Source organism: Rosa rugosa, chromosome 6 (genome assembly GCF_958449725.1).
Source record: "Rosa rugosa chromosome 6, drRosRugo1.1, whole genome shotgun sequence".
In the NCBI taxonomy this organism is placed as follows: domain Eukaryota; kingdom Viridiplantae; phylum Streptophyta; class Magnoliopsida; order Rosales; family Rosaceae; genus Rosa; species Rosa rugosa.
In genome coordinates, this window is record NC_084825.1 from 2,470,918 (window position 1) to 2,543,006 (window position 72,089).

Genomic DNA, 72,089 nt, shown 5'->3' on the forward strand with positions numbered 1-72,089 from the left:
GCACAACGACTTTAAGTATTCACCCGGATTTTAACAGGTGGCGTCGTTAATGGCTTATAATGACAGTGAAATAAAAAATCGTCCTTGTTTCTTCCAGCCAGGTGTCTTTAAACCCTGATTCTGTAGTAGTGTCTTTCTCTGTTTTCTTGTTCATTTCACAAACCCTAGCTCATCTCGGATGCCATGGCTATCATGGTATCAGAGCTCTCATAGATCCAGGACCTGTGATTCATGCTTCCGCATCCATTATCTTGGCGTGAGTACTTACTCTATGTGATTTCAGATCTTGCTTCGTTATTGCTGCGATCTGAAGCTTTGTTCATCTCCGAAGCTCAAATCAAGTGGTGCGTTCCTTCTTTGCTTGATCCAAAGCTTCTCTAGTGTTTGCTGATCTTCTAAGGTGAATTGCACTTGTCTATGTTCCTCTATACTGTGATCTATGTATCTTGAGCTGCATCTTTGAATAAATGAGCAAAACCTGAGCACTTTGTAAAACTTGAGCACTGTGTTTCGTTGAGCAAGAAACTTGTGTTAATTAGCATGAAAATTGGAGAATTAGGGCAAAATTCGAACAAATTGAGTTCTTGATAGCAAAATTGGAGCAAATTGATTTGGTAATAAGGAAATTGAGTGCTAGATCTGAGCAAAGAGAGTGTAAATTTGTGTTCACACTACAGTAGATTGAAGAAGATACTTGTATCAAGTTGTTGATTTCTAGAACTTGTTGAACAAATTATCATATTTGGTGCTCCCTGTAGAAGTGTATTGTTGAAATTTGCAGAAAAGATATTAATGGCTCCTCGTGTTGTTGCTACTCCTGCTCTTACTCATTCTGATGTGCACTTTGAGTGTGATCACTATTCATCTTGGAGAAAGAAACTTCATCAAATGGAGTTTTCAGTTTGAGTCCACTCTTGCTGGCAATGGTCTCTTTGGTTATTATGATGGTACTGAGGTGGCACCACCCCGTTATGCACTTACAACTGAAGGCGAGGTTACTAGTGAAGAAACTGCAGCATATAAGGCTTGGAAGTAAACTGATATGGCCTTGTTGAGTCTGCTCATGGCTACACTGAATGAAGATATTGTGGATGTGATTGTTGGCTGCAAAACCTCTAGACAAGCATGGCTTGCCCTTCAAGAACGGTTTTCTGCTGTATCTAGAGTGAGCATCATGCAACTCAAAACTGAGTTACAAACCCTTCGAAAAGGTGGTGAATCTATTGAGAAGTACTTATAGCGAGTGAAGAGTGCTCGTGATCAACTTTTATCTGCAGGAGTTACTATCGCTGATGAGGATGTGATCATTGTTATCTTGAATGGACTACCTGAAGAATATTCCACAGTTAGGACTGTGATTGAAGGAAGAGAGACACCTATTACTCTTCGAGACTTGAGATCTCAATTACTCTCTGCAGAAAGGCGTATTGAAGGAAGCTTTTCTCTTCACTCAAGCATGAGTGCTATGGTTGCCAGAGGAGATGGTACAACGAATGGAGAGAGAAATGGTGAAAATAGAGGATGGAGTCTCAAAGATGACAGTAAAGCTAAGGATGGCAAACAAAGTGGTGGGAGTGTTAAATGTCCAGTGTGTGGGAAGAGAGGCCATACTGTAGACACATGCTTTCGTGTTCACAAGTGCCAGATTTGTGGCAAACATGGACATCTCACAAGTACTTGTTATCAAAATCCTGACTATAAGGGCCAGCAAGTTCCCCAAAATAGGCCATCTAGCAATGGACTAACACCTGAATGTCAAATCTGCTCCAAGAAAGGTCATACTGCTGCCAACTGTTTCTACAGAACAGATGTACCTGCTGGTCATCCGTCCTTGTCCATTCCCACTTGTCAAATCTGTGGATTAAAGGGACATGTTGCTTTAAACTGTACTCATAGAGCTAATTTTGCCTATCAAGGGTCTGAGCCACCTGCATCTCTTACTGCTTTAACTGCTCAGTCTTCTGGAGGCTACAATTGTGGTTTTCCACAACCTCAGGGTGGCTATCAGGGTGAATACCTTGTACCTAATGGAGCATCCAACTCAAGTTTCCCTGGTGGCTTTCATCCAAGCAGTGGTGCATCAACATCTTCTTCTGGACACTCCATGAATCAGTCTGGTGCATCTGCTTCATCTCCTGCTCATGTCAACAATGATGTGTGGATAGGAGACTCTGGTGCTACACATCACATGACTTCTGATCTTCGAAATCTCACAATTGCTCAGCCATATACATCTAACAACAAAATCACCATTGGTAATGGTACAGGTTTGAATATAGCACATACTGGTTCCAGCTATATTAAACCTGATGATCATATCTTGAAACTTAATCAAGTGTTACATGTTCCTAATCTAGCCATGAATCTGCTGTCCTTTACAAAACTTTGTCGAGATAACAGTTGCTTTATCACACTTGATGAAACTGATATTGCTGTGCAGGACAAGGCATCCAAAACTGTTCTCTACCAAGGAAAGAGCAGTGAGGAAGGTCTTTTTCTCTTCAAGACACCATCTGTTGCTTCAAGACATGAGTTGTCTCATACTGCCTTTGTTAGCTCCTCCATACCGTATCCAGTTTGGCATCAACGGTTAGGTCACCCTACTCAACCTGTAATGTCCAAAATGTTAGTTAAGTTGCCTAGTTCAACTTCTAGTCATGTCTGTACCTCCTGCTTAGAAGGCAAGATGCATAGATTACCTTTTCCTGCCTCAGTTTCCAAGAGTCTTCTTCCTTTTCACAAGATACATTCTGATGTGTGGGGACCTGCTCCTTGCCTCTCCATAGAGGGCTATAGATACTATGTCACTTTCATTGATGATTGTACCAAATTTGTGTGGATTTTTCCACTTATCAATAAATCTGATGTTCTTGCCCAATTTGTGAAATTCTGTGCTTTTGTGCATACACAGTTTGAAGCCACAATTAAAGTCTTTCAAACTGATGGGGGTGGTGAGTTTAATAGCAAAGCTTTTCAAAATTTCCTAGCTTCAAATGGAATTTTACACCACATCACTTGTCCCTACACCCCTCAGCAAAATGGGGTTGCTGCATGAGAGGAAGAATAGACACATTGTAGAAACAGCCATTTCCTTGATGTCTAGTGCATGCCTGCCAAAACATTTTTGGTTTCATAGTGTGGCTCATTCCAGTTATCTTATCAATCGAATGCCTTGCAAGTCTCTCAACATGACTTCTCCCTATGAGCTCTTGTTTCATAAGATCCCAGATATTTCTCAGCTCAAGGTGTTTGGCTCCTCTTGTTTTCCATATCTCAGACCCTATACTCATGACAAGTTGGATCCCCGAACTACCACATGTGTCTTCTTAGGCTATGCCTTAGGCTACAAGGGTGTTTTCTGTTATAGTCTTCTGCACAATAAACTGTGGCTGTCTCGACATGTTGTCCATGATGAGTCTTGCTTTCCATTCCAGTCTTCTTCTCAGTTTGTGCCATCCCCTATTGATCCTGTCACCTTCTTTCCCTCATCTACACCTCGTCCTACTCTTTCTCAGAGCATGCCTGTTCTTGGTTCTACTGTTCCACTCAGTGAGGCCCCCCCTGAGTTGGAGGGGGGCAATGTTGGTAGTAGTAATGCACATAGTGGTGAGGTGAACAACATAGAAGTAGCAGGTAGTGGTGGTGCTGTCAACAGTGGTGATATGAACAACATAGAAGTAGAGGCTAGTGATGATCAAAATGGTGGTGCTAATGAAGTAGGCACTGATGAACAGAATGAGGCTGGTAATGTTGTTAATGCTGTCACTGAAATGGGAAGTGGTACTGAAAGTGTGGGAATAGGTACTGAAAGTGTTGACCAACATGCTAATGAAGACCCTGCAATTGTTCCAGTTGTTCCAGTTGATGGTTTGAATACAAATGAGGCTAATGCTTTACAATTTGGTGGAAATATTAATGGTGAGAATCTTCCTCAAGAATTAGAGTTCATTGTGAATCAGAATTATAATGATCATTCTATGATGACTAGAGCCAAAAATGGGATTGTTAAGCAGAAAACTTTTGAAGATTTTTACTGTTTCTCTGCCATTGCACAACAAAAATTGTATGATGAGTATCCCTTTTTTAGTGGTTTTACTGCTATATCAGATATTACTGATATTGTTAAACCAAAGTCATTCAGGGCAGCTACTGGTAGATCTGAATGGGATCAGGCAATGATGGAAGAGATTGATGCTCTCAAGAAGCAAGGCACTTGGTCTCTTGTTCCATGTCCCAAGGACAGAAATATTGTGGGAAGCAAATGGATATACAAGATCAAGAAAAACCCTGATGGTTCTATTTCAAGACACAAAGCCAGGTTAGTAGCTCAAGGTTTCAGTCAAGCTAAAGGTCTTGATTATGATGAGACTTTTAGTCCTGTTGTAAGACAGCACAGTGAGAGTCGTTTTAGCTCTTGCTGCCATGAACAACTGGGAGTTAAGACAATTAGATGTTAAAAATGCCTTTCTGCATGGAGACTTGAAGGAAGAAGTCTATATGGCTCAACCACAAGGCTTCATTGATCATGAGAATCCTGATTATGTGCGCTTACTAAGAAAATCTCTCTATGGCCTAAAGCAAGCTCCAAGAGCATGGAATGAGAAGTTTACTAGTTTCCTGCCAAGCCTAGGATTTACTTTCTCTCATTCTGATCCAAGCCTCTTTATTAGGCATACTGCAGGAGGAATGATTGCCTTGCTATTGTATGTTGATGATATAGTAATTACAGGTTCAGATTCAAAAGGCATTCATGAGGTTATCTCTGAGCTCAGTATGGTGTTTGACATGAAGGATCTAGGTACTTTAACATACTTTCTTGGATTAGAAGTAGCCAAAGTTCAATGTGGTATATTTCTGAGTCAGGCTAAGTATGCCAAGGACCTCCTTGCCAAGACAGGAATGGATACTATTAAATCCTGCAGCTCCCCATGCCTTCCTCACTATCAAATGACAAAGGATCAAGGTACTCCTCTCAAGGATCCCACTATGTACAGAAGTATTGTAGGTGCTTTACAGTATCTAACATTTACACGACCTGATATTGCATATGCTGTCAATACTGTTTGTCAATTTATGACAAATCCTACAGATGTTCATTATGCTGCAGTCAAAAGAATCTTACGGTACTTACAAGGAACATTACATAAAGGACTGTTCTATAGTTCTAATGGTGCCTTGAACGATACTGTGAATGTTAAGGCCTTCTGTGATGCTGATTGGGCTGGAGAAGTTATACAGAAGCGTTCTACCACTGGATTTGTTGTGTATATTGGATTGTGTCCTGTATCATGGCAGTCCAAGAAGCAAGGTTCTGTATCACGAAGCTCAACAGAATCTGAATACAGGAGTCTTGCCAACACTGCTGCTGAGATCAGCTGGATCAGACACTTGCTATGTGACTTGAAGATCAAGATTCCTCATGCTCCTTTGCTCAAATGTGACAACCTGTCAGCTTTGGCCTTGGCATCTAATCCAGTCTTTCATTCCAAAATTAAACATTTGGATAATGACTTCCATTTTGTTCGAGAACGTGTGCAACACAATGATCTGTGCCTGGAATATGTTCCCACTACAGAGCAGACTGCTGATATTTTGACAAAAGGGTTGCCTTCTCCTATCTTTCGAACACATTGTGTCAACCTCAGGCTAGTAACCCTAGCTGAGCTTGAGGAGGGGTGTTAGCTGATTAAGAAACTCTGGAAGTTTCGAGAGGCTGTTGAACACGCGTCAACAACTAAGTAGTTAATTAGTTGCTAATTAATTGATTAGGGCTAATTAGTTTTGTTACAAGTAGAGTGCTTTAAGCTTCTTATATAAATAGATGTATTCTCTCTCTTATTCTGTTACGAAAGCTTTGAGAAATAGAAAGAGTAGTGTGAGTTCTTCTCTCTCAAAATATCTCTTTCTCTGTTTTCTTGTTCATTTCACAAACCCTAGCTCATCTCGGATGCCATGGCTATCAAAGTAATGGTAAGTTTAAGCTAAAATCCTGTCAAGAGTGGAACCCATTGAGGCATGCAAGAGCAAATTTTGAACAACGAAAAAACTGGGGGCTCAAAGAAACCCAGAAGAACTTTTTCAAAGAAAACAGAAACCCAGAAGAAGAAAAAGTGGCGTTCACAAAAAAAAAAAACAATCAAAAAATTGTGAGCTGCAACCTGCCATTCTTACTTAAAAGACCTAAAATTCAATGAGGTAGCATGTCTATCAAAGATTTCCATTTTAGTTATGGCATGAGAACCGCAAAGATAGAAGATTTTATTTTTCATTGCAAACTGGAAAACAATGGAAGTTCAAATTTGCAGCTTATAGCCTTCACATTTCGCGAGAATCATGAATATTTGGGCCATAACCCCAAGGAATTGGATAGTTGGAAGCCGACTGTGAGTTATGAGAAAGTCCATCGGTGTTTTGGCTTGTGGGAAGAAAGATCGAGGAAAAGAGCGAAAAGCTTTTTTCATCCCTGATTTTTAGGTCACATGAATGGCACATGCTTGCATTTAACATAGATTGGATGACAAAATTACAAAAGTATCTAATTGATCTTGTTTTTAGAGCTCAGGTACCTAATTGATCACTTTTAAAGTTCAAGTACCATTTAATCCAGTTCAAGAAAGTACAGACCCTACTCCTGATAAAAAGTTAAAAACCTTAAACTTAAAAGTTGAACTCAGAATCTATAGGAAAAATGACTCGTACAGTACCTGACTTTTTCGCCATTCTAAATTTTCGTACCTCAAGTTTCAAAACTATCAGAAAGGTACCTGAGGTTCTGACGCCGACCGAATAATCGTACCTGGAGACTGCCAGCTGGCATATTTTGAAGTGTATTTTCATCTCTAAAATATGAAATATCTTTTTCTATTTTTTTTTTTCTTCTTTTTCCCTACTATTCTTCGTCTACTCTCTCTCAGTTCTTTTTGCGCTTTGGGTTGATTTTCAGGGTGCAAAACACTCCTTGCAAAATCATACGGGTGAATCAATTAATACTGAAGTCTTCCCAATTTGATATTAGAAGACCCACGAGACAAGAGCTTGATATATATTATTAGATCCTAGCTCAATCCAGATAGGCAAAAGAAAAAAATATGGACAATGATAAAATCCAAGGATGGGAAAGACGGAACATTCTTGCCCCAAATCATACAACAATTATGGAAAATTCAATTGCTACAAAGATTTGAAGGAAACAAGAATCTGGACTTGACTTTCTCCACAAACTCACTGTTCTTAAACCCACCCAGATATTCAAGCTTCTCAAACTCTTTCAATCTCGTCTTCAACACCCGAATTGGCTCCCAATCTCCTCATCTTCACCATCTCTTTTCCACTCGCACCTTCTTGCTGAAATCTGACGACGAGTAGGCCCTCCGACCACCAGATTCGGTTGTAGCATCTTCACGAAGTCAATCTCTGTCGGCGGCGACGAGGACGACCGGATTGAACAAGGAGGTGATGGTTCGGGGTCTCGGTCATCGGCGTCGAGCGCGGGGTGGTGACTTCGGTCTCGGAGTCTGGGCAGAGCATAGCCTGAAGAAGAAGCCAGTGGTCTGGGATGTCGAAGGGCGCTGGCCAGAGGGGCGGTGGAGAAGGCAGCCAATGAGGGGCGCCGCTGGTCTGGAATGTACCCTCTCTCTCCTTCGAATTGGATGGAATCAATTTGGGCTTCATATAAGTGGTGGCGTTTTGGAATCAATCCTGGCTCTCTACACGGTGGGGTTTTCTGGGTTTGCATGAAGATGGAAAATAATAAAAATTGAAATTTTTATGGGGTTTTGCATTAAAAAATTTCTGGTTTGAGTGAAGATAGTGATGAACAAAGGGGAATTTCTCAATGTTAATGAGCTGAACAAAGATTTTGAACCAAGCATCTCTTTCCTCCCTCTTAATTTTGTGAAGAAAGGGGAGATGGGTGCCCAGATCCAAACGCTAGACCCATAGAGTGAGGGGGGGAATAGAGACTTAAATCACCTATATACCCTTCAATATATATCAGTTGGTTGACGCTGTTAACGGAGCTAACGGCTTCAGCTACTAAAATTCGGTCAGGGTCAAAACTTGAAGTACTTTTCTGATAATTTTGAAACTCAAGGTACCAAAATTTAGAATGACGAAAAGATGGAATACTGTACAAGTCATTTTCTCGATGATGGTGTGTCAACCACACTAGGTAGGTCCAATAAAGAGGAATAATTTTTTTTTTATTTGCAGCATAATGCGAAATTTCCATGTCTGACGTAGCAGCAAGGGGTAAATTAGATGTCCATTTTTTATAACTACTAGACAGAAACACTTGAATATTATTTTATCCTCCAACCAACCGATTGTTACATATTAAAAGACGAAGCCAATGATTATACGAAAATGACGAAAAGGCCACGTCTTTTCCGTTGATCTGAATGAAAAGGCCACGTCAATGATTATACATTAAACAAAAAGGAATGTGTTATATAGCCACGTATATGTAATCTGTCTTCCCCGTCTTTCAGAAGAAGAGAATATCTGTCCGTCTACATAATGTCATTCCCTGGCTCGACGTTCCACCCAGGTACGAGGTACCCTTCATTTTCCTTCTTCTTTCTTTTTCTTTTTTTTTTTCTTTTTGTTTAAATACAGCTTCATAGAGATAACGTTTTACTTATATTTAACGGGTTTATCAAGTTTTTTTTTTTTTTTATGCTTCTTTTAAAACGAAAGGAGTAATTTACGTGAATTGCTTAGTTTTATTAGAACGAAATTGTTCACCTATATACCCTTCGATCAATATATATCAGTTGGTTGACGCTGTAATGGAGCTAACGGCTTCAGCTACTAAAATTCGGTCAGGGTCAAAACTTGAAGTACTTTTCTGATAATTTTGAAACTCAAGGTACGAAAATTTAGAATGACGAAAAGATGGAATACTGTACAAGTCATTTTCTCGATGATGGTGTGTCAACCACACTAGGTGGGCCCAATAGAGAGGAATAATTTTTTTTATATTTGCAGCATAATGCATAATTTTTTATATTTTTTTATATTTCCATGTCTGACCTAGCAGCAAGGGGTAAATTAGATGTCCATTTTTTATAACTACTAGACAGAAACACTTGAATATTATTTTATCCTCCAACCAACCGATTGTTACATATTAAACGACGAAGCCAATGATTATACGAAAATGACGAAAAGGCCACGTCTTTTCCGTTGATCTGAATGAAAAGGCCACGTCAACGATTATACATTAAACAAAAAGGAATGTGTTATATAGCCACGTATATGTAATCTGTCTTCCCCGTCTTTCAGAAGAAGAGAATATCTGTCCATCTGCATAATGTCATTCCCTGGCTCGACGTTCCACCCAGGTACGAGGTACCCTTCATTTTCCTTCTTCTTTCTTTTTCTTTTTTTTCTTTTTGTTTAAATACAGCTTCATAGAGATAACGTTTTACTTATATTTAACGGGTTTTCAAGTTTTTTTTTTTTATGCTTCTTTTAAAACGAAAGGAGTAATTTACGTGAATTGCTCAGTTTTATTAGAACGAAATTGTTCACTAATTGAACATTTAAAACGGACGCAACCAACGTAATTAAGTACGTATTTTTAGTTACTTTAGGACAAAAAGGTGTAGCTTGAATATAAATACATGAATGTGTATGTATCGGGAGGGAGGAGCAGTTTAAACACGCTTATAAATATACGTACATATACTACATTGGTATTTACCATTGCGTGAAAGGTTGTGTTCCATATGTATCAATAATATGGATATGACTTAACGATACGATTAACAACCATTTATATGTGGTACTGTGGTTATATATATGTGTGTGTGTGTATAGGATCAACGCCTGGAACACAAGAAATCAATACGGCTGACACTCCATCTGCAGAACATCGGAGAAGTGCCGACTTTAACCCTGACGACCATATTATCCCATGGGTTGGTTTGCCTTCCTTTGACCGCGAACCCCGTAAGTATAATTTTATTATCAAAAATAGCTCATCTTTTTAATTTGCACGCTTTTCTGAGCCGACGAGCGCCAGTGCTGCTGTGAATTGTGATTATCTGATTCTCAAACTCTTTTTAGTTCTTGAATCAGTTGGAAAACACAGATCTTATGGTGGAGGAAATAAGAAGTGATCGGCTTCATTTAATTTTAATATAAATCTTACATTCTGTTCTTATAATTATTTCATGTATACAGACTCAGATGAAATGAAACAATCATGCAATCGTCTGTATAAAGCTGCGGTAAAAGGTAACTGGATAATGGCAAAACAAATCATAGACGAAGATGAGACCAACAGCATATTAGGTCTGAATATTACATATGGAAAGTACACCACACTTCATGTTGCAGCCGGAGCGCCACATGTTCACTTTGTGAATCAATTGCTGGAAATGATGGCCACGCGGCCGGAATACCGAAAATATCTCTTGCGACTAAAAGATGGAAGAGGTAATACTGCCTTCTGTTTAGCTGCGGCTGCTGGATCTATAGAAATTATTAAAACTATGATGGCACATGATCCAAGCCTGCAAGGAAGATTGGGTGGGGAAGGAAAGACGCCACTCTACATGGCTACTTTGTTTGGACATGAGCAAATGGCCTCGTACCTGTATGGGCTGTATGTTGAACCGTTACCTCGAGGCGAAGATCTGCTTGGAGTATTTTTCAGTTGCATAAATACTGGTCTCTATGGTAAGTTTAACCTCTCTCTCTCTCTCTCTCTCTCTCTCTCTCTCTCTCTCTCTCTCTCTCTCTCTCTCTCTCTCTCTCTCTCTCTCTCTCTCTCTCTCTCTCTCTCTCTCTCTCTCTCTCTCTCTCTCTCTCTCTCTCTCTCTCCCTCTCTCATTTACCATATATTACAAATGACACTCACGAGAATTTTGAACTCAACGTTCGTATTTATATACGAGTTCTAACTGTTAAGGGTATTAATCATATCAAGTCAACATCTTCTAAACCAAGGCAATTGTTTAGTGGGTGCACTAGGTCACACTACCGGAACGATCAAGATGTGAAACCCTCATATCTCGCTTTCAAACACTATGTTAATTATTTGGTGTTATTTACTGAATTATAAACATGGTCAGGAGAGGGGCTGTAATGCCATGTTGGTTGTCCAGACCCCAGTGGATTACAAATTTACAATCTAAAAGGAGGGTGTCAAAAAAAAAAATACTTATATTAATAGGAAAGGTAAGAAGAGTATTTTTCTTTTAAAGAAAAGATTATTTTACCATTGATATTTTTCTCACATGAGTATCACATAGGCGCGTAGTAGTAATTATTAACAGAATAATTGATGAAAGTACTAATTAAATAGGCTAACAAATGGATATTAAATGTACCACTAGACTCTCTAAAAATTTGTAAAGATCAGAAAGTGCATTTCGTGATAGTTTGAGCCATATGATAATTGATATTGTTCTCTAATACCCAACTAGGGTTTTTTTTTTTTTTTTAGACTCCCCCTGTGTCACATAGAGAGGGAGAAGTCATCAGAGACTTCGCCGGAAACCTCGCCGGAGGTCCCTAAAGAAGTCGTCGGAGACCCCCAATAAGTTTCACTATGAAAAATATAAATTTTATTTTTACTGCCTCCAATAAATTTTTATTTTCCCCTAATAAAAGTTTTATTAAAGGTCAATAATCACCAACTTGTGTTTTCCTCTTCATTAAAAAGATTCTTTGTTTTATTGAGGGTCAATAAAACAAAGTTTAGTTGTAGACACTCACTATTGAGTAAAGGGTTTTATGAGGTCAACTAAAAAACAACACTGCTATAATTCACTTATGAAGTTCTAATCTTATAGTGTCACCACAATAACACTATGTTGTGAAAAATTACTACCTCCGTCATTTGGCTACACCGTACTGCAGCATTCTTGCATAGTAGAATCATGAAGATGCAGGATCATGGCCACTGCTTTCTCAGGTGCAAATGCACTACTTCCATCAATCCGACTCTAAATAGGGAAAAATGCACAGACAGTGTCTGGACACTCCGAGGACTGTCAAAATGATACCTGAACTTTCAAATGTATCAAAGTGATACCTGGACTTCTAATTTGTTGTCAACGTAGTACCTACGGGGACTTTCCGTCACGGGTCCGTCAGTTCGAGTCACGTGCGACGCTCGTGACCCCCAAAAAGAGGGCTAAATGACTTATGTGCCCTCCAATTGCTTTATAAGACCAGACCAACATGTTTTTCCCGCGAAAACACTTTGTTGACCATTTTTCCCTTGATTTATTCCCTCTAGTTCTGACTAATCTATATTGCTTCCCTCCAAAATAGGCTGACCTAGTTGACCATCACATGTTTCACATATGCTCAACCAACCAAAATAGTACCATATGAATTCTCAAAAAAAATAGTACCATATGAAGTCCTGCAAATCTGGGTTTATAACTCCATCCAATTAAAAAAGAAAATTAAAACAAGAAGGGCCAATAACCATAATAGACATTGCTCCATAAACCAACATACTTTGTTAAACAAACAATCCAAAATTTCCAGAAAAGAGAGCAATTTAACAACCCTTTCTCATAAGGCCTACAATCATTCCAAAACAATGCCAATGTTCAATACATCATAGGCCTACAAACATGTAACAAAAACTTGGGGGCATCTTCACAACTTGCCTCAAAGTGCTGCATATTCCGATTCAGGTTGGCTTTTCTGCTGCGCCTTTCTTGCTGCAGGGTTTTGGCTGGTTTGAGTTGGAGGTTCATGGATGGTTTGTGAACTAGAAGCCCTTGTATTGGCAGCTTGGTTTCCCTCCATGGTCTTCATCTTCTTCCAAGCCTTCCTAGACTTGATGATTTGTTCCTTCAAGGTGCCATTGCCATTTGAACCTTGAACTTTTGGTGCCTACATATCCAACAATACATAACCATAACCATAACCAATTAAGACACTTATGCAACCATAAACAACATAACCAGAACAAGCCACGGAACAAACCAACTCATACATATCACAAACTCAAAGCATTAACCATCCCTTAACTTTTACCAAAAACCAAAAATGCACAGATCAAATCAAATCAAAAACAAATATCATGTAACAAACATAGGCTTGCATATTACAATGGAAAAATCAACCAACCTGCTGCCTTTGTCTCTTTTTAGTTTGCTGGGGTGCAATAGAACTCCCTTCCCCCTGAAATGAAAAAAAATAAGTTAATGTTAACTTTCTGACACTCTTTGCACACTTAAGACCAAAAACAAACCAAGTAATGTAGTGACTTACTCCTTGTTGTGCAGCTGCTGCTTTTTTGGCCTTTGTGATTGGGCAACCCAACCTGTTATGGCCTTGTTTGAAGCAGACTTGGCATGTCATCTTTGTGTAGGTTCTTGGCATCTTTGATTTATCAATTGGGGCTGGTGGAGGCTGCTTCTTCTCATCGGGCTCCTTGGTTCTCTTCATTTTTGGTCTGCCGGCTTGCTTCTTATATGGGGGAGGTGCTATAGGGCAGTCCACTTGGTCCCAATCATCCTCACCAGCAATAGGATGAATAATGGGATTATAGGATTCCATATAAGTACTTGGCATCAAGTAATCATCACAAAAAAGAGCTGGGTCTGCCTTTTTGCTTCTAATGGCACAAATGGCATGGACACAAGGTATTCCACTTATCTGCCACCTCCTACATGTGCAAATGTGAAGCCTTAGGTCCACTGCATGCTTGCTGCCCTTTTCTCCCCCTCCAGTTATTTGGAACTCAAATTCACCAGAGTGATAAGCTCTATAACAGCTGCTCCTTTCTGCCACCTTCTCTAATATCTTCCTAATCCTTGGACCAACCATATCAGTCCATCTTTGAGCTGCCACTCTTCTGTTTGCCATCCTTACCATCATATCCATCCTTATCTTCTCCAACATTGTTATAATAGGCTTGTCCCTAGCTGGCAGGATTGCTGCATTGAATGACTCACAAAGATTGTTCAACAAAAGGTCACACCTTGAATCATCCCTAAAATAAGCCCTACTCCATTGTTCTGGAGACTTGTCCTGAAACCAAGTCCATGCCACATCATCCAATCCCTTCATCTCATCCATGTGTTTATTGAACCAAACCCTGGTGCTTGATCTAGCTGCATCCCACACTAGTTGCTTCAGCCCTTCACCCGGATGCTTGGCCTTAAAGTTGTTGTATAGGTGCCGGACACAGTGTCTATGTTCTGCCCCAGGAAATAATTCAGCTATGGCCATCCCCAAACCTTTTTGCTTGTCTGTGATAAATGTGTAAGATGAAGGCCTTTCCATCTTCAGATCCCAAGCCAAGTACTCCAAAAACCATCTCCAAGTGTCTCTGTTTTCAACTTCAGTAATTGCCCAAGCAATGGGGAACATACCATTGTTCCCATCAACACCAACAGCACTAAGTAGTTGACCAGGGTGCTGACCTTTAATATGGCAGCCATCTAATCCAATCAAAGGTCTACAACCCTCAATCCACCCTTTCTTGCAAGCTGCCAGGCAGATATAAAGCCTATGAAACCTCCTCACCTCACCTACCATCTCTGTCTTGATCTGAACTGTAGACCCTGGGTTGCTCCTCAACAACTCCTTCTTGTAACTTGCCAACATATTGTACTGCTGTATGTAATGCCCATCATTCATCCTTTTGGCCTTTGCTCTCCCTCTTGCAATTTTTTGCATGCTTACATCAACATTGAATTTCTTTTGGATATGGTTCTGCATCCCCTTCCTGGACCACTCCTCATCCACCAACAAGTCTTCTTGTACTTCCTTCGCTATTCTATGGTATGTTAGATGATGACTCTCTGTAAGACTTGCACACTTATGCTCAAGTTTCAATGTCTTGATGACAAGAGTGCTTGGACCAAGTTCTGCAATATTGCTAGCATACAACCAAAATGGGCAGCCCAACTGACATTTAACCTCAATCTTGTTTCTGCTATTCTTTTGAAACCACAATCCTCTTCTGGTCACCAACCCACACTCTCTAACTGCTTCCTTAAGTACCTCAGAGTTTGCAAAAACATGGCCAACCACAAACTTTGGGTTCTTCAAATCTACCCTTCTATTCCAAGACTTCAACTTAATTCCTCTCCAAGTGGGGAAGGGAAGTGGATTACCTTCTTCATCTTCTTCACTTCCAGAACCATTCAAACTCTCAAGCTCATCTGTCCCTCCACCATCATCACTGCATTCCCCTCCGAAGCCCATTTCTTCAAACTCTTCCACAACTCTCGGATTGGACACATTTTCTTCAAACTGGACATCATCTTCAGAATCAACAGGATCGTAGTCTGAGTCAATGTAAAAATCAGAACCTCCTGAACTTGAGTCACTGTCCTCTTCAAACTCATAGACCTTCTCCCCTTTGCTTCTGGTCTTATACCTTGCCTCCTTTGTTTGTCCCCCCTTCTTTTTGGATGCAGCTCCTCCAGCAACCTTCTTGCCTTTCTTTTCGGATGCAACTGGTTCAGCAACCTTCTTGCCCTTCTTTTTGGATGCAGCTGGTTCAGCAACCTTCTTGGCCTTCTCAACCTCACTAAACCTCCTATTCTTGCTCCCCTGTTTGCCACATACTTCTCTTCTTGGTTCAGGTGCTTGTTGAACTAGTTCAGGCCTTGGTTCAGCTACTTCTTGAACTGGTTCAGCCCTTACTTCAGCTGGTTCTTCAACTGGTTCAGGCCTTGCTTCAACTGGTTCTTCAACTGCAGGCCTTGCTTCAGCTGCTTGTTCAGTTGGGTGAGCTTCAACTTCAATTGGCCTTTGCTCTGCCTGATCTTGGACCACTTCTGTAGCTTCAACCTCAGTTGGTTCAAATTGAGATGCTTGAGCAGCTTCCACACTTGGCTCCTTTGCTAGATCTGTTTCTTCAGCTGGCCCTTCAGAAAACTTCAGTTTCTTACCATCCCACGGCCTCTTCACTACATGTTTCTCCCTAGGGCTCCTAATAAATGTGTTGTAAAATCCACTAAATACCCCGAATACCCCTTCAGACCCTCCTCCTTGCCTATTGTTACAATTCTGCCCTTGCCCCATGTGACCTCCATCTCCTTGACTAGCAAACAAATCGGGCACCAAGTCACTAAGACCATTAAAGGTACTTTGACTTGCCTGCTGCTCCTTCACCCTGCCATCCACATCACTATCTGAGTCTAAATTGATGACACCATCTACCCCTTCCATCGGCCTGCTTCCTTCACCAACCACATTAACTCTACTAGAACCACAACCCCCCACACTTGGCCTATTTAGCTTACTTCCAAAAATGTTGGCATCTTGTTCTGCCTTTGCTTTCTCTACTGCTGTCATCCTATTAAGAGGATTCTCCCAATCTGGATCAACAGGTCTCAAATCATCCTCTTCAGCCTCCTTTTTTCTCCTCCTACCACCACCAGTTATGAAGACATTAATCTGCCTTGTCTTCAGCGGAATAAGCTTCACCATTTCAAGTGCATCAGCATCATTCCTAATCGGCACCCAACCCTCATCGCAAAGTGTCCTAGGCAGCTTGAAGTAGTATGATATAGGCTTCTCCCTGTATCCTAGATCCCATGCTATGTTCCCAAACTCTGTCCATGCAATCTTATCTGGGTCTAGACCATCTAGCCAAATTCTCCCACCATCCTTGTTGAACCTAGCTACTTTGTACTTCTTCCTACCATCAGGCATCTTGTCAAAATAACCACCATGGTGTATTTCCATGGTGTATAAATCCTCTGGAACTGAAAACCAAATAAAAAAGCAGAAAGCTTAAAATCCACTTCTAATCGAATCGAAAATGCATACTTAAAGCCAAACCCTTGCATATTGGCAGAAAACCCAGAAAACCCAGAAGTAGCTCATCTATAAATGCCTATAATTTCGCAGTTCATGTAATTAGAAGATTAAAAAACTGTTCTGGAAATTCAAACTTCAAGATTCCAATGCAAAACGACAAATAGAGGGAATAGAATACATGGACCACTCCCAATTTGAAGTTTAAAAATTCACCCCCAAATCCCGAAACCCTAAAAAACCATTTCATCTTAATCAAAAGCTAATCAAAACCCTAATCTTTGTTTACCCTAATCTGGACTCAGATTCTCTGTAAAACACGTTTTTTACCAGGTCCGACACTGTTCTCACAAGGAAGGAGATGAAAGTGAGACTTACCATCTTTGCTTCTCGGTCCAGATTCTCTGAAAAACCTCCACATCTTCGCCATCGATCACTTTTTGTCGGGAATCCAATGGAATCGACTCCTTTCCAGCCTGGTTGATTCACTTTTGTCGACTTTTGGGTTTGGGAGGAGTGGGAGTTCGGGTATGATTTAGGTCGACTTCTGTGTGTAAGTGTACTTGGTTTGGAGGGAATCGAAGTTTTCATCGAGTTTTAGGACTGATGTGAGTAAAAAGTCCATTTAGCCCTCTTTTTGGGGGTCACGAGCGTCACACGTGACTCGAACTGACGGACCCGTGACGGAAAGTCCCCGTAGGTACTACGTTGACAACAAATTAGAAGTCCAGGTATCACTTTGATACATTTGAAAGTTCAGGTATCATTTTGACAGTCCTCGGAGTGTCCAGACACTGTCTGTGCATTTTTCCCCTCTAAATATCCAAATATACTATCATTCAAAAATTTGAAAATCATCGTGTCAGTTAACATCCAAAATTTTAGGATTTGGTTTAAATCAAAACGTTTCTACAATTACTTAACATGTGAATTGGGATTGCGACAAAGGTTGCAATCCTTTTCTTCTAACGTGAATTAAATCCAAAGCGGCTTAAATTAGAAAAGCCACTAAAAACCAATTTGGTGCCCAACAACACCGTCAGATGAACAAACAGTAATTCATTGTAATCCAAAACCCCCAATTCCAATCCCACACGTTCGTCATGCGCGTCAGTGGCCAATTGTTGGGTTTCCAGCCCATGAGTCTTTCCTAAGATAATTGTCTTAGAGTATGAGAATTGTTTACCTAGTAGGTTTTTCCTACTGATAAATGGAGTTCCAATAAGGAAGGAAGATCCTTATTGATGTAGGATTACCTATAATTCTTGTTGATTACAGAGAATGAGAAGGCATATTGCCTACCACCAATAGGAATAGGTTTCCTAATTGCACTACCAGAAAAATGGTCTTTTACGGCCCACATTGAGCGCCGTAAATGACAAATTACGGCACACAAAAACGCGCCGTAAATGGACATGCCGTAAAAGACAAACCTCTTTTACGGCGTGTTTCCAGAACGCCGTAAAAGACCTCACGAGCGCGCCGTGAAAGATATAAAAGAGCGCTGTAAAAGGGTTTGAGAAATTCTTAATTTCGATTTTGAAACATTAAAGCGCGCCGTAAATGACCAATAAGTGCGCCGTAATTGATCCCATAAGCACGCTGTAAAAGACAAAAATGAGCGCCGTAAAAAGTTTTAAAGATTTTTTATTTCGATTTTCAAATTGGAAAGCACGCCGTAATTGATATCTAAAGCACGCCGTAAGTGATATCTGAATCACGCCGTAATTAATTAACAAGCTTGTCGTGATTGATTAACAAGCACGCCGTAAATGTGGTCGTAAGGATATATTTAAGACACGTAACATTTGCACTGATTTTTTTTCCCTGTAAATGTTGTGATACCATTTCAAAATTGAAATAAATCTATACAATTTATTGAGATAAAAAGAGAGATAACAAACTGCAAATTAGAAAATGTAAATTATATGCCAACAACAATTGAGTATTGTACAAAAACAACTTAACTAAACCAACATATCATCACCATGCTAAAATCTAAAACATTCTAGATTAACAGAGAGCATCTTAGATTTCCATTGTCTCTGTTAATTGCACGAGATAAATATATAGTGAACCATCCTGTGGCCTTTTAAACATCTTCGTATTATGCTTGATGTAATACCCGGTTGTTTTCTTTAATCAAACTAAAAACATAATTATGGCATTGCTTTACTTTACATGATGGCAGCGCTTTACCTTTCATGATTTCAATGCTTTAACTTTCATGATTAAGCATAATTGATACGGCTTTTTGACCACGTTCTTAGCTAGAATGAAGCTCCGGCATAAGCACTTCATTTTCTCTCCAAAAAAAAAGAAAAACATATCTTTTCTCTCTCTCTCCCTTCCAAAGCCACCGAAACAGAGCAAGTTTCTCCAGCCTTGTTCTCCCTTCATCGACCATCTCTAGACGTCGGACCACTCCCCTTGGCTTCGCCTTGGGTCGCTTTACCTGCTGGACGTCGTCATCCCCTCCGGCACAGCCTCAAAGTCCGGCAAACCAGCTCGATCCGGTTGCACCCGAAAACGAAACAACTCATCCTCCTCGTGTTTCCGGCCACCAATTCCCCCCAAACTTCATCCTCGAGCTCGCCTCAACGTCCTGAAGCTCCCAGAAGTAACCTTGCGCGGCGGCACGGCCGGCAGCGACGGCGGCGACCCCGAGTCCGGTTTAGCTCGTTTTCGTTCCAAACTCGATATCTCGAGCTACAGAGCACCATTTCACTTGATTCTTGGCTCATTGAGCTCGCCTCATCTTCCTATACAAGCACCAAGAAGGATCGGAACTGGATCGAACGTTTTCACGTTCGTCGGAGCTCGACCCGTGCGGATCGAACAACCAACCTTCGGATCAAGATATCTCGAGCTATACACGATCGTTTCTTGTGATTTTTGGCTTGTTGAGTTCATAAGGAAGTTCTGAACAATTATCCAGAAGGGATCGAGGCGTGAGGTTGTAGTTTTCACGTCGATTTTGGAGCTCGCCGGTTTCTGGAAAAATTCCGGCCACCGACTGATTTTTGGTACATTTCGATCCCTTCCTGTCATTTTTTGGTCTTGTGCTAGTTATGAAAAGTGTCCAGAATGAGAAAACGAAGGGGACAAGCACAGCCCCGATACCAATTGTGGTGGTCGGCGGTGGCTCTGTCCCTAACTCCGGCGGCCCTTTCCGGCCACCTCCGGAGGTCAAAAATTTAGTTTTTGTCCATTTTATGATTCTATGTTTCGATACGATCATTTCGGCGTATTATACGCATTTTTCGGTTATCGTATGAATTAGTTATGAATTTTGAGATTTCGATCGATTTCGATCGTTAGATTTATGATCTGTGGAATTAGGACCGTCAGATGAACCTATAATTTTGATATGATGATCGTATGACTGCCCCAGAGGCTTTGTGTGGTCATGGGCGAAGATCCGACCGTTGGATCTTCGTATAATTGCTAAACAGTGATTAGGGAGGCGATTCGTGAGAATCCGTCCGTTGGATTTTCGTATAAATTAGCGGAGATGTTAGTAAGGACGATTCAGGAAGATCCGACCGTTGGATCTTCGTAATGATTTTTGGAGGATGATCCTAAAGGCGATCTGTGAGGATCCGACCGTTGGATCATCATTTGATTTCGATCCGACCGTTGGATCATCATTTAATTTCGATCCGACCGTTGGATTGTCGTTTGATTTTGTCTTTGAGTTATTGGCTAAGTTAAGGTCATGTTTGATTAGGTGATCGACGGTTGGATTTGGCGGACGATTCGTGAAATTGTATTTTGAGCTGTTAAGAAGACGCAGCGGGAATTTAGAGGTGAGTAAACCTCACGTGGTTCATATTACGAACCGAATAAATTTAATTACCTTATTTTGTCGTAATTGCGTGAAAATATTTATGAAATAAATATTTGTTTTAAAATCATATGGACTTGATCAACTACGGTCCATGGGTAAGTAAAATGATTTTTACTATACAAATGAATTTCTCGGTTTTATTGCATGTGAACTATAGTTGGTATTAGTGATTATCCCTGAGCGGATAATTACGTATATATATATTTACGTGATTATATGTGAATGGTGTGACATTGAAGAGTGTGGAATTGGGATGATTAAATTATTATGAATTGACATGTGACTTACCATATTTATATGTGATGAACATGATTGATGAGTTCTTGTTAATATTCATGATTTACATTGGAGGATGTATAGAGTTAGAGAATGTAGGGTTCTGAGGATGAGGTGTCCGAAGTTCGACGGTTAAGGATAACCGGAGTGTTTGTGTGCTGAGGACGGGGATGTCCAAGGTGCGACGGTTTATTATTAACCGAAGTTGTGTGCTGAGGACGGGGATGTCCAAAGCGCGACGGTTTATTATTAACCGAAGTATGTCGCATTACTTGCACCTAGGCCAAGGTGACTGGTAGCGATGTGGTTAGAGCTCTAACGTGCTGTTGGGATGGACCAAAGTGGTGTTATGTGGGTTGGGTTTTTGCAGGACCAGTGTGGTGTATTGTGATTTGGGGATTGTGAAAATGTATTCCTTGTGGTTTTACATGAGTGGTTTGATGTCTCTTTGCAGACGTAATACTGTTGAATTTTACTTGAACTGAAATTTAATAAATCAACAGTTCTTTCTTTTTACTCATACGGGCTGTCAAAAGCTTACCGGGTTTTGTGTTGTTGCAATCCCGGTACACTATTCAAACGGTGTAGCGGATAACCCTGCAGGTCAGGAGAACCAGGACGGTGATCGGGCAGCTTAGAGTAGTGTTATGTGAATTACAACATTATATTGTGAGTTTTGTTATGCTCATTTAGAGCTTTACAATTTTACTTTGTAAGAGTGAATTGTAATAATTAACTCGAGGTTCTCGAGTTTTTGTGTTGAGTGGCGAGTGGTGTGTTTGTTTCTGAGAAAAAAATTCAGAACGTTATTTGTATTAATTGTTTATTCATGTTTCGGATTTGAATTGGTTATTCAAAATTCGGGGCGTGACAGTTTGGTATCAGAGCGTAAGGTGCATATTTGGTGATGTGTCAATACTTTCCGAGTGATGGCCCGTCTGCAGCGGATCCCCATCGTGTGCTCTTCGGTATTGGCTAAGTCATTGGGTATGTGTGAGTGTTAGGAGTCGTTTAGGCCGCTAAGTAGTCTTAGGAACGTGAATACTTTTCTTGTAGTATCGACTTGGTTAATATGGACTAGTATTGACTTATACTATGTTGAGTGTTATACATGTATTAACCAAACATACTATGCTTCCTAGGTAATGGAAATTCCGAGGGGTGGGCCTAGACGTCGTGGTGGGGGTGTAAGAGAAGGTAGAACTGGTGATAGAGACAGGTTCCGTCCCATAGAGGAGCTTTATGATGATGATGTAGAGTCTTCTATCGGTGTACAACCTACTCCGCCCATGGGTGAAATGGCTGACCCTGGTCGTCTGTTGAGATTGGCTAGAGACATTAATCATCTGGGAGCAGCCAAGTTTCATGGAAGCATGGATTACATGGTGGCTGATCAATGGGTCGAGGATATGGAGAATTATTTTGAGATGATGGACTGTAATGAGATCGAAAAGAGGAAGTTAGCCACTTTCATGCTAAAGGGTGAGGCTAGGGTGTGGTGGAATTGTATGCAAAAGACCATTGATGTGACCACCCTGACTTGGGATGGTTTTGTGAGACTATTCCGAGAGAAGTACTTTCCAGCTTCAGTGAGAGAAAAATTGGAACGGGAGTTCCTCTCACTAACACAAGGGAAGATGACGGTGACAGAGTATGAGGCAGAGTTCTCTAGGCTATATAGGTTTGTGAAATCAATGGATGCTGAGGATTTGGCCAAGAAGTTTCAGCGGGGGTTGAATGCTTCCATTGAGCGTGATGTGGCCATTTTGGAACTGAAGGTCATGAAGGAAATTCTAGCAAAGGCTCTGATCATTGAGCAGCAGAACTTGATTCATAAGGAGAAGGAAACAGCTGAGAGGGATTTTCAGGGAAAGGGAAAGGCAGTGGCAGGTAACAGTGGATCCAGAGACTTTAGGGGTGGATCCTGGAAGAGACAAAAGACTCAGTTCCACCATCAGGCCCCAGCTAGAGTAGCAGCAGCTCCTCTTCCTCCTATTCGGGCCGTACCTGTCAGACAAGTTGCAGCTGCAGCGCCTGTGAGATGTTATAACTGCGATGAGTTGGGTCATCTCTCTAGGGCTTGCACTAAACCCAGGGCTAAGGGATGCTTTCGTTGCGGACAGACTGGACACTTTGCCAAGGACTGTACTCGACCCCATGTTGGAGGACGGGGTAATCAGCAAAGGCTCTTACCTCCAGTACCAGCTAGAGTCTTTGCAATCGGTCAGAGAGGCACTGGGGTGGAAGGTACCTTATCTGTTTATAACTATCTTGCTAGAGTATTGTTTGATACGGGAGCCTCCCACTCTTTCATATCTAGTTCAGTAGTGGATGTGTTGGGATTGATTGTCATGCCTCTTACTAGATCATTATGTGTTACATCACCTCTGGGTGTGTCTCTTGAGCTGGATATGTTTTGTGATGATTGCCCTATTGGGATAGGTGGTAGAGAGTTCTCTGCATCATTGATTGTGATTCCGGATCACACATATGATGTGATTTTGGGTATGGATTGGTTGAGCCCGAACCATGCATTGATTGATTGCTTTAGGATGATTGTGTCCTTCCGTATTCCTGGACAACCGGTGTTTCATTACCGTTGTCTGAGGTCCGACGTTGCCATGAGGGCAGGGATTTTGGCTCATATTGAGTCAGGGAGTAGTATTTCTGAGATTACAGGGATTCCTGTAGTTTCAGAATATGCTGATGTGTTTAAGGAGATACCAGGGTTGCCTCCAAAAAGGGTAATGGACTTCTCCATTGATGTGATACCAGGTACTGCTCCTGTATCGAAAGCACCCTATCGGATGGCTCCAGCTGAACTTCAGGAGTTGAAAGTTCAGATTGATGGATTACTGGCTCAGGGGTTCATACAGGCTAGTGTATCTCCTTGGGGTGCACCAGTGCTGTTTGTGAAGAAGAAGGATAATTCACTTCGATTATGTGTGGATTATCGACAGCTGAACAAGGTGACCATCAAGAACAGGTACCCTTTACCTAGGATTGATGACTTGTTCGATCAGCTTAGAGAGGCTACTGTGTTCTCAAAGATTGATTTGAGATCTGGATATCACCAGTTAAGGGTGAAGGATGAGGATATTCCGAAAACGGCGTTCAGGACCAGGTATGGACATTTTGAGTTCCTTGTCATGCCTTTTGGCCTAACTAATGCACCAGCAGCATTCATGGACTTAATGAACCGTACGTTCAGTCCTTATTTGGATCAATTTGTTGTAGTGTTCGTGGACGACATCTTGATTTATTCAAGGTCGTCTAATGAGCATGAGGAGCATTTGCGGATTGTACTACAGACGCTGAGAGAGAAGAAATTGTTTGCCAAGTTTGAGAAGTGCGACTTTTGGCAAAAGGAAGTCAAGTTCCTTGGTCATGTAGTTTCGAAGGATGGAGTTTCGGTAGATCCTTCGAAGGTGGAAGCGGTGATGAGTTGGAGTCGCCCTACCACCGTTACGGAAATCCGTAGCTTCCTTGGATTGGCAGGGTATTACAGGCGATTCATTGAGGGGTTTTCTGGTATTGCTTCAGCTTTGACCAAATTGACAAGGAAGGACGCTCAGTTCTTATGGACGGATGAATGTGAGAAGGCTTTCAACGAGCTGAAGACCAGGTTGACTACAGCACCAGTGTTGACTATTCCTACTAGCGGTGGTGGTTTAGTTATTTACAGTGATGCATCTCATCAGGGTTTGGGGTGTGTGTTGATGCAGAATGGTGGTGTTGTTGCTTATGGCTCTAGACAACTGAAGGTTCATGAGCGGAATTACCCCACTCATGATCTAGAGCTAGCTGCAGTGGTGTTTGCCTTGAAGATTTGGAGACACTATTTGTATGGTGAGAAGTTCGAACTCTTTTCTGATCATAAGAGTCTGAAATATCTATTCTCCCAAAAGGAGTTGAACATGAGGCAGAGGAGATGGATGGAGCTCATCAAAGACTATGATTTCACTTTGGAGTATCATCCTGGAAAGGCCAACGTAGTGGCAGATGCTTTGAGTAGGAAGCCCCGAGTAATCATGGCATCGCTTATGGTACAGGAGTGGCTCATGTTGGAAGCTGCATCCGAATTTGATCTTATGCCCACAAGAGGTGGACATGAAATCTTTCTCGGTAGTATGACCTTACAGTCTACCTTGATTTCCAGGATCATTCAGGGTCAGGCACTTGATGAATTTGCCCAGGCGAGGATTGCGGAGATGACTGCTAATCCTAATGTGGAGGGCCCTTCTGAGTGGGCTACTAGAGCAGATGGGGGGTTGAGATTTCGAGGAAGATTGTATGTTCCAAGTGTTGATAACCTCAAGGAGGAGGTCATGCGGGAAGCTCATAGATCTCGATACACGATACATCCAGGTGGTACTAAAATGTATATGGACCTACGAAGACAATTTTGGTGGTATGGAATGAAGAGGGATGTGGCGGAACATGTGTCGAAGTGTCTTACATGTCAGCGAGTGAAGGCAGAACATCAGAGGCCTGCAGGGATGCTACAACCATTACCGATTCCTGTGTGGAAATGGGAAGATATCTCCATGGACTTTGTGACTGGATTGCCTAGGTCCAGGCAAGGTTATGACTCAATTTGGGTGATTGTGGACCGATTGACGAAGTCTGCACATTTCCTTCCTGTGGCAAAAACTTACTCAGGGGATGCGTTGTGTAAGTTGTATGTGAATGAAATAGTAAGGCTGCATGGTGTGCCTGTTACAATTGTTTCTGATCGGGATGCTCGTTTCACTTCAGACTTTTGGCGTAGATTCCATAAGGCATTGGGCACAGCTTTAGCTATGAGCACCGCATTTCATCCACAGACAGATGGGCAAACTGAGAGAGTGAATCAGGTGATGGAGGATATGCTTAGAGCTTGTGTGATGGACTTTAAGGGAAGTTGGGCGGATCACCTACCATTGATAGAGTTTGCCTACAACAACAGTTATCACGCCAGCATCGGCATGGCCCCGTATGAGGCTCTTTATGGTAGGCCATGTAGAACTCCTATCTGTTGGACAGAAGTAGGGGAGAAGGGACTCTTTGGTCCTGCACTTGTGCTGGAGACTACAGAGAAGATCACTACTATTCGGGATAGGATCCAAATAGCACAAAGTAGACAGAAGAGTTATGCAGACTTGAAGAGGAGACCAGTTGAATTCGAGACGGGTGATTACGTATTCTTGAAGGTCTCACCTATGAAAGGCGTAGTGAGATTTGGCAAGAAGGGAAAACTCGCACCAAGGTATGTTGGACCCTTTGAGATTCTAGAAAGGGTTGGGAAAGTGGCATATCGTCTTGCCTTACCTGTTAGCATGTCTGGTGTACACAATGTCTTTCATGTGTCTATGCTCAGGAAGTACGTCCGAGATGAGTCCCATGTAATTGATCATGGTACGATTGAGGTAAACACGGATGTAACCTTTGTGGTTGAACCTGTTCGTATCTTAGATAGGTCTACGAAGAAGCTTCGTAGGAAGGAGGTTAATCTTGTGAAGGTGCTGTGGAGTCATCATGGCGAGGGTGATGCATCATGGGAGTTAGAGTCTGACATGAGAGTGAAGTATCCACAGCTCTTTGTGGAATTGGGTGCTTGAATTTCGGGACGAAATTCCTTTAAGGGGGGTAGATTGTAATACCCGGTTGTTTTCTTTAATCAAACTAAAAACATAATTATGGCATTGCTTTACTTTACATGATGGCAGCGCTTTACCTTTCATGATTTCAATGCTTTAACTTTCATGATTAAGCATAATTGATACGGCTTTTTGACCACGTTCTTAGCTAGAATGAAGCTCCGGCATAAGCACTTCATTTTCTCTCCAAAAAAAAAGAAAAACATATCTTTTCTCTCTCTCTCTCCCTTCCAAAGCCACCGAAACAGAGCAAGTTTCTCCAGCCTTGTTCTCCCTTCATCGACCATCTCTAGACGTCGGACCACTCCCCTTGGCTTCGCCTTGGGTCGCTTTACCTGCTGGACGTCGTCATCCCCTCCGGCACAGCCTCAAAGTCCGGCAAACCAGCTCGATCCGGTTGCACCCGAAAACGAAACAACTCATCCTCCTCGTGTTTCCGGCCACCAATTCCCCCCAAACTTCATCCTCGAGCTCGCCTCAACGTCCTGAAGCTCCCAGAAGTAACCTTGCGCGGCGGCACGGCCGGCAGCGACGGCGGCGACCCCGAGTCCGGTTTAGCTCGTTTTCGTTCCAAACTCGATATCTCGAGCTACAGAGCACCATTTCACTTGATTCTTGGCTCATTGAGCTCGCCTCATCTTCCTATACAAGCACCAAGAAGGATCGGAACTGGATCGAACGTTTTCACGTTCGTCGGAGCTCGACCCGTGCGGATCGAACAACCAACCTTCGGATCAAGATATCTCGAGCTATACACGATCGTTTCTTGTGATTTTTGGCTTGTTGAGTTCATAAGGAAGTTCTGAACAATTATCCAGAAGGGATCGAGGCGTGAGGTTGTAGTTTTCACGTCGATTTTGGAGCTCGCCGGTTTCTGGAAAAATTCCGGCCACCGACTGATTTTTGGTACATTTCGATCCCTTCCTGTCATTTTTTGGTCTTGTGCTAGTTATGAAAAGTGTCCAGAATGAGAAAACGAAGGGGACAAGCACAGCCCCGATACCAATTGTGGTGGTCGGCGGTGGCTCTGTCCCTAACTCCGGCGGCCCTTTCCGGCCACCTCCGGAGGTCAAAAATTTAGTTTTTGTCCATTTTATGATTCTATGTTTCGATACGATCATTTCGGCGTATTATACGCATTTTTCGGTTATCGTATGAATTAGTTATGAATTTTGAGATTTCGATCGATTTCGATCGTTAGATTTATGATCTGTGGAATTAGGACCGTCAGATGAACCTATAATTTTGATATGATGATCGTATGACTGCCCCAGAGGCTTTGTGTGGTCATGGGCGAAGATCCGACCGTTGGATCTTCGTATAATTGCTAAACAGTGATTAGGGAGGCGATTCGTGAGAATCCGTCCGTTGGATTTTCGTATAAATTAGCGGAGATGTTAGTAAGGACGATTCAGGAAGATCCGACCGTTGGATCTTCGTAATGATTTTTGGAGGATGATCCTAAAGGCGATCTGTGAGGATCCGACCGTTGGATCATCATTTGATTTCGATCCGACCGTTGGATCATCATTTAATTTCGATCCGACCGTTGGATTGTCGTTTGATTTTGTCTTTGAGTTATTGGCTAAGTTAAGGTCATGTTTGATTAGGTGATCGACGGTTGGATTTGGCGGACGATTCGTGAAATTGTATTTTGAGCTGTTAAGAAGACGCAGCGGGAATTTAGAGGTGAGTAAACCTCACGTGGTTCATATTACGAACCGAATAAATTTAATTACCTTATTTTGTCGTAATTGCGTGAAAATATTTATGAAATAAATATTTGTTTTAAAATCATATGGACTTGATCAACTACGGTCCATGGGTAAGTAAAATGATTTTTACTATACAAATGAATTTCTCGGTTTTATTGCATGTGAACTATAGTTGGTATTAGTGATTATCCCTGAGCGGATAATTACGTATATATATATTTACGTGATTATATGTGAATGGTGTGACATTGAAGAGTGTGGAATTGGGATGATTAAATTATTATGAATTGACATGTGACTTACCATATTTATATGTGATGAACATGATTGATGAGTTCTTGTTAATATTCATGATTTACATTGGAGGATGTATAGAGTTAGAGAATGTAGGGTTCTGAGGATGAGGTGTCCGAAGTTCGACGGTTAAGGATAACCGGAGTGTTTGTGTGCTGAGGACGGGGATGTCCAAGGTGCGACGGTTTATTATTAACCGAAGTTGTGTGCTGAGGACGGGGATGTCCAAAGCGCGACGGTTTATTATTAACCGAAGTATGTCGCATTACTTGCACCTAGGCCAAGGTGACTGGTAGCGATGTGGTTAGAGCTCTAACGTGCTGTTGGGATGGACCAAAGTGGTGTTATGTGGGTTGGGTTTTTGCAGGACCAGTGTGGTGTATTGTGATTTGGGGATTGTGAAAATGTATTCCTTGTGGTTTTACATGAGTGGTTTGATGTCTCTTTGCAGACGTAATACTGTTGAATTTTACTTGAACTGAAATTTAATAAATCAACAGTTCTTTCTTTTTACTCATACGGGCTGTCAAAAGCTTACCGGGTTTTGTGTTGTTGCAATCCCGGTACACTATTCAAACGGTGTAGCGGATAACCCTGCAGGTCAGGAGAACCAGGACGGTGATCGGGCAGCTTAGAGTAGTGTTATGTGAATTACAACATTATATTGTGAGTTTTGTTATGCTCATTTAGAGCTTTACAATTTTACTTTGTAAGAGTGAATTGTAATAATTAACTCGAGGTTCTCGAGTTTTTGTGTTGAGTGGCGAGTGGTGTGTTTGTTTCTGAGAAAAAAATTCAGAACGTTATTTGTATTAATTGTTTATTCATGTTTCGGATTTGAATTGGTTATTCAAAATTCGGGGCGTGACACTTGATGCCAACTTTTACCTGCATAACCAAAACAAACAGAGAGAGCAATGAAATCTAGTCTGTCATATTTGTTTTTCATTCAAGGAAAACATATACAACTAAAATTCTAATTTAGCAATTAATGTATCATAGAAGCAATTACCTCCGAAATGGCTAATTCACTTTGATGTACTTGATAGGCCATGCAATCATACTTCCTGTGGATGCATAAAGTTTACTAAACTCGCTTATGGAGTAAAGTATCAACATTACTACATGCTTATGACAACTCTACACAGTAAAGTCAGTAAACCAGAATGTGTCACAATCACAACACCCCACAAAGATTGGAACATGCACAAAAGCAAATGAAAAAGATAAGTTAAAAGAGAGTAAAGTACAAAAGCAATAGGAATTGGTGAAGAAAGCTGATATCCTTATGGCTATATAAGGAGGAGTTCTGCTCTTGGTTTAGCATCACAGAAACAGAGAGTAAAGTCCATTCTCAAAGTTAGAGAGTGAGAGAGGGCAAAGAAGAGAGAGATAGGAAGAGAAGAGAGAGTCCTTATTTTCGTATTCTTTTTGGTTGTACCCATTATAAACATAGTTGAAGACTGTTTTTCTGTCCAGTGGACATAGGCAAAAGTTTTGTTGAACCACCTTAAATCTGTGTTCTTCTACTCGTATCTTTGTGGTTGTTTCTCTTCATGTGCTGTGCTTTTGTGTTTTCGACTTCAGGTATTGACTGATTCTCAACACCAACCACATCAACGGTCAACGCGTACCTTTGCTGTCCCTCCTTCTCTTTCTTTATGATAGATAGGCCAACCTGAACTTCTCCTCCTTTCCCATAACCAAAATTTGAACAAACCCCATTACTCAATCACTTGCTTTCCTTGTAAAACCAAATCCAGACACTTTATCATCTTTCACTAATACACTGAACTTTTTTATGAAACCATAATTTTGGATCAGTAAATAAAGAAGTATTCCCTAAATATGCATGTCAAAATTTTGATTCTGTGAACATGTGCAGGTCTAGCCGCTGAAGTGTTGAGACAACATCCCAGTTTTGCTTTAATTAAAACGCGATGCTGAACATTCAAAGACAGCTTTACATTTGCTTGCTGAAAAGCCTTCAGCGTTCACCTGTAGACCTTCTTCAGAGATATGTATGAGGCTCGAACAACGTGAGTGTCACTTCTCAGTTCTGATCTCTATCAATTATCAACAATATCATCGCTCCAAACCAATTCAAATATGTTGATGTCCGAAGTGTTTGATATAATTTAGTTGATAATATTGAATATTTAAAAGAACACTTGAAAAACCACTGCAAGTGGCCTAGTGGTTCTTGCCTAGTTGGGTGTGCTCCCCAACCTAGGTTCAAACCCCGAAGCTGTTAAAGTGGTCAGACACTGTGTTGCAATGCACAGTTAGAGCATTTCACATGCGCCGAAGGGGTTTATCTTGAGCCTAGGAAGCTTTTAGGTTCCCCTTGACAAAGTCAAAAAAAAAAAAAAAACACTTGAAATTAATATTAAATGTTTAACTAAGTAAAATATATTTGCCTTAAGTATCAAATTTATGTTGTTATATTTGTAGGAAAAAAAATCAATTTCTTTCTCTATCACTATGTTAGGGTTAGATTTCGCAAGCACCTATGACAATTTTTGCTCCATATATATATCTATAGCGGCAAGCCCTAATCTTAGGGTTTGTTATCAGTAACCAACATGGTGACGAAGTTTAGTACCCTACTTTGTGGTGACGCAACACACTCTTCTTTATGGGGGTATTGTCATGGTTTAGTAGGATTTGTTGATGGCTTCGTTGTGAGAGGTGTTATCCTGCGAGCGTCGACTGGAGCATTGTGCTTCACAACAGTTGTTGATTGTTATGCATGCTTACTAGGTTTTCTTTGTCCAATAACGCTTTCTGATTCTGACCCTTGCACCCACCGATGTCAAATCCTTACCATAGATAGAAACATTGACTATGGGCTCATGTTGGCATCAGTATTTTGTCCGCAAAGGATTATATGACTTTGAGCTCAAGTTACCAGCTACAATCCTAAAGTGCTTTTGGATAAGTTGTGTATCAGATAATTCCACTTGAGTTCGTGTTTAGAACACTCTGGTGAATTTTGTTTAATAAACAAAATTCTGGGACTCGAGTATTCAACTTTTGAATACGGGTCCTAGACAAAGCAATGCAATGGTGCGTGTTTGTGGTTACTTGTGCATAGGTAACGATATACGATATTATTACTACTAGCGTTAGGAACCTGAGTTCAACAATTTTAATTAAAAGATTCAAGGTGCTGCTCTTACTGTCTATATCAAACTTAATTGCTAATAACTGAAATTGATTAGGTAATGTATTTTTGTAGTACCTCAAAAGAGAGCTTTAATACGGGGTTTTGGTATTTTCCTTCGCCGTGGTGGTGGCTACTGGCTTGATGATGGTGTTGATTATTGGTGTTGGTGGTTCTAACTTCTAAGGATGTTCAGATTAGCATGGCTATGATTGAGTTGGTAGCTTTGGTAGACCTCGTTGGTTGCTAGGGCTGCAGGGACGAGTTAGCTGCTAGGGTTTGTTATTGGTGTGAGATACGTACTAGGTTTGGGGCTTCGTCGGGCTGGTGTTATTTGGGCTGTGGCCAGTGGGGTGTAAATGTCCTGTTCTCCGATAGTTTCATAAGTTTGAAGTAAATTTTGTTGGCCATTTACAAGGGTTGGATGCCATTTACAAGGGCCCTTCTGAATTTTTTTAAAATGTAATTTATGTGTAGATATTTCAAAAATTAAAATTTTCGCAGAAATGAACAAAAAATTTTGAAAAATTCCTAACAGAAATGATATAACATATAAATTTTGTCTCGATATTTTAAGATTACGGAAATTTCGACGAAAATTTTAAAGAAATTTCAATCCTTAGTTGAGTGGAATTTAGGTTGCTCAAGAGTTTAACCAGTGTTTTTTTTTTTTACTAAAATGTACAAATCTTTAGGGCTATTATTTACCTTTGTGGGCTATTCTTAGATGGGTACATGTAGTTTCTTCGGTAGTGACTTCTTATCATACTTTTATTAAGTGGGTCACTATTTATAATTTTGTTGGTAATGAAACAAAATTCTAGTTTCTCACTAAAATAATATAAAATAGGGCAAAATACTGTTTAGTCCCTGAAGTATGCCTTCGTCCTCGTTTCAGTCCCTGCCTTTCTAATTTAATCTCAAAAGTCCCTGAACTCAAAATTTATAGTCCAACTGGTCCATTCCCTCGATTTCATCCGGTTGCTCGCTGACGTGTCAGTTATCTGCATGTAAAGTGACGAGATTACCCCTGCTCTTCGTTCTTTCTCTTTACACTGAGCTCTCCACCACAACTACCGAGCTCACCATCCAAAAACACTCAACCACCACTACCAAGCTCTTCTTCAACTTCAATTTCAGCGACGACCGCAACGATGTCATCTTCTGCCATGAAAACAGGCACGCTCACTCTCACAACCTCATGCCGGAGCTTTCTTCTTCTCTTACTCCTCCTGATTTCCACCAACATCATCGCCGGCGTCGCTCTCTACAACGCCGTCTTGAGCGTTAAGTACAAATACGCCAGCCGCAACCCCACTCTCAGCGCCCTAAAACTCACGACACCGAACGCACTCTTCGATTTCTCGTTCTCGCCGGCGTGGATCTCCCTCTCTCTCGGTGGCTCCAGCCTCCCTAACGCCGTCGGGGGTATCAAAATTCAACTTCTCGTCATGCTCTACAAGTCTGTGTAATTAGATTTTGAATTTAATCACGTTTTGATGATTTTCGTTTCTGGGTTGCTTCGGCCGTTTCGGGACATTTTCCGGCATCTACGGTGGCTGTTGGGCTTGCTTGATATATGAAAGACGATCTGCTCTCCGTACTCTACAAGCTGGTGTAAGTGATTTTCGAGTTCGATCAAGTTTTGGAAAAGTTGTGATTTTGGGCTGGTTTCGGCTTTGCCGTGTTCTTCGTGACCTTGAGTCGGAGTAAAATTCTGGAAATTTATGGAAATTGGCCGAGTTGAGGAATTTGGGTTTGACGTGTTCTTCGTCGAACGTGAACCTGCAAATTAGGTTCTGATCTTGATCTCATTTGATCACGAGGTAAGCTAGATTCTATTTGAAAGTTCTGGGATTTGCCTTGTGTAGTTAGCTTCTGGGATTTGCCTTGTATAGTTAGCTTTTGGGATTCTCTCCCATCCTCTCTCTCCTCTATGAACCCAATACCCTGAAAGTTGCAGGTTGAAGAAATTCACAGTAATGGGAGGTGGTGGTGACAACTTGGAGAAGAGAGGAGTCGTTGGTGGTGATTTGGGTTTGCCGGAAGCGCTAGAAGAGAGAGAAGTCAAGACACCCAGAAAGGTTGGGTGTCCAAAGCAGTTCTGGGTATTGCTTCGTCGGCGCGTGAGTCATTTTCCGGCGGCTCCGGAAGATGTGGGAGCTGGGTTTGAGCCGCCAGAGACTGGTGGACACTGTGGTGGTGGAGGTGAGGCACAATGGTGCCGAGATATTCACTGGTGGAGGAGAGAGAGAAATCTAGATCTACTTTCTCTCTCCTCGAGTTCTCTCAAGAGACTACCATTTCGGAGGAAATTTTGGAAGAAACTGAAGCAGGGGCATTTTCGTCACTTTACAAATCAGTGTCTTACGTGGCGCTGAGCTGGCAAGTACAAAACTGACACGTCAGCGAGCAACCGGATGAAATCGAGGGAATGGACCAGTTGGACTATAAATTTTGAGTTCAGAGACTTTTGAGATTAAATTAGAAAGGCAGGGACTGAAACGAGGACGAAGGCATACTTCAGGGACTAAACAGTATTTTGCCCTAAAAAATAATAATAAGTGAGCGCTCAGTTAATGTTGACTAGTCTTCAACCACATGGTCTGCATGTTTAAGAAAATTTTTCTACTCTAACACTATGCCAATAACCTCATCAGACGACAGAGCTCAGACGACAGACATGTTGGTTTCTGTCGTCTGATATATTTTAACGACAGACAGTGAAAAAACTGTTGTCTGAATATAGCAACATACCATGGTAAGTTAGTTTTGAGAATTAGGTTTATCTTGACACAACATTTATCTGTCGTCTAACCAAAGGAGATAAATTTGATTTGGGCTTATGTCGTACGAGTGTTTTCTTTTTTTGTTCAGACAACATTTATCTGTTGTCTCGTGAAAGGAGATAAATTGACCTTGGATTTTGTGTTAGCTTTTTTTTTTTTTTTTGGCACAACGTGAAGGGATTAAAAGCTATTTCTCTCCACCCGACACATTTATCAAACTCGGATCTAAAGCTTTCCCAGCTTCTTCTTACACAACACTACCTTCTCTCTTCCAAATTTAATCCAAGCTTCGTGCCACCAAATCGAAGTTCTCACCCAAATCAAAAATCCGGCTGAGTCAAAACCTAACCCTCGGATTCATACCCCTCTTCGAGAAAGAAAGGGAACCTCATTCTTCATCTGATCCAGACTTTGTTTCAAAACCTAACCCTCCGATTCATACCCCTTTTCGCGAAATCATCCAAACCTTATTACTCATTTCATGGGTGTCAATCAGTAGTTCTTTATCTATGCTGGTAAGCCCTTAGATTTAAGGTTTTTTTGGTTGGATTGGGGATTTAGGGCTTTAATAGGAAATTTCCTTTGAATCTTGATTTTTTCCTTTTCTTTTCTGGGTTATATTTGAATTGGGGATGGAAGGTTATCAAAGCAGATATAAGTGTTAGGGTTTTTTATTGAAGTCGAATTTGGTGTTAAACTGTTTAGAAATTAGGATTGCTTGTGTTGTATCAGTAAATATGCATAGACTCAACTTTGTACTTGCAGTGTTAGATTTGCACTTGTTCTTCCTCTTTTTCAACCTTCTCTTTATTACTATTAATTAGACCTTCATAGACCACTTTCATGAACATAGTTCTTTGGTTATGGAAGCGTAAGCACAGAGTTATAAATTGCATATGCACACATATGTATCCTGTTTTCAAATCTTTTTATTAAGTTTTGTTTATACAGGGAGACTCAGGTATGAATGGAAGTTTTGCAACTCGTTTTTCTAGATCTGCTGACCGTACCTTTACAAAGTAAGCATGGGTGTTTCATAAATTATTGTTGAATAGTTGCTATTACCCTTAATTTCATTTCTTGTTTTATAACTGTCAAACTTGTTAAGTGGGCTCTAATCTAAATTTTATATTCCCACGGTATAATTGGTCCGAGATTAATAAATTCAACAACACTAACATGGAGATGGGATCATTAAGGGAATTAAGAAGTAGTGTCTATAGTTCTATTGTCTTGGCTTTATGTTGGAGATAGATGCCCAAGTGCCCAAGTTACAATGAAAAGGAACAAATGCTTTACAGTTCATGTTAATAATGTAGCTGCACATCTTTCTTTTCCACAAGCTATCTTGACTAAAACTGGCAGAACACCAGATACCCTCCTTACTAGGATGTTTTGTAGAGATGCAACGCAAGTACCCTCATGCTCATGCTTAACATTATTGAATGTGTATTTTTCTCTTCTAGTTTCTATAGGACCCCTAAATATAATGTTTAAAGTTTCTCTTTGTATAATTGAAAGAAGTAGGTACCAGATGTTGCAACCTAGAATTAGTAATATTATTTCTTTTATCTTATGATGCTACCTATCAATTTCATAATGTCAATGTTGGATTATTTCTACCTGAGAAAGTGTTGGCTTCTCTTTTTGAATTGTTATGGATTTTCCTTCTATGAGTATTAATGATGAACTATAGTTATGTATTCAGTTTCGGTTTCGCTGATGATATTTATTCTCTTTTGTATTACCTTTTTTTTCGGCGGTGTATGGGAATTTGCCTTCTCAAAGCCAGTTAGCGGATTAGGAATTCGTTGTTACTCAGCATTCAGCTGTACCACAGGGGATTTTGGTGAGCTTGTCTTTCTTTGTTTTGTAGAAATTAAGAGACTACTTTGGAAAAGAATTTAAACTATTTTCTGTGAATAACTGATTATGTTTAGAAATTGTGGTTGCTTGTGTTATATCGGTCATTATAGAGATTCCACTACTGCTGACTCTCTGGATTATCTACCTCCACTTTGAGTTCCGGAGACTTCAGCTTCATATGGGCTCAATATCTGTGATGGAAACATTCCTTGTTTGCCAATGTTGAGCTCTTCCTTATTTTTTTTCTCTCTTTTTTTTTTCTTTTCTTTTCTCTTCTTCTTTCATTCATTTGTAAGCATAAATTGGCCTGATACTAATTAGCAATCTATTCTTGTTTTATATATACATGATATGTTTGTTTAGGGAAAGCATTCGAGTTGTGTGAGGATCCATGATCAAATTATGTTCTCAAATTACCTCCTTGATTACTATTTAGGAATTCAGAATTTTGTCTATGCCCAAAAGTTAATTTCTTGTGGAAAGGCAATTCCATTTGTATCGTTACATTTTGTGCTTTTAAAATTTAGTATTGAACATCAACAAGAGGAATAGATGCTGGTTGATTCACTTTCGAAAGCAGAAGGAGCCACTTGTGACATGCTCATTGTAAGCCTTAAAATTTTATCTATCAAATGATAGAAGACTATGTCATTAATGATCTGCAATATGAGTTGCTTAGACTTTATCTGTCAAATGATACAAGACTCTTTGGTGATTTGTAATATGAGTTATGCACTTTTTAAGTGTAATCAGTTCGATGCATATTGTTTTTGGCTGCATGAGTCATTTGTTTTTAGCGAGCTAAGAAGTGGGTTTTTGAATTGCAAAGACAAGGTACATTTGAAAAGTTTTGGAGTGACCACTTTTTGGATTGATATAACTTGAGTAACTAATATGCTTCAAGACTGCTAACTCACTCAAGTTTATTTTACTTCTCGTTTGATATTAGCAAATCCAACTTTAATAATGGTTTTGGCTGGAAACAAGGCTGACTTGGAAGAGAAGAGAAAAGTAGGGACTGAGGTATATACTCACTACTACCTTTCCCTGTTCATTTTTTTGTTACCTCTATTCATGAAGTATAGTCAACTATACATTTGCATCTCGATTGAGTTTTGCAAATGAGTTTTCTGCTTGATACTATTAATCAAGCAATTTGACTGTAAAAGTTTGACTTATATTTCATGTGTTTAGCCCAATGGTAATTGAACTAATGTTGGTTGATGTTGTCACAGAAAAGTAGTCCTTACTTAGGAAGCATAGATCTATCAGGGCAGAAATGGTTAGGACGTAGAGACGATACGTAGTCTGCAGAAGGCAAGCAGAAAACAAGTAGTGAAGTCTTTGACCATTGCGCAATAGATACACTGCTGATTTCTCATGGGACAAGTACACTCTTTATGAAGGACCTTTTGAGGAGGTTGGAGCAACGTGCTGAAACCTTTATCAATGGGGTAGATTAGTTTATGCTGCTGTTAACAAACTGTATTTCATTGTTTGAGTATGACTTTCATCATTGGGACATATGATAATACATTGGAAGTTATATGTCTTTTTAAATAATATCAAACAATAGAAAGTTACCAACAACTATGGTTTGAAACAAGTACACACAACAGAAAGATCAAAGATACTTCAAGCATCTACACATTCAAAGGACATTTAAATGTCCTTTTACAACAACAAAGACAATAGATAACTAATAGTGGATGTTGTTTCAATAAAGTTCACACAACAGATTTGGCAAAGAAACATGGAAATTCTACACATTCAGACGACATTTTATTGTCGTCTCGCATTAAAACAGACAATAGATTATTTGTAAAGTCTGTTGCTAGAGTTTGACAACAACAACATTTGACTGTCGTTCTATTTCATATCTAACCACATATACGTACAATTTGTACATATTTAAGCACATTCAGACGACAGATTTTTTTAGGTGTCTGTCGTCTGAGTGAATTTCTGACGTCGGGCTTTAACCGTCGTCTGAACGTCAATCAGATATCAGCTTACTAGACGACAGATTTTTTGCATATCAGACGACAGTCATTGTCTGTCGTCTGATGAGGTTATTGGCATAGTGTAATTTTCCTTTTTTGACTAAGTAACATATTCATTTCAAAGCAAACTCAGGCTTGAATGGCACAATACAAGCCCCAAATGGGGTAGATAGGTACCATTACATTTGAAACATTTCCGCTCCTTTATTCAGGAGCCTATCAGAACAAGCTTATTCTAACTATGAATAATAGCAAATGAAAAGCTTCCGAAGTCAATGCTCTCAATTGCGGTGCATCAAGAAACTTTCCCTACCTGGATGTAGAATAAAATCATTTTGTAGGCCAGACAATTAAAATAATCAAATTTTCTCCTTGCCCTTAGGCTTAGGGCTAGGAGGCTTACCAGAATAGACATTCAGAACTTCTTCAGTTGGAACTTTTTTGCGGGTTTTTATTTTTCCCACCCAGTGGTCTACCCCTTTTCTTCTTGGAATGCATTAATCCCGATTGCATTGGGATCTTTTTCGAGACGAAAAGGCCTCCTAGAGCTTTTGCTGTGAACTGAACTGGCGGTTTCAACTTTTTCACGAGAGCAACCTCAAGCTGACCTTCAAGGAAACCCGTGTTGCCTTCCTTAAGTTTTTTAGGAGACACCCTGGGAAATGGAGACTTGCTACATTTCTCTACTCGAGGTGTATCTTCCTCATTTTCCTTCTCCTGCATCTCTGTATTTGTTGTGATTGCCCGCTGCTCAGCTTGTGTCTCCAAAGTAGGGGCAACAGTACCCCCAGTCTCAAGTCTCTCAGATTCAAGTTCAATCACACAAGTTACTTCAAGGTTTGGAGTTACCAAAACATCATTCACTTGAGTATTCCCCATACCTGCAGAATGTTCCACCTCACTGGGTAATTTCATGTCTGTGTTTGTGTCAATAGGCATCAATGCCCTAGAGCCTTCCACACCCTCTGAGTTTTCCAATGTCTCTTTCCTAATGACCACAGGTTTTCGAGGCTTCATAGATTCCTTGAGACCAAAGAGAGAGCAAGGAATTTGTGCACTGGTTCGATTGCCTTGAAAACTAAAGCCACCAGTTGCAAAGCCTCCATTTATCACATTCTGGAAAGGGTTTGGAAGTTCCAACCTGTTCTCCTTTTGTAAAGCTCCCTGCTACATAGATGACCGATGGGTGGCCTTGCACTTACCATCCTCATGGAATACCAAGTTACAATTCTTACACAACCCCAATAAGTTCTCAAAAAAAAATCAATTTCTTCAACAATACCTTGAGTAAGTTTTAGGTTTTCCTCAGGAAGAAGGTTTGTCTAGAGCATGGCAACCCGCACACGGATGTTTCCAGTTGCATTAAACAGTTTATCATCCATGTTGAGGTAGTTACCTGCAATAGAAGCAACAGCTTTGATGGTTTCCGACTCCTCCAAAGCAGGGGATATGTTTTTGATCTGCACCCAAAAGAACAGTGCAGCCATGTCAATGGTGTGAATTGGTACAAGGCCATTGTAATCCTGAATAATCATGGGCGCACGATTGAAATAGCATGGCCCTCCCCAAAGCACTCGGTTTTGATCATGCTTGAGATCAAAGGCAAACAAGAAGGTCTTATGAGATTGTTCCTAAACTCTAAACTTTCCTTCCATAACCCAAGCACGACGGAAATGACGTGTAAGGTCATGCAGAATGAAAGGTTTTGGGGTCAGAGGACGAGCAAGTAGGAAGGATTGCGAAGGGCGGCGAGTTGTCGCACCAGTCATGTGAGTGATATCGAGGAATTCATCCCCTGCCAGCGCCATGGATGCGGCGAAGCTTGCAGTGACTTGTTCAATGTCAGATATAGGGGTATGGTGACCGATCCACTCAGAGATCACCGATTTAGGGTTAGGGTTTCTGTTGTGCGTCAGAGCAACTGCGCAATGGGTTTTTGAGATTTTTAGATTGTGAGATTCTGACGTTTCTGGGTCAATCAAAACTTGGAAATAGAACAACTCTGTTTAATAAAAGTTACATAGATTTCTGAAGTCTCCCTCTACTGAAACTTTCCTTAAAAATTATTTAAGGAAAAAAAATAGAAAGTTATCTGCAAATAATGGGTATTTATTATGTTTAGAGAAAACGGATTTAGTGGGTAGTTTTCGTAGGGTGGGTAGTTTTTCCAAGTACTTATATGTTTCACCATTTTTTTTCTTTTCTTATTTTTTTGTTTTTGTTATAATTTGACTATATTATCCCTATATATATTATGAGTACTCAAGTTTATTCATATTTCAGAATTATTTTATTACATTTTTTCTAGTCGCAGCCGTTTCTCTCTCCCTCTCTAACTAGGGTTAGGGTTTCTCGACTGCGTAGCTTCTCTCTCACGTCAATGGCAATTGATGCAATGGCAGCCTGCTTGGCCTTCTCCCTAGCGCTGGCTGATGGAAAGCAACCGGTGGATTTGCGTCCATCAAAAGGATTGAGACAACCTGAAGCATTCATGGTAGGGAAGCTGCTCACAGCACGGGAATATTCTCGTCGCTCTTTCCTTGGCATGTTTCGATCTGCATGGAGAATCAATGGCAGATTGAATGTTGAAGAACTCGGAGAAGATGATAGGGTTTTGTTCACTTTCACAGATCCTTCTGATGTGGATAGGGTTTGGAAAGGAGGACCATGGGGATATAACCGGGCTCCTATAGCTTTAGCACCGTATGACGGTGTCAGTCCGGCAAGGGAGATCCCACTGAAGAAATCATCCTATTGGATGACACTGCAAGGAGTGCCACCGGCCTTCAGATCTGAACGGATTATGCGACTGATTGGGAGTACCCTAGGCGAGTTCATGGAATTTGATCGCCCGGCCTTTCGGACTCGAGTTTTGCGCATCAGGGTTGAAATCGATTATGTCAAACCTCTCCTGTTTCGTCGACGTTTCAGGGTGGAAGATGAAGTCCAGTTCATGGTGCAGTTTCGATATGACAAGCTGTTTGGCAGGTGTGGCACCTGCGGCCTCGTTACGCATGTTGGCCTCCCTTGTTCAGGGCCGGATCTGGAAGAAGACCGTGACATACCTGTTGGCACGATGGAGCAGCCCACGGCTTTAGCCGTGTTATTGGGACAGGAAAACCCTAATGTCACTAGGGTAACAGTAAACAATCAAACTCTGATTTTCAAGGCTCAAATACCTAATAGTATACCCGAAGCTATCCTACCTCAATCTGTGATGGCCATGCATCGACATCGAAGACAAGTGCAGATTAGAGAATTGAGTGAACCAAGACTCAATGAAGATCCAATCACAGGACAACGCCGTAGTAGGGAACATGATGAGGTAATTATCTGTCCAAAAAAATTGCGTTTAAGTCTTGCTATTGGAAAGAACAATTTGGATGCAGTGACTATGGGCTTGTTGGAGGGACCTTCGAACAACAATGATCAACCTAAGAGAAAGAGAGGACGTCCTGTTGGAAGTGTGAACAAGCTGCCATCTGGAACAGCAGGAAAAGGAAGAAAAAAGGATGGAGAACTAGAAAAGACAAAGAGCAAAAAGACCAACCTGATGCCGAGGTTGTTAGCTGCTGATGAGCCTGAAACAAGCACTAACTCTAACCCTAAGGGGAAAGAGCAAGTGCTTGCTTAAGGTACAAAATTTCAAGACATTCTGAACATCAAGACTTCTCAAGTGGGAGTGATTTCTATATACTTTCTAAGATGTTTCTAGTTGATATGTGTCCACAATTGAGTGCTGGCAGATTAGACTAGATGAATTGATTTTGCCTTAGGAAGTGAGATTACTTTTACTTAATTTGTTGGCTTGTTGTTTCAGCGAGCGACCATTTTAGTTTTAATGAGTTTAGGTGTGACTTAGATAGAACGCCCGGTTAAATTCCGGATCTTCTTATGTAAGTTCTGTTAGACTTTGGCCTGTTTTCATGGCTTCGATATCTAATAACATCAAATCCTTTTCAAAAAAAAAAAATAATAATAAGGCGTCTCTCTTAATAATAGTATAGATAAACCCAAAAAATTGTGCTAGCCTATAAATTATTGGTTTTGTATTTTTGCAATAAATTTATCTTAAGAATATTTTATAATAGGTGGCAGTCCAGCCCATGCATTAGTCAAGGCTCTTTGGCGCAGCGTAACAAGAAACGAGGAATTCGCAGAACTAGTAAAAACTCCTACGCATTAAAATCAGGAAATTCAGAATTTGTAACAACGCTTGTTCATTACTATCCTCCTTTATTATGGGAAAAGGATAGCGAAAATCATACCATAATACATGCCGCAGTTTCACTTCGCCAAGCGAATGTCTGTAAGTTAATACACGAGATAGGCCTGATCAAGAACCTCATCCTTGCCCTCAAAGATGACAGAAAAAATACTATGCTCCATTTAGCTGCAAGATTAGCTCCCAAAAGCCAATTAAATAAATGGTCTGGAGCAGCTTTGCGAATGCAGCACGAATTAAAATGGTTCGAGGTATCTATTCCTTCTCTCCTTCTCAATTTGTTATTTTATTCTAACATAAATTTCTCCAAGTTTTTCTATTTTTGTTACTAAAGCAGCCAAAAAGTTAAATTCAAAACGCCTTCAAATAATTCTTTCTAGTTTAAGTAGCTTTAAGTTTTGGAGAATGAAATTCACACTTTGCAATCAACACTCTTTCTTTTCTTTTTTGGTTGAAATTCTTATAAAATAAAATAAAATTTAAGTTACTAAAAAAGGATATATGGAGTGTGAATTTTAAAATGAAAAGTGTGAATTTCATGAGTAGTTATCAAATATTTTTTTTCTTTTTACTACTTTATCAATATTTCATTATTTACTAGATATCCTTCAAATATTAAAAATTATTTCTTCATGCCTTTTCATCTCACTTTGTCTACAAAGTGAGCTCTCCTAATAATGGTATAGATTAATCGTGCTATGAAATTATAGAATGGAACCGAAAAGAACTGTCTTGAATTTAGCACATAAGTATATGTAGGGAGCATATTTCTTTTTCAAAATATTGTTTTATTTTAAAAAAAAAAAACAATAACTTTTTTTGCTTCATGATCTTCAATTAATTATGAGCCTAGTTATAGGTGGTGTTCTGGTGTGGTATAAGAAGGAAGAAGGGGGCTATGGTTGGAGAGAGAGGTGAGAGAGGAGTGGAGAGAGAACAGACGAGGTGAAAAGAGGCTGTGCGAGAAAGAAGAGTAAAAGAGAAAAATAAGAAGAAAAAATAATTTGGGGGTGTGTTTTAAGGAATGAGCGATTTTGTGAGTAAAATTAATCTTAGAATAATTGTACTGTAAAACTGTAGCCAAACATTAGGAGAACAATATAAACCAGACATTTTGGTAAACTTTATTATCATGCGTTACAATTTCTTTCTTTCTTTTTTTTTCTTTTACAGAGTTTAGGAATAAGTAAAATTAGTGTTATATAATACTGCGATCAAAATCTACTTCCAATGCAGGACGTGAAAAGGATTTTGCCGCCTTCATACATAGACATGAAAAATTCAGACGACCAAACAGCTCAAGAAGTATTCTCTTCTGCACATGCAGAGTTATTAAAAGAGGCAGAAAAATGGATGAATGACGCAGCAAAATCATGTATGGTCGTGTCAAGTCTTCTTGTCAGTGCTTTGTTTACGACGGGAATTACTGTGGCGCTAGGAAGGAATAACAGTACTGATCATCATTTGAAAAGGGTCTCGTATCAATTTTTCATCATATCAGATGCAGTGGCACTCTTCATGGGCTTGATTGCAACACTAATGTTCTTCTACATTCTCACCTCACGTTACGCGGAAAAAGATTTTCTAGAAGACTTGCCCTCAAAGTTGCTCACGGGACTCATATTTCTCTTCATTTCCATCATAGCCATGATGGCGACATTCAGCATGGTGTTCTTCATTGCTTACGGTGTCAAGAACGCGCTCCCTTATCTTGTTCTCCTCTTTGCAGTCGTGGCATTGGTCGTCTTTTTTATCCTGCTGCTTCCGTTTGGTCAGGAGATACGTGCTTCCACCACTCCCACGTCTTTATTTGAACCAAGTCACAATTAAGCAATGGTCACAATTAAGCAATGAACCACTACTTCTACATTCATAAATTGTCATTCTGTAATAAAGTTGATACACCAAAGGGTCCAATCAGACCAGCCAGCTACATGCATATGCTTTAAGTTTTTTCCTACCAAAGAAAAATACTTTGTATTCTTTTGCCAAACACTAAAACACATCGTGACTGATAGACAAAAATACAATGTAGCCAAAACATGAAGATTTCTGGTCACCTGTCATAATTCAAGTATTCTAGTTAAACTAAACTACACCTCAAGATCTCTACACAACCAAAAGTAAAAGCATCAGAAGCATTTCCGGTGAACAACAGAAGGTCCATTTTCATCATAGTCTGCTTTGGTAACATGCTGATTTTGTGGAAACACAACTTTCGCAAGTATGGCACCTCCCACCCATGCTGAATAATTTGTCAAATTCTCTGGCATGTATTCTGGAGGCTGTATTTAACCAACACCAAGGAAACATATTATCAGATAGAGATATATTAATCCTATGGCAGGTGACTTTATTAAGTAGAAACTAAGCCAAGGAATTAGTAGAGCAACTTTGTTTAGCTGGACGTCAAATGCAATTTCATTTTACAAATCCAGTTGCATATTCCGGTGGAGCACCGGCAATATTAACATCCACTAAATAAATCAAGAACATTACGATTCTAGCAAATTCATAATAAGCAATTGATATCACATATAACCGTATTTCTGTATTCAGTAAAAGTCTTGAACTCGTCAAAAAACAGTTCCAAACCAATGAACAATTCATTCTTCTTAAACAGAAGTTTGACCATAATTGTGACTGCAAGAGTGCAAACTTCGGTACTAAAGATGGGGAACAACAAACTCCAAACTGCCTACATGGCAATCATTAAGAAATTATGATACAATGATTTGTCAGTGATCCGTAACCTGTTGGTTAGCTGGCCTACTTAACAACGTGGAAGTCACGGGTTCAAATCTCGCTGGCATCAGGGAGGGGTCGGGTGGGGATAAAGAAAATGATACAATGATTTAGCATAATCACTTATTAATAGGTAGAAGATCAGAAATTGCCAAAAAAAAAAAAACAGCATAGCTTACTATCAAACTTACTACGGATATGCACTTTTCAGACAGCGTCAGATCACTTGTCTTGTAAACAAATAGGTGAGATGTCAAGAAGATGACACCATGCGGAAAAGGTGAACAATGTTCAGTTTATCATTTATTAGATTTTTTTTCTGGACAAATTTGAACTTTTAAGTTTTAACCAATCCCACCTCAAGCTAAAACCTTATTGCGATTTGTCATGATTAAATAACAATTAACTGTGTTTTGCTGAATTAAGTATGGAGTGCTTTACATTGCTTGTTCAAACGGATACAATAGGGAAAATAACTTATGCTTGGAGGGTGCACAGTGTAATAAACCCACAAAATAAATTACCTTAATTAAAGCAGGGCGGACAGCAGATGAGCATAAACCAGCTTCTTTCTGGAACCTTTCTTCAAAACCTGCGGTAAGAATCCAACTACCAGTCAGCAAATAGATCAAAAATTCGTATTTCTTCTGAAACAAGAATGTCAGACTTAAATACCAGTCATTTTTGTAAAATATTTCCACATAATCATTCTAAAAGGAATTCTAAACCTAGTGATCCAGGAACCCATTTATTACAATCATTAGATCATAATCAAACGCAACCAAAACAATGCCTGGCACAGATAAATAAGTGAACAATGGTTGCCCACAAGAGCAAGTTTTAGTCAAGGAAAACTGATACAAAGAAAGGTACTAATCAATTGCAGAAATCTCAGTATATATAAGACTCACCAGTCATAGAAGCAGTGCCGCCACACAGTACAGTATTTTCCAGCAACTGGCGGTGATTATCAGACGATACTGTTGAAATACAACGAACAAGCTGCTCCACAATTCCATGAGCCTCTAAACCCAATATAGATGGTTGGAATAAAGCCTCACCAACGGTATACCTTTCTCTTCCAATAGTGATGACCTAAAATGATAACTAGTGTTACATTCAGACAAAAAAGATTGTCAAAGAGCATTGAGTCTAATACTCCAATGAACAGGAAGGAAAGAAGATCATAAAATCATGTGACATTTAAATTTTTTGGGTATTAATTGGGAACAAAGGATGACTTTGGATGGAATGACTCCCATCTTGTGTGAGCGAAATTGATAAAAAAAATTGTTTAAACGTTAAAGATCACTCACCATCTTTTTGAGAATTCAACATGTAGGACTAGAGAAAGATTCCAGTGTGAGGATAATGCATAATTATGCATAAATACTCTTTCTATAAGTTAAATACATTGATCTTATACTACTTAATATGGTCTAATCAATAAAAACATCTCCTCAAAGCAACCATTATGCCTACATCTGTCTTTTTTTTTTTCTTTTTCTTTTTTCCAATCAATCTATCCACATAATGTTTGATCAAGTTAACCAGACCTGTCCATCAGGAAGAGTGTGTTGTTCCGCCTGGCATGATCTTTTAATCTTTTCATAAGCAAGTTCATCATCAGCACAACATGAATATTGCTCTTTTATTTTCTCAACATCAGACATCTTTAAAGTCACCAGAGGATTGGACTTCCCAAGCTCTTCAGCGAGTAACTTCGTCAAATCAATACCTCCAATTTCAAACCTTCTTGAGGCAATGTGCTGAACAGCCCCTTCAATTACTGGCGCAATATCTGTTAAAAATTGGCCAAATTACAAAAGAGGCACAGTTAAAATGAATCGAATGTCAATAACAGGTCATGCATGTTTAACTACCCGGCAGCTTTAGTTCAGCTACTAACACATCTTCATGAGTGGTATTATCATATGGTTGCCTAATGAACTGAATTGCTGTGATTGATGGTTGTTATACTTTGTTGTACCATACAAGATTCATAAACAGATAATATAAAACAGTTGCACATTTTTAAAATGACCAACTGCATGCTAGGGGAGATAAAACTTTAATTACGTACTATTGACTTTTGATTACACATAACTTGGCCTGTAGTAAAGAAGATATTAAAAGCTTACCTACCATTATGTATCAACCAACCAGCTTAACTAATTATTTCATAAAACTAAAAGCACCAACCAAGGTTCCATCTGCAATCCATACATACCTATCTTCCCATGGCCAATATCGACAGTGCATCCCGAGATACGTCCTACAGCATAAAGTGACAATACTGCTTGCTCTGATGCATAGAAGCCCGATATATTAAACGTTTCAAACATCAGTTGAACCAACTGTTCTCTGACAGCCTGGCAAAAAAAAATTGTATTTTAATTTTTCTTGAAGTGATACTTCACATAATGAGAGAAATAAGAAATATGCAACGCCAGCAAGATATAGACGTATATATAGGCTTTCTTAACCTCCGCCCAACCAAAAGAACCCCCCAAAGAAAACAGAAAAAATAAATAAATACATAATAAGTTAGGGTCACTAAAATCAAACACATGCAAATCCATATACATGCACACTAAATAGAAATGACAAACAGTGAAATAATGTCAGAAAGGCAACTTTACCACTATGAAGTGGCATCTGATTCAGACCATACAGAGGTGAAGCAAAAAAGCCTTTTTGAGTGGTAACCATTCTAGAGCATAGTGTTTGAGTAAAAATAATTTCTTGCCAAAATCAAATAGTCAAGGAATTACAAAATTTCTTGCCAAAATAATGAATACTAATTCCGAGATAAAGAATTAGATTAGCTGACCTTGGGAGTACAGAGTGGATCAGTAAATAATATCTGCCCTTCATTGCCCATTTCCCATCCGAGGCCAGTGTATAAAATATGATGCAACAAATCTTCCATGGCATCCCAATCTTTAATAAGACCACGCACAACTGGATCAACAATTATATCTTCAAATGATGAACTATCATTCATTGATCCATCCTCAGACATGCGCTTCATTTGGTTTGGAATTATCTGAAATTATAGACAAAAAAGTTAGAACTAAAAAGAAAATGGGCCGCAGGGATATCTTCGGCTACTTCTGCTAAGTGAAATGTAATTAGCATTCTGTACAATACAGCCCACAATAAGTATAAGTGGGTCTCTGACTCCACATTTGAATCAAAATAGTTTAATAATAGCAAAAACATTTGATTCAAAACAAAGGCTTAATGGAGAAGACCATAAATTTGGTCTTTCTTTCTTTTCTTTCTTTTTTTTTCTTTTAAGGAATGAAAAAGGCTGCACTTCTTAAATCTTATATGAACATTTTTAACAGCAGAATTTTAGTTTTTCAATACATCCAGGTTTTTGGAATCTCAAAACTCATTTCACGGAACAAAGACTAACCATGACTGAAGAGTTCACTGTTTCAATTTGATTTCATCAGTATCTCACACTAAGAAATGATTAATGAAAACTTGCAGGTCCATCATGCCCGCATTATCTTAAATTAAACACATTAATCAGAGAGCAGCTGAATACTAAGATAATTAGAAGCATTTGAAAAGTTTAAGAGAAATAAACTGAAAAAAAAAAAAACACACACACACGTGTATATATATTTATCACATGAAGCCTTCTCCATTTAGATTAACCTTACTTTAACATCACTTCAATAATCACATAATGAATTTCAACAATCAGAACCATTGATCTTTTAGATTCCTCGTTGATAAAAAAATTTCCAGAATTTCTGCCATGTTGATAACCATTTGTTTATCCAAAATGATGGAACATACAAACAAATACAGAGAGTGTCCAAGAGAACTGAAATGGTAAAAGTGGTTAGTCAAATGGTTACATGGTTTTTAATTGCCTGGAAGTTTGTAGAAATAATATCTTAAGAGTGACCTATAAAATGGGTGGTCTTGAATTTCAAGCTTTATATTTTAAGGGAGGGTGTCCACAAATTTTTAAAGGTTAACCTTAGAGAGAAGGCTTTTATATCTCATCATGTCACTTTTCTATCATATAGGCGTTGACACCATAAGTGGAGTTAAAAAAATAACAACAATATTAATAATAATTAAAAAATACATAAAAAGTGTCATTGGTCTGACAAAATGGAGAAGTGACTTGCACAACATATAAGTAGCAATCTTGCAGTTGAAAAAAGAAAGGAAAAAAGAGATCTCTCTCATTGCTCTAGTGCTTAAGCCAAGCTATGACAAACCCACTTATAAAAGCATAAGCCAATGTGGGAGATCATCAAGGTCTGGTAAGAGTCCAACAAGTATTAACCTAACCAGGTCATAAAAACATGACACCTACCTAGCTATCAGGGAAACCTGAGCATTGCCGGCCTAGGTACCATACTGAACTCAGCATAGTGATTTGAAGCATGTGAACCTCACCTAAGGATAAGAAGTACCAGAGTGACAGACCTTGAATGGTCTTTGTAAAGAATAGAGTCATACACTCTCTCGTACTATGTAATCTTATCCATATTATTAGTGGAGCACCATATGTCGATGTAGTCAGATCTAAATTGAATTTGGTGAACCAACATAAATTCTTATGTCTCACATGTAATTCCGATTCATAATCCCTAAATTATACTAAACCAAAACTAGGCATAAACAATGGTCCTTTATACAACTGCAATGAAAATATAAGTTTGTACTCAACGAAAAGTATGTTACATAGTTTATAACAACAACAATTGTTTCTTTACAGTTTCCACAACCAAAGCGATCACGCAAATACAAAGCATGTCCAGCTCGATAAGAGTTAAAGATAGAGGAAGGTAGAAGGATGGATATACGAGAAAGGGGAGATTGGTTAGCAGAAGGAAGAGGAGAGTAGAAGTTAACAACCAAATCGATAGTATGCATAATTCTCACACTACCGTTCCGTCCTTATATGATACCAATGTATATTGACAGTTCCAATTTGACCCAAAAAAACACACATTGTTCTTCTAATTAGAGATATACATGAAACAATGTTAAAAATTCAACCTTGAGCCACTAGAATAATCCCACTCAACACAACCATATTACACACCCGATTGAATTATCCTATTTATAGCTCACGCCGTAATTCTCAGTAACCATACGGAATTAAAAGAAAAGGCCCTACCTTTCAGACGAGACAGTTTTATAAACCCAAAACCCACAAGAAATTGAAAATTGATCTTTGAAATTGAAATTCAGAGCAAGCAAACAGAGAAGAGGAGAGGAAGAGGAAGAGGGAAGATGTACCATGGCAGGAGCTTGATCGGGAACGGCGGGACCCGCTTTGAGGAGCTTGGAGCCAGCATCGACCACGGCGGCCTCCATTGTGGTCACGAAACCCTAACCCTAACCCTAGTTTAGGTTTTGGCTTGTGTAAATTGGAGAAGGATTGGGTTGGGTTAGCTACTTGGCTGAGACTTAGAGCGGGATTTGTGTGTATTTTCAAATCCCACTCTGGTGTCTTTCTATAGATTTAGCAAGGAGAGAATAATGGCTTTTGTTTTTTGTTTCTCATCTGATGGCTTATAAAGAAGCGTATTTGCAAAACGCCCCCTTCTATTTGTCCATATATTTGTTTTTCAGTTTACACCTCAGATTTCTAATTTTTTGAATTTGACACTCTAAGTGACGAAACAACTAAACTTGACGCATCATCACAGTAAATCCGTCGATTTAGTATTGTTCGTGCAAATATTCATGACATGCCAAGTGCAATATAGTCATTTTAGTTCTTTAAGTGTTTTTTTTTTTTTTTTTCAAAAAAAAAAAACAAGAGCTAGTGTAGCTACCGTCAAATGTCAATTAGTGAAACTGCTTAATATAATAAGGGGACGTATAGTCTAAACCTCAAGTTATAATAAGTACCAAGAGAACATCTCAAATAATAACAGGAGTCTCCACTAAACTTATGTGTTCAAACTTGCACCAATTAACAAAGGTTGATATCTAGGCAACACCATTTGCTTCACAACAATGACAGTTGAAAAAGATAAAGCTCATACAAAGCCATAGAACCATTAAACTTGTTTTTCCCACTATGCTTGCCGACTAGAACTATAAATGGCCACACTATATTTCATCTTGTTACTAGGAGGTTGTGTCCATTTGATAACCATTTAACTCCTCTCTAAGACAAATAAGGCACTTTCAATGCAGACATAGGCATTCAGCCCGACTTTCCCTATAATAATTCTATAGGGATTGATTGTAAGTAAAATACTTCTAAACAATAAACAAACCATTTAAAACAAATAAAATAGACCATAAACCCACTAGCAAAGGCCCAAGAACATAGAATAGGCCCACGGTCTAGGTTTCCCAACAACCAACACTTCGTCTTTTCCTATCAGCGATACACGCTGCCGTCGAACTAAGGCCGACATCAGTGGCCGAACTAGGCGAATGGCGGTACCCTCCACCTTCGAACAATACCGACGTCAAAGCATGCTGGGCAACATTGGCCTGACCGCCATGGCACCCAAATTCCACCCGGATTTGAATCACAACCCAGATCGAGTAACGCGCTCTCCGCCAGGCTTGGTGGCCCAAATTGGTGGTTGCAGACGTCTCTGCAGAATAACAATGCTCCACTGTCGCTCCTCACTATCTCAGCCTGGACTCTTCCTCCGACCTTCGCTGCTAGACTGACTAACCAGACCTACCCGTCCGATGACGACGTCACGAAGACGTGTCGTCAGACGAGACATGGAAATAGGGTTGGGATCGGTTCTGTTTTTACAGTTCAAGCAATGGAACATTGGAACCGAGACTGAACCAAGTTGTAACTTTCGGTTATGGTTTTGTGTTTTTCAGCTTGAGAACCGAGATGGAACCGAATAGAAAACAAATGATTCGGTTCTCGATTTTTACGGTTCCTGCACCAGACCTGACTTGAAACAGATGAACATATTAGAAATGCTCATTTCTTTCAACTTCAGAAGTTCAGAACTGCAAATTATGCAGTATAATGGTATACAAACATATTTGATATTTCTAGGAAATTCAGTTTGTGACCATTATCAACAATTCAACATCATAATTGAAACTACTGTAACTGTTTCACAAGTACAAAACACTCAAAACTACATCAATTGATTCAAATCATAAGTCATAACTGATAGTCTCATCCAATCAATGAAAGACAGAAACTCAGAAACAAAACAAGTTACAACATATAAACTGTCCAACTTGCAAACTGCAAAAGTGCAAAGTACAAACTGAAACAAAACAAGTAAGGCAGTAAGCAACTAACTGAAATAAGCAAAACCGCAAACACCAAAACTGCAACATAACCAACACTCCAACACTTTTCAGTTTACTGAGTTTAAAACTGCAACTGCAATTCTAAAAAACTGAATCATTGATGAATTGGAAGTTCAATGGTAGCAACTAGCAAGTTAGCAACAACTAATGAATTCAAAATGGGGGAAAAAAATGGTAATCCAACAGAATTGTTAAAATAGCTAAAAAAATTGAAATAAGTAAATAGAATGCGAAGCAAAGCAACTGCAGAGCAAGTTAAGCAACTCAGGCAGTCCACAAAACACATTCATCACAGCAGCCACAACTCCAAACTTCCAAAGCAAATCAATGCACAGCAGCCACAACTGTTGCACTGCACAACTCCATCTGCATAATTAAAAAATTATATCAAATGAGGTTCCAAACATTGAAATGCCTGCATACCAGCTAAAATTAGTAAATTACAATTACCATATCTGCAATTCATTGATTTAACATTCTAAATGAAAACCAAAAACATGAAAAGCATTCAAAAATTCTAAATCTGCAATTGTAAGATAGTTCATACCTTGACAAAGCATTGACATATCATTTTTTCAGTTTGCTCTTCTTTGTTGTAGGAGCTGAAGCTGAAGCCTCAGAACTCTTGGTTGTTCTCACACTCAGTACTTCTGCAGATCCACCAACAAAAGTGTTGTTGGCCTTCTCAGCCTTGTCTTTGTCCTCCTTTTCATGTTCTGCAGAAAAAGAACAAATCAGAAACACTAAAACTGAAACTTAAACTTAAATTAAAAAAGAGCAAATCAGAAACTTGGAAATACATCCAGCTTCAAGTTGTTCATAAGCTTCCATTTCCTCCACACTTGGAATGTACTCCAACCCCATAATTGAATCAGACTTTAGCCAATTTTGCAAACAAATCAGCTTTTCAACTGTTCTAGGAGTCAAAGAGCTTCTGTATGGATCTATCACCCTCTTTCCAGTACTAAAACTAGACTCACTTGCAACTGTAGACACTTGTATGGCTAATACATCTCTGGCCAATGATTGCAAGTTAGGATATTTACCTCCATTCAGCTTCCACCAATCCAAAATCTTCCAATCATCCTCTTCCCCTTGCTGACCTTCAGGTTTTTCTACAAGGTCCAACAAATATCGATCAACTTCATGTCCCACAACAACTTCATTGTTCTGTTCAAGCTGCGTATTCCAGTCTGCTAGCATAACAGCCCGTTTCCCACTTATTGTCCTTGATCTGCCTCGACTCTTACTGGTTGATGTGTCATTAGTAGTGACCTCTTTATTCTTCTGCCCACTTGATGCACCATTAGACTGACTGTACAAGTCACAAAGTTCTATAACAAGTTGCTTCACTTCCTCCGATTTTTTCTTGATCACATCAGCAGGCAAATTTAGCCACACTTCACACACTCTACCAATGTTTCTCAACTTATACCTAGGATCTAAGACCACAGCAACTAGGAAAAGTTGGTTCATGTCATCCAAGGAAGCAAAGTACTTGTCATACTTGGACTTCATTTGGACTGCCATGTCATACAAGACTTGGTCAGCTTCATTTGAATCAGGCCCTATACCAAGCGAGCTAAGTTCTTCAAGCTCAGCTTCAATGGTAACAACATCATGGAAAGCCTTATGTGCAGTAGGGGTAAGTGAAGCACTCACATTGAGGGTCACATCATAAAAGACCTTCAAAAACTTCACAAAAATGCCTGCATTTTCCCAATCTGTTTCAGTTAGTGGCCCAACGTATGCACTCTCCTCCTACTTGCAACCTCTGCCTCATCTTTAACAATTTCTTCATCTTCATCAAAATAATTTCGGAACCTTTCATCATCATCGATCATACAATCTCTCAAATGCTTTTTTCAACTCCAAAGTTGTGTTCGACATAAGAAATGTGGAATTCCACCTTGTCGGAACATCTAAAATGCAAATCCTATTGCACTCAACTTTCTCATTCTCCACACATTTTTTAAATTCATCATGCCTAGAACCTGAACTCCTAACATATCTTATAGCATTGCATAGCCACTGACCTCTCCATCAACCTCAAACCAGACCTCACAATGAGGTTTACAATGTGATCTAAACATCTCACATGCATAAACCTACCTCCACAAATAGGTTTAATCTCCCAACTACACATTTTCTTCCTAAGATAATCAATGACATGCCTATTCGCAGATGCATTGTCAACATAAATAGTTAAAACTTTATTGATTGACCAATCAAGGAGACAAGACTCTAGCAGTTTACCAATCAATATACCTTGGTGATTTGGAACCACACAAAATGCAAGCACTCTCTTATGCATTTGCCATCCCCTATCAATAAAATGAGAAGTAACTACCATGTAGTTTATGTTTTGACAAGAAGTCCAAGTGTCTGTTGTTAAACTAACGTACACAATGAGACTTCAATTCCCTCCTCAACTCCTCCTTCTTGGCATCATACATGCGAAGAAAGTTTTTCATTATGACTTTCCTACAAGGGACTTTAAAAAAAGGAACAGAAACACTACAAAAGTAATTAAACCCAGGTTTTTCGATGAAACTAAATCGAAGTTCATCGACAACAATCATATGAGTAGCAGCTTCAATGCAATTATCCTGACTCCAATTCACATAAACTAAACTGCCCTGCCCTCTTTTCCCATCACTGGTTAACACTTGTTGCCCAGATTCTACCTTAACTCTACCCGGGTACCCTTTACAGACTATCTCTATGTGTTTCCTAATAGATGAAGTACCATTATCATAAGGATTGCATGCCAAATGCGTCGAACAATACTTACATTGAGTTCGTTTGGTATTGCCAACCACCTTCTCAACTCCATCAACAGTCTCGATTAATGGATGATCCACCTTTGTGAAATGATCCCAGACATCTGACCTCTGCTGGCCTTTCTTTCCTCATTTTCTTTTCACAGCAGCAGTGCTTCGAGCGTTGCCGAGTTTTGGGGCAGCTTCCAGGTTGTTGCTTGCAACAACCATTTCATTGCAAGCAGAGGATGGCTCAGACTGCTCGGAATCAGATCGGCTAGACCCAGATTGTTCGACTTCGACACCAGGAGTTTGGACTGTTTGGGGCATGGTGTTTCGAACTTTCGATTAGGAATGAAAATCGACTAATCAAGTTTGGCTGTTTGGGAATAAAAATCGACTAATCGTGTTTCGAAGTGTTATTCTGATTCAATCTGACTGAATTTTGGGGCTGATATAGTGATATGTTTAGGGTTTCGGACTTTCGATCGAATTGGGGAAGAACTCAAGAACACATGAGAGGAGACTCAAGAGAGGATTTCATCGGGTTTGGTCAACTAGCTGATATGTTTAGGCCTTAGGGTTTAAGTGGAGACACTTGTGTAATACCTCGGTTCTGAGGGGTGAAGAACATAAGAAACAGAGACCGAACCGATCTCCTCTTCCTTGGTTCGGTTTTTAAATGGCACCGACAATTTCAATTCAAGAACCGGGCCAAACCAACCATTTCGGGTCGGTTCCTCAGTTTATCGGTCCAAAAATCCCACCCCTACATGGAAATAAGAACTGCTCGCAAACTTTTCTTCTACTTTCCTAAAAACTCTGAGCAAACCTCAAAACTACTTTTAGAAATATTAATTTTTAGTCCAACAGTTAGTTTAGTGGTTAAAGAAACAAATAAATAAGCAAACACTATTTAATGGTTAAATTTTCTAAAACCTTTCGATTGTTGACAAAAAATATTAGAGAAAAATTCATTATCAGTGCCTAAACTTAGACGCCAAGGCCAATTTGATACACACACTCACAACTCTACCAATGTCATACTTGAACTTATATTTTGATATCAACGTGATGCCTCCATCCAACTTCCCTTAAGTATCCGTTAAAAAGCTGACATATCAAGCACGTGTCAAGCATGTGATATTTTTATCAAGGACAAAATTGTCTTTCTCTATTAACTAATGTAAAAAAAAAAATTTGAATTCTGGGTTTAATGAACCCAGATGAACAATTGCATCCATGAGACTCTTCTCCTCTCCCTTCCTTCTTCTTCTTCTTTTTCCTCTCTCTGAATCCACTTTCTTTTCCTTAGCCAAACTAGAACACCCATTTCTTTTGAGGCTGACGTTAACTGAAATGTTCAAACACGGCATCGTTTCACTGCTCTCTTCTCTTGGTTGCTCTCTCTGCAATTCTCAACTACTGACTTGCTTCTCCGATTTGGGTCTCGGAGTTTTGTGGTTTTTTCAAATTTTGGTAAGGAAGAGGTGAATTCTTTCGTTCTATTTGAGGTTCCTCTTTTCAATTTTCGCTTGCGAATTTGAACCTGATTGTTGGAGATTGGCTAGTGCATGTGTTTTGTGTTTTTGAATTTGATTTTGGATTTTGGGGTTTGCTGGTTCATATTTTTGCAGTTTTAGGAGAGCCCATATGAGAACTGAACTGCAAAATACAGGGAGAATGGTCAGTTTTGGACTGCAAATGTTGATTCTGATCTTGAAGACCTTCGAAGATCCTTTATTGTGTGGTTAACATTCAATTACTGGTACTGTGCTCCAGATCGCAATCCTCCTCCTCCTCGTTAAACGATTCAGTTTACATCAAGTTGAAACTGTCGTCTCTGAGTCTTGGAAGGAAGAATGTCATCCAAATCAACCTCCGCAAGAGGATCGTGGACAAATTGTTGTCGCCGTCTTCGATTTCGCTTCCACCGTCGTCGCTATCTTCCTCGTCATCTTCATCTTCTATCAGTATCCCTTTGCCCTTATCATCTCTCATAATCCCCTTCCCCTTGCGATCCACCACAGATGAGTCTAATTCACCGTCTTCTTCTTCTTCATCGTCGTATTCCTCCTCTTCGTCCTCCTTGTCTTCTGCTTCGCAATCTGCATTGCCTTGTAATTCAGCTTTGGAATTGCTCTTCAAATTTTTTGGTTCTTGAGTTTTCCTTAAGAATTGTTGCCGAAGACTAGAAGCTTGTGGGATTTGTTGGGGTAGTCAGCTTGGTCTTCACATCTGGGATCATGTTTGCGCTTCGCGTGCAATGTGGCTTCTTGGTCCTTAGTTTAGGCCATGAATGAAGCTGCGTAAAGGACTTGTTTTAGTGCTTGGGGAATGGGGCAACGAGATGAATTAGGGTTTTGGGGATTCTGTGAACACCACAAGGAGTGAAAGGGGTTTGGGAGGATCTGAGTCTTCTGAGAAATTGGATGAGAAATGAGGAAGAAGAAGATAGAATTAAAATTTTCCAAAAAATAAAAAATTAAAAGGTTATTTTGGTCTTTTGCCTATTTTTTTATTCCCACATGCTTGCCATGTTATCAAATTGATGAAACTGTCACGAAATTTGGACGGAGATATCACATCGATGTCAATATAAGATTCAGGTATCACATTGGTATAGTTGAAAGTTTGGGTGTCAAATTGGCCTTGGCACTAGAGTTTGGACATTGACAATGAATTTTTCTCAAAATATTATAATGATGTAAAAATTAACCTTTAGCAGTTACGATACGCGCTATCATGTGTTAATAAGCTTCTTCTTTTTTTATTTCTTGTCTAATGCCTTGAAAGAAATTAAGGAAGGTTTAGTTGTCGAGACACTCTTAATTTGGCTATATTTACACTCTAAACTTGTAATTATTACAATTAAATAAATTAATTGTTGAAGGAAACCTGAATTATTGTGCTTCCCCAAATATGGTAGAATATTCTAAATACATTTTCCCCAAATTAGGTTTCCTTATAGTCTAAGACCTCATTTGGTTCGCTGAATGGAAAACTTGGGAAGGGAAATTTTTTTTTTATTAAAGATGAACTTTATTAATTCAACTAGAAATACATCCAATGGGGCAATAATTCTCAGGTGAGAACCTTATAACTTAGCATCAATGGCTTACATCAATAATTTCATGGAGCCAAGGAGGCCCAACTTCTTGGCAAAACATAGCTTGCACCATCTTCAATGCCCTTCTAGGCAGAGTATGAGTGACTCGATTGTCACGCTTGCTGTCACGCCCCGAATTTTGAATAATAAATTCAAATCCGAAACATGAATAATTACAATTACAAAATCCAAATCTCGAAACTTCGAGTTCATTATTACAATTCACTCTCACAAGCAATATTGTAAAGCTCAAATGAGCATAACACACCTCACAACGTACAATTGCTGTAAAACTCTAACAATTGCTCTAACCGCACGATCACCGTCCTGGTTCTCCTGTCCTGTAGGATTACCCGCTACACAATTTGAATAGTGTACCGGGAGTTGCAACAACACAAAACCCGGTAAGCTTTTTACAGCCAGTATGAGTAAACAAGAAGAACTGTTGATTTAATAAAATACATTTCCTTTAACTCAAGTATAGAAATGTAGAAACATCACAATTACAATGATCACCACAAAACCACTTCACTTTCTCACTCTCATATATATATAAATATATATATATATATATAAATATTATACACTTATGAGTCACTCCCCGTTACCCTCATAAGGTCACTCAACATTTGGCAGACAGACTAGAGCTCTAACTGATCGTTTCCACCTACCCGGCGCGAGGGCATAGTTCACGATTTAATGCTATTAGTTTCCACCTACCCGGTACAAGGGCGTGGTTCACTAATAGATGCCATGGTCACCCCGTGACCTATTGATCTCCACAGATCAATATATCTCAACAAATCAACAATTTATTGTTTCTCAACAATAAATTTAATACCTCTCACAATATTGTTGCTTTTCAACAATAAACTCAACACAACCATAACAGTACATAATATCTCACAATTTCAACAATACATATTATTTCACATAAATAATATATATATAGATAGACATTCACACAGGAATGCCCATTAATACCAACTATAGTTCACACAATGACGACAAAAAATAAATTAATTAAAAGTACTCGGTTCGTAATATGAACCACGTGAGGTTTACTCACCTCGATAATCCCGCTGCGTCTTCAATTCCGCTCAAAATACGATCCACAATCGTCCACTAACTCAAACCGTCAATCACCTAGTCAGATACGATCTTAACTTAGCAATCATTCATAAACCACACATATACGGAAATCCAACGGTCGGATTCTAATTTAATGATGATCCAACGGCCAGATCGAATTTATATGATGATCCAACGGTCGGATCCTCACGGATCGCCCTTAGGATCATCCTCCAAAATTATCACGAAGATCCAACGGTCAGATCTTCTTGAATCACTCTAACAAACATCTCCTCAAAATTATACGAAAATCCGACGGTTAGATTCTCACGAATCGCCTTCCGAATCACTATTTCACAATTATACGAAGATCCAACGGTCGGATCTTCGCCCATGACCACACAAAGCCACTGGGACAGTCATAAGATCAACATAACAAAACTACAAGTCCATCGGACGGTCCGATCTTCACAGATCACAAATCGAACGATCGAAATCGATCGAAATCGTAAAATTCATAACTTAATCATACGATATCCAAAAATTGCGTATAATATATCGAAATGATCGTATTGAAATATAGAATCTGAAAATGTACAGAAACCATATTTTTGATCCCCGGAGGTGGCCGGAAAGGGCCGCCGGAGTTAGTGGCAGAGCCGCCGCCAACCACCACCAATGGTGTCGGGGCCGGGCTGCTCTTCTTCCTCTCATCATGCTTAACAACTTTCATAACTAGCACGAAGTCTGAAAATGACCGGAAGGGGTCGAAAATTACCTTGAACAGTATGAAGGTGGCCGGAATTTTCCAGAAACAGGCGAGAAACTGCAGAAAACGGCGAGCTCCAATTCGACGTAAAAACGTCAATTTAAGGCTTCGATTCCTTCTGAAGAGTTGTTAAGAAACTCAAGAAGAACTCACTGGTTCAAGAATCACAGAAAAATATGGTCTGTAGCTCGAGATATACCGATCGAAAGCTTCTGTGGTCGGAAAAATTCCAAAATTTTGCAGAATCCGGCAAGGCTCGATTTCGACGTCAAAGCTTCAATTTCAGGCCTCGATGCCTTCTAGAGAGTTGTTAATAACATCAAGGGGAACCCACTGGAAAAAGAATCAATCAAAACGATGCACTACAGCTCGAGATATACCGATCGAAAGATTTTCGTTTCGGATTGAAAACTTACCGAGCTCCGACGAACGTGAAACCGGTCACTCTAGGTGCAATCCTCCTAGTATGATGATCAGCAGGTTGAGGGGAGTTCATGGAGCCAAGGATCGGAAGTTTTGGTGGCCGGAGCTAGGAGAAAACCGGCGTTGACCAAATCGAGCTTAAATCGGACCGGGCTTGCCGCCGCCGCTACAGGCCGCGCCGCCGTGAAAGGCTGCCACAGACAGGTGCGCAAGGACCATACGAAGCCAATGGAAGAAGTTTGGTGAGGATCGGTGGCCGGAGGAGGAAGAAATCGTCGATCGAAGTTTTGGAGGCGATTTCCGGCGGGGAACTAAAATCGCAGCCGATTTTCCAATTTTGGAAAAATCTGTTTTTATTTTTGGAAATTTCCAAAATGGAAGCTTTATACTAAATTGGAAACTTTTTCAAAAAATCATAACTAATTCATACGAACTCCGATTTTTGCGTTCCATATATGCACGCGATCGTGTCGACGAGCTCTACAACTTTCATGAAGGAAGTTTTCCCAAATTCCATACGTATAAAAAGTCGATTTTCGCGTGCCCCTAAATAACGTACGTTTTCGAAAATTAATCGTTCGAACTAATTCCACAACTTCTCAGAGCCTGGTACTCGCTCCCACTATTGTGAAATCATTTCTAAAAATCCACGGAAATTAATTTGGATTTTTCGGGGTATTACAATCTACCCTCCTTAAAGAAATTTCGTCCCGAAATTTAAGAGTAAGTCAATTCCTCTCAATTAAGGTTGACCTAATCATAAAATCTCCATCTTTTCCAAATCTGTAGTAATCTACAAAGCCACAATCCTTTGTATAAAAATACATTCCTATGGCCACTAAATCCTTTCATCACAAACGTAAACGCACAACACAACTGCTCAACATCACTCCACATCAATTACACAAAATCATCACATAGATCTTCACATAGATCATCACTCTGTACTGGCATACAAGCACAGTAAACACTCCCACAAAGCGTTTCGCTACTCCATTAGCATCACGATAAATCTCTATAGTAAAACTTAAGCATGCACTATTCTACACAACCATAGAGATGCATCACTCAAAACAAATCATCCCCAAAAGCACGCCAATAAATTATGTCACCCAATGATGATGACTTGGGCTTGCTCAATCCCTGGCTAAGCACTAGGGCTGGCCAATTGGGCCTGAAGAAATCGGACCATCCACATTTCGAACCGGCCCAAACCAATTTGGGTTTAACATTTGGGCCTACTAATCGGGCCGAACAATTGGGCTTACCATTTGGGCCTACAAATCGGGCCTAACATTTGGGCTTACTATTTGGCCCACAACTTTTTAGCTCGGCTACGGTATGAAATTGTACATACCGTAGGTATACCGTATATACGTATGCATACCATACAGACCGTATATACGTATGTATACCGTACATACCGTATATACGTCCGTATATCAAGCATATACGAGATCCAAAAATATTTGTACGAGGTAAGGTTCGAACTCCCGACCTCGAACACGAAGGTTTTGCTCCCAACCACTGAAGCAAGAGCTGCCTTCATTAATATATGCCCACGTGTTATATTTATTATGTCATAAGCGACATAAATAAAATAACGGGGAAGGCAAGGTTCGAAACCTCAACCTGCTGCACAAAACTTTTGTCCCCAGCCACTGGAGCACAAGCTGTGCTTAATATAATGTGTACAAATGTTATACTTATTATGTCATAAGCGAACATAATAAAAATAAACGAGAGGCAAGGTTCGAACCTCTGACCTCTTGTACAAGAGCCTTGCTCTTCAACCACTAGAGCACCAGCTGCTCTCGTTACTATCCATGCAACTTCTTTTATTTATTCTATCATAAGCGATAGAATAACAACAAACTGTCGGTACACTCCACGTGCCACGACACGTCTCTTCCGTGATTTACGGAAAGCAAATCACTTTCGGCTAAAGCTGTCTGCCACAGCGTCTCGAGGTTCGGCCTGTCCCCTTACACGCTCAACACGCGCCAACAGCTTTTCCGGGTTTCGGGGCGACTTTAATCCAACGCGTGGATTCAAATTCTGAGATCGTTCATCCAACGGTGGAGATCTGCTTACCTTGTTCTATAAATAGGTGCATTCTGGAGAAAAACTGTTCACTTCAAAAGAAAAGAAATTTTCTTCCGAGCTCAAGTCTTTCTCTCTCAACTCTTCAGCCTTTCTCTTCTCAAATCCTTTCTTCATCAATTTCGATCCTTCTCTTCTGATCTTCTCTCCCATCTAGTTGATTCAATCCCATCTTTCCTCTGAACTTTCAGATCTTCAATCTTTTCCTCCAAATCTTCAATCCTTCTTTCTCAGATCTTTTCTTCCATTTGAAGATTCGATCTCATCTTTCCTCTGAGAATCTCAGATCTCCAATCACCAGTTCAACAACTCCAACCCTTCTAACAAAATCTCCCTCAAACACTAAACCATGTATTCCTCGATTTTCACATCCTCTCACTCCATGACCCAAGAGCCACGAACTCTGCAACTAATGGAGCTCCAAACCCCGCAACAAATGGAACCACAACAACAGCAACCAACAGAGGAGGGAGGAAACACCCAAGCAGCTGGAAGTAGTGCCAACATGGATTTCTGGCGAAGCCGTACCAGGTGGATTCCTACTCCAGAACAAATAAGAATCCTCAAGGATCTTTACTACGTCAAGGGATTTAAGTGCCCAACTACAGAGCACATTCACGAGATCTGCCTCCAGCTGAACCAGTATGGACATGTTGAGGGTAAGAACATTTACTTTTGGTTCCAGAACGTCAGGGCTCGAGAGAAGCAGATGAATAGGTGTAATCAGGCTGCTCCAGTGCCCATGGAAACTAGTTCTCTTGGTACTGGTGGATCCATTGATCTCAATTTTGGGTCCACTGATTCTACTGGTGCTGGTGGATCCATCGACATCAATTTTGGGCCAGCTGGTGGATCCATTGACATCAATTTTGGGTCCACTAGTTCTACTGATGATGGTAGATCCATTGATCTCAACTTTGGTTCCACCTATTCTACTGGTAATGAAGGATTTCTTGATTTAAATTTTGTTTCATATTCTTCCTCACACTTCAACACTAATACCAGTACAACTCTTTTGGCACAACAGGAGGACAAACATCCCTGCAACAACGAGGAGGAGATCACCAGGAGGTTCAAACTCTTCCTCTGTTCCCCGTGCACGGCGAGGACGTCTTTGGTAACCTGAAGGCTACTTCCGAGGAAGGTAGCGCTTTTGGTTACTATTCTGGTGGCTCAGGCGGTTACCACAGTGGCTCAAACGTTTCTCTTGAGCTCAGCCTCAATCCATCCGGAGCTGCTGACTAGGCTTAGTATAGCATGGTCCTCGTTTTCCTTTTTTTTTTTTTTTTTTTTTTTTTTTTTTTTGTAATGTAAAATCAATAAGATGGTGTGCATGTTTTCTTTTCTTTTTGTTTAACCAACAACAACACCAAGGATCGAACCTTGGTCACCCAATACTATTTTCAAAACCATAAACAACTCTACTGCACACATCTTTCATAATGATGCAATAAAAACAATCACTCAAAAAGAATCCAACAATCAATTAAGTCGCATCGAGGTCTAGCTAGTATCCTCTGAGTCAAACCAAACACAACAATTTCATCGATAGGATTAGGGATTTATAAAGCTAAACACATCCTGAGTTAGCTAGGAAAAACCCACGTCTTTAGAGTTACTCTTACAACTCTTATAAAATCTCAACCATTTCCTCTATTAATTGCTCCATTAAACTTACCACAATTCATACCCTATGAATTTAGGATTTAGAAACCGAATCAAACTCCATATCGCATAGTAATTCACTTGAACCACTATGGATACCCAACAATGTCACTACAATCAATACCCAAAATTGCACTTAACCATTTCTCCTAAAATCCATCACCACAGAAACACACCCTCATCTAATAACATTTACAGAGAGTTGACTCTAAATCTCCCCATTATTTACCGACCAAGATCAAACTCCATTTCAAAACTTTAAGTGTCCCGCCTACTTAAACTTAAAACACAAACAACCTCAAATTCACTTCAGTCCAACTCCATACTACGATCCAAAACTTAAGAAAACTAGTTCACATTTCGAACCGGCCCAAACCAATTGGTTTAACATTTGGGCCTACTAATCGGGCCGAACAATTGGGCTTACCATTTGGGCCTACAAATCGGGCCTAACATTTGGGCTTACTATTTGGCCCACAACTTTTTAGCTCGGCTACGGTATGAAATTGTACATACCGTAGGTATACCGTATATACGTATGCATACCATACAGACCGTATATACGTATGTATACCGTACATACCGTATATACGTCCGTATATCAAGCATATACGAGATCCAAAAATATTTGTAAGAGGTAAGGTTCGAACTCCCGACCTCGAACACGAAGGTTTTGCTCCCAACCACTGAAGCAAGAGCTGCCTTCATTAATATATGCCCACGTGTTATATTTATTATGTCATAAGCGACATAAATAAAATAACGGGGAAGGCAAGGTTCGAAACCTCAACCTGCTGCACAAAACTTTTGTCCCCAGCCACTGGAGCACAAGCTGTGCTTAATATAATGTGTACAAATGTTATACTTATTATGTCATAAGCGAACATAATAAAAATAAACGAGAGGCAAGGTTCGAACCTCTGACCTCTTGTACAAGAGCCTTGCTCTTCAACCACTAGAGCACCAGCTGCTCTCGTTACTATCCATGCAACTTCTTTTATTTATTCTATCATAAGCGATAGAATAACAACAAACTGTCGGTACACTCCACGTGCCACGACACGTCTCTTCCGTGATTTACGGAAAGCAAATCACTTTCGGCTAAAGCTGTCTGCCACAGCGTCTCGAGGTTCGGCCTGTCCCCTTACACGCTCAACACGCGCCAACAGCTTTTCCGGGTTTCGGGGCGACTTTAATCCAACGCGTGGATTCAAATTCTGAGATCGTTCATCCAACGGTGGAGATCTGCTTACCTTGTTCTATAAATAGGTGCATTCTGGAGAAAAACTGTTCACTTCAAAAGAAAAGAAATTTTCTTCCGAGCTCAAGTCTTTCTCTCTCAACTCTTCAGCCTTTCTCTTCTCAAATCCTTTCTTCATCAATTTCGATCCTTCTCTTCTGATCTTCTCTCCCATCTAGTTGATTCAATCCCATCTTTCCTCTGAACTTTCAGATCTTCAATCTTTTCCTCCAAATCTTCAATCCTTCTTTCTCAGATCTTTTCTTCCATTTGAAGATTCGATCTCATCTTTCCTCTGAGAATCTCAGATCTCCAATCACCAGTTCAACAACTCCAACCCTTCTAACAAAATCTCCCTCAAACACTAAACCATGTATTCCTCGATTTTCACATCCTCTCACTCCATGACCCAAGAGCCACGAACTCTGCAACTAATGGAGCTCCAAACCCCGCAACAAATGGAACCACAACAACAGCAACCAACAGAGGAGGGAGGAAACACCCAAGCAGCTGGAAGTAGTGCCAACATGGATTTCTGGCGAAGCCGTACCAGGTGGATTCCTACTCCAGAACAAATAAGAATCCTCAAGGATCTTTACTACGTCAAGGGATTTAAGTGCCCAACTACAGAGCACATTCACGAGATCTGCCTCCAGCTGAACCAGTATGGACATGTTGAGGGTAAGAACATTTACTTTTGGTTCCAGAACGTCAGGGCTCGAGAGAAGCAGATGAATAGGTGTAATCAGGCTGCTCCAGTGCCCATGGAAACTAGTTCTCTTGGTACTGGTGGATCCATTGATCTCAATTTTGGGTCCACTGATTCTACTGGTGCTGGTGGATCCATCGACATCAATTTTGGGCCAGCTGGTGGATCCATTGACATCAATTTTGGGTCCACTAGTTCTACTGATGATGGTAGATCCATTGATCTCAACTTTGGTTCCACCTATTCTACTGGTAATGAAGGATTTCTTGATTTAAATTTTGTTTCATATTCTTCCTCACACTTCAACACTAATACCAGTACAACTCTTTTGGCACAACAGGAGGACAAACATCCCTGCAACAACGAGGAGGAGATCACCAGGAGGTTCAAACTCTTCCTCTGTTCCCCGTGCACGGCGAGGACGTCTTTGGTAACCTGAAGGCTACTTCCGAGGAAGGTAGCGCTTTTGGTTACTATTCTGGTGGCTCAGGCGGTTACCACAGTGGCTCAAACGTTTCTCTTGAGCTCAGCCTCAATCCATCCGGAGCTGCTGACTAGGCTTAGTATAGCATGGTCCTCGTTTTCCTTTTTTTTTTTTTTTTTTTTTTTTTTTTTTTTTGTAATGTAAAATCAATAAGATGGTGTGCATGTTTTCTTTTCTTTTTGTTTAACCAACAACAACACCAAGGATCGAACCTTGGTCACCCAATACTATTTTCAAAACCATAAACAACTCTACTGCACACATCTTTCATAATGATGCAATAAAAACAATCACTCAAAAAGAATCCAACAATCAATTAAGTCGCATCGAGGTCTAGCTAGTATCCTCTGAGTCAAACCAAACACAACAATTTCATCGATAGGATTAGGGATTTATAAAGCTAAACACATCCTGAGTTAGCTAGGAAAAACCCACGTCTTTAGAGTTACTCTTACAACTCTTATAAAATCTCAACCATTTCCTCTATTAATTGCTCCATTAAACTTACCACAATTCATACCCTATGAATTTACGATTTAGAAACCGAATCAAACTCCATATCGCATAGTAATTCACTTGAACCACTATGGATACCCAACAATGTCACTACAATCAATACCCAAAATTGCACTTAACCATTTCTCCTAAAATCCATCACCACAGAAACACACCCTCATCTAATAACATTTACAGAGAGTTGACTCTAAATCTCCCCATTATTTACCGACCAAGATCAAACTCCATTTCAAAACTTTAAGTGTCCCGCCTACTTAAACTTAAAACACAAACAACCTCAAATTCACTTCAGTCCAACTCCATACTACGATCCAAAACTTAAGAAAACTAGTTCACAAAATCAATTTCCTTCACTTAAATAAAACTATGTCCACAAGTCATAGTCAGGTCAACAGACCAAGGTGTCCAAACGGAGAATTTCCAATCCAGTTGTCTTTGTGAAACGCAAAATATCAATCAAAATGATGCTCGCAACATCAACCACGTATACAAAACATGTTCCTCGGATCTCGATTTAAATTTAGAAATACTAAAACTACCACTAGTCCCACTTCAAATAGCCCTTAAGATTTTAGGTACTCGGAGAGAACTCAAATATATAGTCGTTCGTCTCAATCACTCAAACACGAGATCAAACTCCGTTCTCGCACCTCAAACTCTGCTCAACAACTTACAAGCACATGGAAGAATTAACCACAATAATTTCTTCCCTAACCGCAACACTACTCACAACTCCATATGAGTCTAGAATCTATTCAAATGCATCTGTATGTCCAACTTAAGAAGGCAAAATTACTATCAATTAATACTCGTATCCACATCAGATACAAGCATAGGTTCACACCATGCCTTCAACCAAACACTTCTACATACAAACGGAAACTCATTTCCATAAACAATCCTCACTGACTCATCAGAGTTAAATCCGGAGGTTTCCATTCCTCGAAGATCACAACTCGCGGAAACTAAACTTATTCTAATACGAACTTAGAAGGCAACTCTACCGTCCTACGGACATACACGCTGTCTAGACCCCATACTAAGACATACCCAATGATTATACCAATACCGAAGAGTATATGATGGGGATCCGCTGCAGACGGGCCATCACTCGGGAAGTATTGATTATCACCAAATATGTACCTTACGCTCTGATACCAAACTGTCACGCCCCGAATTTTGAATAATAAATTCAAATCCGAAACATGAATAATTACAATTACAAAATCCAAATCTCGAAACTTCGAGTTCATTATTACAATTCACTCTCACAAGCAATATTGTAAAGCTCAAATGAGCATAACACACCTCACAACGTACAATTGCTGTAAAACTCTAACAATTGCTCTAACCGCACGATCACCGTCCTGGTTCTCCTGTCCTGTAGGATTACCCGCTACACAATTTGAATAGTGTACCGGGAGTTGCAACAACACAAAACCCGGTAAGCTTTTTACAGCCAGTATGAGTAAACAAGAAGAACTGTTGATTTAATAAAATACATTTCCTTTAACTCAAGTATAGAAATGTAGAAACATCACAATTACAATGATCACCACAAAACCACTTCACTTTCTCACTCTCATATATATATAAATATATATATATATATAAATATTATACACTTATGAGTCACTCCCCGTTACCCTCATAAGGTCACTCAACATTTGGCAGACAGACTAGAGCTCTAACTGATCGTTTCCACCTACCCGGCGCGAGGGCGTGGTTCACGATTTAATGCTATTAGTTTCCACCTACCCGGTACAAGGGCGTGGTTTACTAATAGATGCCATGGTCACCCCGTGACCTATTGATCTCCACAGATCAATATATCTCAACAAATCAACAATTTATTGTTTCTCAACAATAAATTTAATACCTCTCACAATATTGTTGCTTTTCAACAATAAACTCAACACAACCATAACAGTACATAATATCTCACAATTTCAACAATACATATTATTTCACATAAATAATATATATATAGATAGACATTCACACAGGAATGCCCATTAATACCAACTATAGTTCACACAATGACGACAAAAAATAAATTAATTAAAAGTACTCGGTTCGTAATATGAACCACGTGAGGTTTACTCACCTCGATAATCCCGCTGCGTCTTCAATTCCGCTCAAAATACGATCCACAATCGTCCACTAACTCAAACCGTCAATCACCTAGTCAGATACGATCTTAACTTAGCAATCATTCATAAACCACACATATACGGAAATCCAACGGTCGGATTCTAATTTAATGATGATCCAACGGCCAGATCGAATTTATATGATGATCCAACGGTCGGATCCTCACGGATCGCCCTTAGGATCATCCTCCAAAATTATCACGAAGATCCAACGGTCAGATCTTCTTGAATCACTCTAACAAACATCTCCTCAAAATTATACGAAAATCCGACGGTTAGATTCTCACGAATCGCCTTCCGAATCACTATTTCACAATTATACGAAGATCCAACGGTCGGATCTTCGCCCATGACCACACAAAGCCACTGGGACAGTCATAAGATCAACATAACAAAACTACAAGTCCATCGGACGGTCCGATCTTCACAGATCACAAATCGAACGATCGAAATCGATCGAAATCGTAAAATTCATAACTTAATCATACGATATCCAAAAATTGCGTATAATATATCGAAATGATCGTATTGAAATATAGAATCTGAAAATGTACAGAAACCATATTTTTGATCCCCGGAGGTGGCCGGAAAGGGCCGCCGGAGTTAGTGGCAGAGCCGCCGCCAACCACCACCAATGGTGTCGGGGCCGGGCTGCTCTTCTTCCTCTCATCATGCTTAACAACTTTCATAACTAGCACGAAGTCTGAAAATGACCGGAAGGGGTCGAAAATTACCTTGAACAGTATGAAGGTGGCCGGAATTTTCCAGAAACAGGCGAGAAACTGCAGAAAACGGCGAGCTCCAATTCGACGTAAAAACGTCAATTTAAGGCTTCGATTCCTTCTGAAGAGTTGTTAAGAAACTCAAGAAGAACTCACTGGTTCAAGAATCACAGAAAAATATGGTCTGTAGCTCGAGATATACCGATCGAAAGCTTCTGTGGTCGGAAAAATTCCAAAATTTTGCAGAATCCGGCAAGGCTCGATTTCGACGTCAAAGCTTCAATTTCAGGCCTCGATGCCTTCTAGAGAGTTGTTAATAACATCAAGGGGAACCCACTGGAAAAAGAATCAATCAAAACGATGCACTACAGCTCGAGATATACCGATCGAAAGATTTTCGTTTCGGATTGAAAACTTACCGAGCTCCGACGAACGTGAAACCGGTCACTCTAGGTGCAATCCTCCTAGTATGATGATCAGCAGGTTGAGGGGAGTTCATGGAGCCAAGGATCGGAAGTTTTGGTGGCCGGAGCTAGGAGAAAACCGGCGTTGACCAAAATCGAGCTTAAATCGGACCGGGCTTGCCGCCGCCGCTACAGGCCGCGCCGCCGTGAAAGGCTGCCACAGACAGGTGCGCAAGGACCATACGAAGCCAATGGAAGAAGTTTGGTGAGGATCGGTGGCCGGAGGAGGAAGAAATCGTCGATCGAAGTTTTGGAGGCGATTTCCGGCGGGGAACTAAAATCGCAGCCGATTTTCCAATTTTGGAAAAATCTGTTTTTATTTTTGGAAATTTCCAAAATGGAAGCTTTATACTAAATTGGAAACTTTTTCAAAAAATCATAACTAATTCATACGAACTCCGATTTTTGTGTTCCATATATGCACGCGATCGTGTCGACGAGCTCTACAACTTTCATGAAGGAAGTTTTCCCAAATTCCATACGTATAAAAAGTCGATTTTCGCGTGCCCCTAAATAACGTACGTTTTCGAAAATTAATCGTTCGAACTAATTCCACAACTTCTCAGAGCCTCGTACTCGCTCCCACTATTGTGAAATCATTTCTAAAAATCCACGGAAATTAATTTGGATTTTTCGGGGTATTACACTTGCGTACATGTTTCCAAGTAATTCTTTCAAATTCTGACATCAACTGACGAATGGCATCCATCACTCCTCCAATGTCGCTTAGATCAAGTTCAGACTTCCCAAGTGCAGCAATTACGTTTGCTGCATCCCCCGCAATCACCAATTGCGTTACACCAAGTTGCTGACAAAACTTCAAACCATGCCAGAGTGCCAAAGCTTCAATTGCCTGGGGTTTGAGCAAGGCAGGCATAGCCATGCCAGAGTGCCAAAGCTTCAATTGGGAAGGGAAACTTTATCATTTCCTCTATTTGGCACGCCCAAGGAAAGGAAAAATTTTCCTGTATAAAGGGAAAATAGGGGGAAAGTAGATCCTCCCACTCCCCATGAGATTCATATTCCCTCCGACTTTCCCTTATTAATTGCACATTAATTGCATACTTTAAATATCATTTTAAAGATTATTATTACCAATTTATCCAAGAAAATTTTGAGTTTTGAATTGCTTATGTTTTTGATATTAAGGATACTATGAAAATTTGATGTTACTTTTTCTATTCATGCACAAACCAAACATTGGAAAGGAAAATAAAATGGATTAAATTCAGTTTACCCCCCTAAGGTTTGGGGGTAAATTCATGTTAGTCCCTGTCCTTTCA

General features: G+C 39.9%; 4 protein-coding genes and 1 long non-coding RNA gene across 9 annotated transcripts; 4 read left to right on the plus strand and 1 right to left on the minus strand.

Moving 5' to 3' along the window:
* Window positions 1-137: 137 nt before the first annotated feature.
* On the plus strand, window positions 138-2,624 carry LOC133717480 (uncharacterized). 3 transcript variants are annotated; one of them, XM_062144197.1, is made up of 2 exons: window positions 138-2,267; window positions 2,441-2,624. In XM_062144197.1, the coding sequence occupies exons 1-2, from the start codon at window positions 1,457-1,459 to the stop codon at window positions 2,482-2,484; spliced, it is 855 nt and encodes a 284-aa protein (XP_062000181.1). In that variant the 5' UTR covers window positions 138-1,456; the 3' UTR covers window positions 2,485-2,624. The 3 variants fall into 3 exon arrangements, with proteins under 3 accessions (XP_062000181.1, XP_062000182.1, XP_062000183.1); XM_062144198.1 differs by having other exon boundaries at window positions 138-2,261; XM_062144199.1 differs by having other exon boundaries at window positions 138-2,255.
* A 6,664-nt stretch (window positions 2,625-9,288) lies between these two features.
* On the plus strand, window positions 9,289-30,562 carry LOC133714373 (uncharacterized). The gene is made up of 4 exons (XM_062140472.1): window positions 9,289-9,344; window positions 9,823-9,954; window positions 10,189-10,686; window positions 30,412-30,562. Exons 1-4 carry the CDS (start codon window positions 9,314-9,316, stop codon window positions 30,471-30,473), a joined length of 723 nt encoding a protein of 240 aa, XP_061996456.1. The 5' UTR covers window positions 9,289-9,313; the 3' UTR covers window positions 30,474-30,562.
* A 4,130-nt stretch (window positions 30,563-34,692) lies between these two features.
* LOC133713527 (uncharacterized) lies at window positions 34,693-37,871 on the plus strand. Of its 3 annotated transcripts, none has more exons than XR_009848063.1 (5): window positions 34,693-34,996; window positions 35,433-35,500; window positions 36,270-37,181; window positions 37,297-37,370; window positions 37,583-37,871. It is a non-coding gene; the product is annotated as an uncharacterized LOC133713527 (long non-coding RNA). The 3 variants fall into 3 exon arrangements; XR_009848064.1 differs by having other exon boundaries at window positions 36,270-36,953; XR_009848062.1 differs by having other exon boundaries at window positions 36,270-36,330.
* A 4,662-nt stretch (window positions 37,872-42,533) lies between these two features.
* On the plus strand, window positions 42,534-44,405 carry LOC133717665 (uncharacterized). Its single transcript, XM_062144373.1, has 2 exons — window positions 42,534-42,826; window positions 43,812-44,405. Exons 1-2 carry the CDS (start codon window positions 42,731-42,733, stop codon window positions 44,403-44,405), a joined length of 690 nt encoding a protein of 229 aa, XP_062000357.1. The 5' UTR covers window positions 42,534-42,730.
* On the minus strand, window positions 44,402-50,852 carry LOC133717663 (actin-related protein 7). The gene is made up of 7 exons (XM_062144372.1): window positions 50,601-50,852; window positions 48,154-48,369; window positions 47,551-47,692; window positions 46,877-47,121; window positions 46,232-46,415; window positions 45,845-45,912; window positions 44,402-44,860 (listed from the first exon to the last, which is right to left on the minus strand). The coding sequence occupies exons 1-7, from the start codon at window positions 50,676-50,678 to the stop codon at window positions 44,708-44,710; spliced, it is 1,086 nt and encodes a 361-aa protein (XP_062000356.1). The 5' UTR covers window positions 50,679-50,852; the 3' UTR covers window positions 44,402-44,707.
* Window positions 50,853-72,089: the final 21,237 nt, after the last annotated feature.

What these genes read in the sequence shown, in the direction of transcription:
- LOC133717480 (XM_062144197.1), top strand. Translation starts at nt 1,457, where the DNA reads ATGAGTGCTATGGTTGCCAGAGGAGATGGTACAACGAATGGAGAGAGA. An exon ending in CACCATTGGTAATGGTACAG is followed by an intron (nt 2,268 to 2,440) that starts GTTTGAATATAG and finishes ATTGCTGTGCAG; the next exon opens with GACAAGGCATCCAAAACTGT.
- LOC133714373 (XM_062140472.1), top strand. Translation starts at nt 9,314, where the DNA reads ATGTCATTCCCTGGCTCGACGTTCCACCCAG. An exon ending in TTCCTTTGACCGCGAACCCC is followed by an intron (nt 9,955 to 10,188) that starts GTAAGTATAATT and finishes TCATGTATACAG; the next exon opens with ACTCAGATGAAATGAAACAA. An exon ending in CATAAATACTGGTCTCTATG is followed by an intron (nt 10,687 to 30,411) that starts GTAAGTTTAACC and finishes GAACATGTGCAG; the next exon opens with GTCTAGCCGCTGAAGTGTTG.
- LOC133717665 (XM_062144373.1), top strand. Translation starts at nt 42,731, where the DNA reads ATGCTCCATTTAGCTGCAAGATTAGCTCCCAAAAGCCAATTAAATAAA. An exon ending in ACGAATTAAAATGGTTCGAG is followed by an intron (nt 42,827 to 43,811) that starts GTATCTATTCCT and finishes CTTCCAATGCAG; the next exon opens with GACGTGAAAAGGATTTTGCC.
- LOC133717663 (XM_062144372.1), bottom strand. Translation starts at nt 50,678, where the DNA reads ATGGAGGCCGCCGTGGTCGATGCTGGCTCCAAGCTCCTCAAAGCGGGT. An exon ending in CCGATCAAGCTCCTGCCATG is followed by an intron (nt 48,370 to 50,600) that starts GTACATCTTCCC and finishes CTATAATTTCAG; the next exon opens with ATAATTCCAAACCAAATGAA. An exon ending in TATTGGCCATGGGAAGATAG is followed by an intron (nt 47,122 to 47,550) that starts GTATGTATGGAT and finishes AATTTTTAACAG; the next exon opens with ATATTGCGCCAGTAATTGAA.